Here is a 72,089-nt window from a genome sequence, read left to right as displayed (position 1 = left end):
TTTGGAACAAAATTTAGATCTAAAGGTTCAGCACAAGAATATTATGAATGAAAATTGATAGAACCTAAAATCAACACAAAAACAAGATTCAAGAGTAGATCTACAAAATTTGAACCATAGAAATGCAAGAACAAGTGTAGATCTAAGATTTAATCGGTTTATTTTTTTTTAATCTACTCTAAACAGCACCAAACCACAAGACAATGGAGGATATACATGGAGAATAAGATGAAGAACAATGAATAAAAGAGAATTCACCGAACAAAAAGATAGAGGAAGCAAAAGAACATCACCTAGATGAAGATGCTCTTGATACCACATGATGCAAGCTCCATTGGAGCTTGTAGGCCTAGGATCTTCTTCAAGATAATTGTGCTTTTCATTGCTTTAATTGTTGAATAATCCTTGAAAATTTGTCTTGTTAAAACTCTATTGGCTTAGCTTTCATTTCATTTTTTTTGGGTCTTTGGTTATTGCTTGTCTCTGTGTTTCCTTGTTTGTGAGTTGCCATATAGGGAATTGGAAAGGAGGATTGGTGCCATATCTTGAAGAATTTGAGTCAAGAAGCAAGGGGCCAACCACCTTAAGAGCTATTGGAATAAGAAGCACTCCAAATTGAGTGAAACACTAAAGAGAGAATAGCCACTACAATTGAGGACTTTTTTTTTTCTTTGTAATTTTGTAATTGGCAATTTGCTTTGCTTTCAAATTTTGTAACAAAAAGGCCTTTCATTGGAAGTAAGTTGGGAGCCTCCGCTAGGTCACCCTACTTCCATTTGCGTGTAATAATTTTAGGCAATTTTCCCTTAGGATAGTGAGTGCTTTGTTGGGAACCTTAAATGAGGTCATCCAAACACTCTTAGGATCCGCTTAGTTTGCTTTTCTTGCTTACTTTCATAGTTTATTTCTTTTACCCTCCATTGTCAAACCGCCTAGATAGCTTGCCTTTTACCAATTAGTTTTTACCTTATCTTTCACACCTCTTTTAGTGTTTATTTTGGCTAGTTTCAACCATAGTTTCTTTTACCTTTTGTTTTCAAACCCCCAACAAGAAAGAACCATAACTTAGGAACCAACATGAGTCTTCATTCTTCATCTAGTGTTAATGGTGAGGGTTCTACTCCTAAGGACCCCTTGTATAAGATATTAGATGAGTTGAGATCCCTTAAGTTGTGGAAAGAAAAACAAGAGAGAAAAGAAAAAGTTAAAAAAAGAGTGGAAGAAATAAGTCAAGATGAAAGAGAGAAAATAAGAGAGGAAGAAATAAGAAAAATAATGAAAGAAATGAAAAGAGAAAAACATGCCTCCTATAGTAGTCATAACTCTTGCAAGAGCCTAAGTGAAGAACTTTGTGACTATTATGAAGGAAGGCATAGGTCACATCTTAGACCTCACTCCCATAGGATAGAAAATGAAAGAAAGCCTCAAGAGGTTAACATTAAACTCCCATACTTCCATGAGAAGGACAATGAAGAGGCTTACTTAGATTGGGAAATAAGGGTAGAGCAAAAACTTAAAAGAAAGCCTACTTTAAAATCTTATGGCTATCATTCTTATCCAAAGAAAGACCAAGGTCTAGGCATCTTAGGGGCAATACCTTCTAAGCCCAATGATGATAAGGGGAAGACAATAGAAAAGCAACCCCCTAAGGCTAGTATGCAAGAAAAGACTAGCTCCATAAAGTGCTTTAAATGTCTTGGAAGAGGACACATTACTTCTCAATGCTCCACCAAGAAAACCATGATTATGAGGAGCCAAGACATTTATAGTAGCCAAGATGAGGCTACTACTTCACCTTCCTCTAGTGAAAGTGAAGAAGCAAAAGGGGAAGAATCTAGTGAAGAAATCTACCCCCAAGAAGAAGGAAAACCTTTAATGGTTAAGGAGGAGTGTAAGGAGGTAAGTGTCTCCTCCAAGAGGTTAGCTAAGAAGGAAAGACATTTTGAAATAAAGACAAATATTAAAGAAATTTCCCCTCTTAAACAACCTCCACATTTTCTCCTTTATAAAAAGACACTTGTTCGCATTGCCACACCTCTTAGGCTTGAGTTTATTCCTCAAGTAAAGGAGTTGTTGGATGAGGGTTTGGTTCGCAAGAGCTTAAATCCTTGTGCTTTGTTGGTGCCCAAAATAGGCATTATTAGGCACCAAATCCCTAAAATAGGTGGTATGATGAATGCTTTGGGTGGTGCAACACTCATTTGTAAAATCACTCGTGCACCCAACATCTTCATGATTTGTGTACATAGGGACTCATTAGGTAGGTTTGTTCTTATTTTTAGTTTCAATACAAACTTAGGTACTCATATGGGACACCTTAGGTTTGTCATACTTTTTGGTAGGAATAATCAACATGAAAATACAGAAAAAGGTATGTTCTATTGCTTTACTTTTCTTAATTTTTTAAATTGTGATCAAGGGGTTCCCATGAACCCTAAGAGAATAAAAGTCATTCCTGAGTGGCCTGCTCCACCAAGTGTAAGAAAAATTTGGGGCTTCCATGACTTAACAAACTTTTACACAAAGTTCCACTTCTCTCCCTCTTTTATTCCTTCAATTTCGTGCTCCCCCCTTCTCTCTTTCTTTTCCTCCATTGAAGCATCATCTCCAAGCTTCTTATCCAAGGCTCATCTTGGTGGTGAAGCTCCTTCTTCCATGGCTTATTCCTTAATGGATGGCACCTCCTCTCACCTCTTTTCCTTTGTCTTCCGCTGCATCTCCATGGTGGAAAATCACCATTAAAGGACCCCATTGAAGCTCAAAGATCCAGCCTCCATAGAAGCCCCACAAGCAAGCTTCCATCAAAGACCTATTCACTACCTCTGTTTGCCCACCAGTTTGTGGATGACAAGTGGTAGAGAAAAGAAGTTTAGTTCCTAGCTTAGCCCATAAGGTTTTCCAAAAGTGGCTAAGGAACTTAGGTATCTCTATCTGACACAATGGTCCTAGGCAAACCATGGACTCTCACAAGTTCCCTGAAAAAGAGTTTTGAGATGTGGGAAGCATCATCCACCTTGTGGCATGGTATAAAGTGTTCCATTTTGCTAAACCTATCCACCACCACAAAGATAGAGTCTACACCTCTTTGGGTTCTAGGAAGCCCAAGGACAAAGTCCATACTAATGTCTACCCAAGGTGCAGAGGGGATGGGTAAGGGTGTGTATAGCCCATGAGGCATCACCCTAGACTTGGCTTGTAAACAAGCCACACACCTAGTGCAATGCTTATGGACATCTTTCTTCATATGGGGCCAATAAAACTTTTCTTTGAGTAAGACAAGGGTCTTGTCTATCCCAAAGTGGCCCATGAGCCTACCCTCATGGCTCTCTTTCACAAGTAATTTCCTAATGGATCCTTGGGGTATGCAAAGCTTTTCCTCTTTGAACAAATACCCCTCAGCCAAATAGAATCCATTTTGGGCCTTTTACCAACAACTCCCGTAAATGGGAGAGAAATGTTCATCTAAAGCATACAAGTCCCTAATATTATAAATCCTTAAATTTGAGCTCCTAGGGAGCAAAACAATCTGAGTCTCCTAGAGAGGGCATCAACTACCACATTTGTTTTTCCCTTTTTGTATTTGATAACATATGGAAATTTCTCTAGGTACTCTACCCATTTTGCATGCCTCTTGTTTAACTTGCTTTGCCCTCTAATGTACATAAGTAATTGATGATCACTATGAATGACAAATTCCTTGGAAACAAGGTAATGTTCCCAAGTTTGGAGGGCTCTTATTAAGGCATAAAGCTCTTTATCATAGGTGGGGTAGTTAAGGGTGGCACTATGAAGTTTTTCACTAAAATAAGCAATAGGGTGCCCACCTTGTAATAATACAACTCCAACTCCCACTCCAGAGGCATCACATTCTAGCTCAAAAGTTTTAGAAAAGTCAGGAAGAGCTAGAACATGTGCCTTTGTAAGCTTTTCTTTGAGCAAAGCAAAGGCTTGCTCTTGTTTTTCACCCCAGGTAAATTCCACATTCTTCTTCACCAGAGCTCATTGAGAGGTGATGCAATTGTAGAGAAATTAAGAACGAACCTTCTATAGAAGCTTGCTAACCCATGGAAGGTCCTAATATCTCCCACACTTTTTGGGGTGGGCCATTCTTGGATGGCCTTGATTTTCTCAGGGTTCACTTGGACCCCATTTCTACCAACTACAAAACCAAAGAAAACTATATTATCTACACAAAAGGTACACTTCTCTATATTTTCATAGAGGGTGTTTTTCCTAAGGACTGAAAGAACTTTCATGAGATGTCCTAAGTGATTATCTAGGCTCCTACTGTACACTAAAATATCATCAAAATAAACAACTACAAATCTACCTATGAAATCCCTTAAGACATGATGCATAAGTCTCATAAAGGTGCTTGGTGCATTAGTGAGCCCAAAAGGCATCACTAACCATTCATACAAACCAAACTTGGTCTTGAAAGCGGTTTTCCACTCATCACCCTTTTTCATTCTGATTTGGTGATAACCACTTTTAAGATCAATTTTTGAAAAGATATTGGCACCATGCAACTCATCAAGCAAATCATCAAGTCTAGGAATGGGGTGCCTATACTTTGCAGTGATGTTGTTGATGGCCCTGCAATCTGTACACATTCTCCACATACCACCCTTTTTGGGCACCAACAACACCGGCACAGCACATGGGCTTAGGCTCTCTTGGACCCAGCCCTTCTCCAACAATTCTTTGACCTGAGACTCTATCTCCTTAATCTCCTGAGGGTTAGTCCTATAGGCTGGCCTATTAGGAAGGCTTGCTCCTGAGACTAAATCTATTTGGTGTTCTATTCCCCTTAAAGCAGGTAACCCAGGGAGTATCTCTTTGGGAAATATATCACCAAATTCATGTAAGAGTTCTTGGACCTTTGGGGGTAAGGTCTCAAATGTAGGAATTGTGGCAATGCTAAGGGATGTTTCCCTTGATAGGAGAAGGTAGAAAGATTGTTTAAGAAGGAGTGCTATTTTAATATCACCTTTTATTGCAAAATGATTTTCCTTCTTAACAATCTTTTTGGAGGAATCCTTTTCCTCTTTTTCCTTCCCCTTGGCCTTTGAAGACAAGGCCTTACTATCCTTCTTTTTCTTTTGTTTTTCTAGTTTTTCTTCCTCATCCCTCTTATCTTTCATAATTAGTTGATCTTTGGCCACCTGTGAAGGTGCTTCAGGATGCAACATAAATTTAGTGCCAAGATGGGTGAGGGTAATCTCATTAGTTAGGCCATTGTAAATGATCTTCCTATCAAATTGCCACGGTCTTCCTAAAAGAATATGTCCTTCCTCCATGGGAACTATATCACAATTAACTTCATCCTTATATGTCCCAATAGAGAAAGGTACCTTCACTTGTTGGTTAACTATCATTTCCCCTTGCTCACTGAGCCATTGAAGTTTATAAGGTTTTGGGTGGGGAATGATAGTGGGGTTCAACTTGGAAACTAATCTTGTGCTACAACAATTGCAGCAAGATCCACTATCCACAATGAGAGAACAAGTTTTATCTAAAATTTTGCATCTTGTATGAAAGATGTTCTCTATTTGGGATTGAGATAGATCACAAGATTGACCTCCAAGGAGCCTTCTAACCATTAAGAGGTCACCTTCTTCGTGGGGGTAGACTTTCTCACTAGACTCTTCACCCCTTACTTCATCTTCACTTCCACTAGAGGAAAGGCAAGAAGTAGTCTCCTCTTGACTACTATAAATGTCTTGACCACTTATGATCATGGTTTTCTTTGTGGGGCATTGAGAGGCAATGTGACCTCTCCCAAGACATTTGAAGCATTTAATATTGCTAGTCCTTTATTGGGAACTAGTCTTAGGGGTGTATTTCTCTACGGTCTTACCCTTATCTTCCTTGGGTTTTGAAGGTGCAGCCCCCAAAATTCCATGGGCTTGGTCCTTCCTTGGATAAGAGTGAGAGCCATAAGATTTTGAAGAAGGCTTTCTTTTAAGTTGTTGCTCCACTCTTATACAAAGTTAGACTAGCTCATCTAGGTCCCTATATGGAAGGAGTTCAACCTTGTCCCTCACTTCCATATTAAGTCCACTAAGGAACCTAGCTATGCTTGTTCTTTCCTCCTCCCTAAGTCCAGCTCTTAAAAAGAGTAGTTCCATTTGTTGTCTATATTCTTCAACACTCATACCCTCTTTTCTAAGCCTTTGGAGCTTGTCCATAAGCTCCATTTCATAGTAGGAGGGAATGTGCCTCTTCCTAAAGGCACTCTTAAGATCATTCCAATACTCTACTGGAGGATCCCCATGAATCCTTTGTTCCCTAACAAGGGAAGTCCACCAATAGAATGCATACCCTTGAAACATAGAGGAAGCAAAAGAACATTACCTAGATGAAGATGCTCTTGATACCACATGATGTAAGCTCCATTGGTGTAAGCTCCATTGGAGCTTGTAGGCCTAGGATCTTCTTCATCAATGGATTCCTTTGTTTCTTGGAAGATGAATGGCAGCGGAATGGAGAAGGAAGAGAGAGAGGAGAAGCCACTTCAAGGAGAAGATGAGTCTAGAAGAAGCTCACCACCATAAGAGGCCATGGATAAGAGCTTGGAGGAAGAAGGAGATGAATGAACGGAGGGGGAGAGAAGAGCACGAAATTTTGTGCTCTAAAAGAGCTCTGAAATTTGAAGATTAATATTCAAATGATCAAAGTTGAAAAAAATGCACACACGTGACCTCTATTTGTACCTTAAGTGTCACACAAAATTGGAGGGAAATTTGAATTTCAATTCAAATTTCACTTGAATTTGTGGAGCCAAACTTTGGAGCAAAAATTTCACTAATTATGATTAGTGAATTTTAGTTATGGTTCAGCCCACTAATCCAAGATCAATTCCAAGATTCTCCACTAAGTGTGCTTAGGTGTCATGAGGGATGTAAAGCATGAAGGACATGCACAAAGTATGACTATATGATGTGGCAATGGGGTGTAGTAAGCAAATGCTCACCTCCCCCTCTAAAATTTAATTGGATTGGGCTTTAACCAATTCAATTAAATTTATTTCCAACTATCATACCCTAATTTCGTTCGGGAACCATTGTTTGATAGCATGCAACCTTTGCTTGACTGCTTCGAGGTACTTGGTACCCATTGTTGCACAATACGTAAAGTTTCATAACGTGCCAGAAGTCAAAAGAAAACATTGTTGCACGATCCGTGAAGTCAAAAAAGGGATGATTACGTAATTCGTAAGGTTCCGTAACATTACGGAAGGAAAAAACAAGTATCGTTACGGAATTCGTGAAGTTCCGTAACGTTACAGAAAAAGAATCGACAAAAAAGGCAAGGGGGTGTATTTAGTAAACAAGGGGGTGCAAATAGCAATCAGGCCCACTTGGGCCTTCCAGGGAGGAAGCAACCTAGCTCGCCTGGGCGAGCTGGGTGGCAAGCTTCTCCCTCTTTTCCCTATAAATAGGGAGAGGAGGGAAGAACAAAAATGTTCAACTCTCCTGGTATCTAAGGATCACTTGAAATTAATGAAAAAAATCATTTCCGTGAAGAAAATCCACGCCGAGGCGCTTCCGTAATGCGTCCGAAATGTTTCCGTGGGTGATTCCGTGAAAATTTTCCGCCATCTTTCGTTTGTTCTTCGGTCTTCAACCGGTAAGTTCCCGAAATCGAACTTTTTAATTCATTCTATGTACCCTTGGTGGTCCCCACTTTTTCGTGTACTTTTATTTTCATTTCGTTTACTTTTCGTACCCCTTTTTGACGAGCTTTAGTCATTTATTTAAGTCATTTTCTCGCCTAATAAAAAAATAAAATAAATTTCCACCGATCATTTGAATTGTAACATCTGTTAATTTCTGTTAAAATGAAATCCGACCGTTCGGTCATGCCATAACCATGTCGGAAACCAAAAAAGAGGTAAAATAATAATAAAATAATAAAAAAAATATCTTTTAGTAAAATAAAACAAAAAAATCAATCGGACGTTTCTCTTTGGGATTTCTCTTTCTTAATTGAATTGACTAATAACTAAAGTGAAACTAAGGATAAAATCAACTCACAAAATCAAACTTTGTCCGCAAAAATCACTGGAAAAAACGTTTTAAGGTCCAACGCCTTAGCTTTCTCACCAAGTAAAATGGATCATTTTAAGGTCCAATGCCTTAAATGACCACCTTCCAAGTAAAAAGAATCACTTGATTCGCCCCTTTTGAAAGAACTACGTAGGTCTGATTTCCTCTTCGATGGAGGGTACGTAGAAGCAAGAGCCCCGCTTTTGTCGACCTCAAAAAAATAAAAAGAATTAAAAGTTTAGATACATAATTTCACACAATTCTAATCTAAGGCTGTTGTCCTTTGGGACAAACGTGAGAGGTGCTAATACCTTCCTCAAACGTAAAGATAACTCCCGAATCTGGAATATGCTTCATGATCGGTTTCCTTTGGTTTTTTTAACATTTTCCTTTCAATAAACGTTGGTGGCGACTCTGCGCATTTTCCTCCTATGGAAGGTGCACCCGTGAGCCTCGCCTCACTCGCCCGCAAAAGGGTAGGTTGCGACACCAACTACACACATCAAATATTCACTTAGTGCATGTGAAATTACAAAACTACCCCTAATACAAAAACTAGTCTAGGTGCCCTAAAATACAAGGGCTGAAAAATTCTATATTTCTAGGGTACCCTACCTACACTATGGAGCCCTAAATAGAAGGACCAAATATAATGACATCCTAGTCTAATATTTACAAAGATAATTGGACCCAACCTTGGCCCATGGGCTCAGAAATCTACCCTGAGGTTCATGAGAACCCTAGGGCCTTCTTCAGCAGCTCTAGCTCAATCCTCTTGGAGCCTCTTGCTCATGGCTCTAGTGACTGGTCCCTTCCTAGGGAGGATTGCATCACATCCTAGTCTAATATTTACAAGTCACAACCAATTACTGATTTCCTACGTCTCTATCATGAAATTTTTTATTTGAAGACTGAAATTAAACTATTGTAATTAAAATAAAATAAAGAAAAGAAATAAGACAACTATCCTAAAAAACATACAATGAAATTAACTGAAAGAGAGATAGAGTATGAAATCCTGGGTTGCCTCCTAGTAAGCGCTTCTTTAACATCATTAGCTTGATGGGTCAGATGCTTCAAGGTGGCATGAAGGTCACATTGAACACATCTTCCTTGCACTTTCGTCTCTTAGCTAGAGACTCTGTTAAACTCATGTATCCCAGAAATGTCTTCCATATCATTGCAAGAGAAGTGCTAGTGATCAAGGAGAGAATGACACTTAAAGATTTATCATGTTCTCCATGCCTTTCTTCCTTGCCAATCAGTTGATGAGGAGGGGTATTGGCTTGGGGAATACTTTCTTGTTGAATTTCTACTTGTGATCACTTCTCCCATTGTTGTTGTGTTCTCTCCTCACCTTTTTCTTATTTTTCTTTTCAATCATACTCTTCTACAAGACTTTCCTCATAAGTTTCAACCTCTACAAAAAAAATTTCCCTTGTGATCTTTTGCTAGCTTACCTACTTGTATCTCCAGATTTTGAATTACGTGTTGGTTGGCTTTGAAGTTAGCTTCAGATGTTTCCATGAATTGCATCAACACATTCTCAAGATTAGAAATTCTTTCTTCTTCATATTGATTCTAAGGTTGTAACTTTTACTGCCTCCAACAATTTTCCATGGTGTAACTCTTGCCAACCCGAATCTCCAAATTTTGAATTGAGTTTTGATTGGCTTTGAAGCTAGCTTGGGATGTTTCCATGAATTGCATCTATGCATTCTCAAGATTAGAAAATCTTTCTTCTTCATATTGATTGTAAGGGTGTAACTCTTGTTCCCACCAAGAATTTTCCATGGAGTAGACATGACAATTATCATTGAAATGTGTGACATCCTGGAATTTCTACTCGGAATTTTATAAGTATTACATTTAAATAATTATATAAATATATATTATTCGGTGTATATATATATATATATATATATATATATATATATATATATATATATATTCTTGGTAGAAGTATGTACATTGGGGGAGAAATACACGGGTTAGACTAATTAACGAAGAGTAACCCATAACCGGACAGTTATAGATTAATTCGCAATTAATTAGTCAAAAAATTATTGTTTTGCGTGCAACTTAAAATTTAACAAAACCAACCTCTAAACCACGCTCAGGGTTTCATTTTGAGCGTTTTGATATATATATTGCCTATCTTCGAAAATGGGCCCCGACGGGTGCAGAGAAACGCGAGGAACTGGAACCAGAGAGGCGGCACTCAGACCGAGGCAGGATTTCAGCATCCAAAAAGGTCCAGTTTTTTTTTTCTTCTTTTATGGCTGAGTATGTGGTCAAATCAAAGGAAAAGGTGGGCCCTTTTTGGCTCCAATTAAAATAGGACATGTGGCATTTGCTTTTTGAAAAGAAAATGAAAAAGAAAAGAAAACCTTTCTTTTATAAAAAAGCCAAATCCTCTCTCTTTTTTTCTCAGAAACTTCCAGCAGCCCCTCTTTCTCCCTCCATGTAGCTTTTTCTTCCTCTTCTTCTCCACCATTGTTGCCTCTCTTGAAGCTCCAAATCCCCCTTCATTTCCACCCCAAATTGCAAGGAAAAGCTATTTTCGGAGTCTATGAGCCTACCTCTACTTCTTGGGGCCTTAAATTTTAGGTAAGGGTGAACTTCTTCTCACTTGAAATCTGTGGGTGTTGGGTTTTTGGGAGCTATAATGGGTAGTTCTACTAGGTTATTGCTTTAGGGTAGTTGTTTGTGAAGGAAATTGTTGAAATTATGCTAAACTTGACATGTTTGATGTAAGCAAAACTACCCATGTTGATTTAGGGTTTAATAATGATACTTTGAGATATATGTATGCTTAAAATGTAGATAGAAAACTGGTAGAGAGGATGGGGAGAGTTAACTTAGAGTTAAATGTGAGAATGGTAGTGTTGTAGGTGGAAAAGTGTGAGATTTTGAGGGTTAGAAAGCCAAATTTGGGGTTAGTGGAAATTTGAGTCTAAAGTGAGTTGATTCTAGTTTAGAATGTTAATTAAACTTGTAGGAAAACTTGGTCAGAGCAAATGAGGAAAATGAGTGACAAATGTGAAAGAAAAGAGCCATTTATAGGGTAAATTGGGTGTGGAGAGGTCAAATTTTGAATAGGTGGAGATTTCACCTTAAAACCAGTTTGAGCAAGTCTAAATCAATGTTATAGACTTGATGAAGATGAGAGTTTACCCCAAAATTATCCAATTTTCATTTTCACCTTTCAAACCTTGAAAATTCACTAAATTGGTGGGTTTTGGATACCTATGTTTTGCTTTACCTTGGTTTGAAGTTCTTTTTTGGCTTGAACATGATTTATACATGATTTATGACTTGTAGGATCCAATTTGAGTGGAATTGGATGCATGTAAGCTTGATTTCGAAAATCTGCAAAATTATGCAGCAAAGCTGTCAAATTGTGCAGCAAATTCTGCCAATTATGCAGGAAAAAAATGGTTGAGTGCTAGTTTCTGCTGTCACGGGAAAGGTAGTATATCACGTGTTCTAGACATTTTTTACCAGATCCCGATGGTCAAAATTTAGATTTCTGTATTAGGAACCCCCAGGTAAATTTTCAAGGCGATCCAATGGTTAACGAATCGGAACAAAGAGGATTTTGCTGAGGTATGAGGGTAGGAAAAACTCTGTGGAATTTGAATGAATCTTGTGCAAAGATTTCTACCTCCACTTTGTTTTCCTTTGTTTAAGGTAGTTTCATGACAAATGGAATTGAATTGTTTGGATATTGTGAAAGCTTGGCGGGGTTGATGGGGACCCGGGCTGAGAGGAACGAGGAGAAGGCTACGTGCGTGCACGTGAGCTAAATTTAAAGGTGGGCAATTGGAGATGGTGTGCTTATGCCTGGCTTGTGCAAATGGGATAATTTATTTGTGTCATCGCCCGATCGCCACCTAGTACCACATATGACGGGTGCCCCATAATCCAATAAGCTTGGTGTGAGAAAGCATGGAAGAGTCAGTCTTCCTACTTTTATTTGTTGACCACAAAGTTGTACCTGGAGATATGTCACGGGGGTCAGGAGACCTTGGGGACGTCAGGTGGGATGCTATTGCCCAAAACCAAGCTTGGCCAATCCCGACCCAACCCGGGCATAGTCAGTCAGTGAGAACCTGTGGCATACCTAAGCAGGCGAGCTCCTGGCAGTCAACCAATAAAATAATAAAAGTCCACGAAGCAAGGAGGCTTGTGTGGCGGCTGGCCAGCTATCTCTATTTTGTGTTATATCTGAAAAATCCCGTCTGGTAATCGATTACCATTCGTGGGTAATCGATTACAGGGTCTAAAAATTGAAACAGGACGTTCAGTAGCCTCTGGTAATCGATTACCAATGGTGTGTAATCGATTACACAATGTTATATGCTACTGGCAATCGATTACCAATTGTGTGTAATCGATTACACAGTGTCATATGCTACTGGTAATCGATTACCATTTATGTGTAATCGATTACACAGTGTAACTTTTAGGTTCCAATGTGTAAAGGCTGTTGTAATTCATTTTTGGGCACTGGTAATCGATTACATACTGTGGTAATCGATTACCAGAGAGGAAATCCCTTGAAAAAGACATTTTGACTATGCGTAGCCGTTATGGGACGCATTGTATTGTTACCTGTGTAGTTAGATTTCTTGTGAAAGAGTCTACCCTCTTTTTTTTGTCTCCTGTAGATCGCGATGGCAGCACAGTTGATCCATGATCGCGTTGTGATGGAGTGCCTAGAGGGTGTTTGGGAGACCCTTGAAGGCAATGAGAGGTGCCGATTCCGTGGTACAATTCGACTCACTACTACTTTGCTAGTACATCCGGAGCAACCCACATGCACACTTCAACAGCCTGTGGAGTGGATACTACCTACACCTACTCCATATCGACTAGTTGAGCCGGTTCAAGTGATAGAGGTGTCATCCTCTGAAGAGGATCTTGAAGAGGACCCAGAGGAGTTACCTCCTAAACCTGCTGTGGATGCCCCTGACTTCCCAGAGGATGATGAGTATCCACTCCCTGATGTTGATTCTCCAGAGGATATTATGTCAGCATCTAAGGCAGACTCTACAGAGGAGAGTGGCCTTGGAGGGACAGTGAATAGTGATGACTCTTCATCATAGCAGACGGCTCCTTAGATTAGGCGTACATACTTTTTGTGGGTAGGTGTATCTAGTTCAGACTGCTAGGTTTACACTTTTGATTTTTGGGTGGGTAGACCTCTTGTATAGAAATTTTGATGATTGTATATATTATGGCTGAAGCCACCACAGTTGTTACCTTTGCTCTGGATGTCACTGTGCTATTTTGTAAACTCCCATATTTTAGATAGTTTTTTATGATGGAAACAATTATGTTTTATCTTGTTATTTGAAAAAAAAATGTTAACGAACTTTATTTGAAAAGAGTTTACCGACCGCACCTTATTATCTTTCACGTGACGACCTAAAATGATGGCAGGTATATTTTTGAAAGAGAAAAATAGTTTGGAGGTTATGAGTGATCAGAAAGAAATGAATCCGAATAGAGTTGTGAACTGGCCATTCAGGACTCTATAGTGATAATTTTCCTTCTGAATTTAATTACCGTGAAATGAATAACAGTGGGAAAAAAAAGAGAGAGAAAAGAAAAAAAAATTCCCATGGTTTTTGCGATTTGATTTATTACTATTAAAACAGTCATTATTTAGGGACGCCACAAAATGCTCTCCTCCACAAAAATCAAAATTTACCGATGATGGTGAATGACCCCCTAATTGCATGATTTCAACATGCTCAAACACCCTCTTTAATTAGTTACTAAGAAGCCTTTGATTCCTGAGCATACCACTCAAAATATCTTTCATGGATCAAGTTCTTATGAGGTTCCACCCTACAAGCATAGACTCACAAGAAAATGATACTTCTTTTTTTTGTTTTTTTAAATATAAGAGTGAGTAAAGAAAAATTGAAAAATAGTTTTTTTTTAAAAAATAAAAATAAAAAGTTAAAAGATAAAAAAAAATGATTGATTTAAAATTGGAATATGCAAACAACCAAGTACGAAGGCCAAAGTCCTCGGCAACGGTGCCAAAAACTTGTTAACTCATTCTCAAGTGTACCACTTTGTCACAAGTAGTAAAGTAAAATGGAAGTATGAGGGTCGAGTCCACAAAGACTTTCTTTGTACTTAGATTGGTGCAAACCCAATTTTCAAGAAATAAAAGAAATAGGGAATGAAGAATTGTAAAATTTAAAGAAAGTAAAAGATAAGAAGGATATGAAATTTAAAATAGAAGATTAGGAGATAGGAGATAAGATAAAAATTTAAAGAGGTAAGAGATTTAAAGATAAAAAATATACAATAAAATAGATAAGAGATTTTAATGTAAAAGATAAGAAAAGTAAAAGATAAAAATGATGATAATACGTTGAATGCTTAAAGATGAATTCAGAATGCAAATGTGTTGGGGCCTAACATGCCAAAACTACTTGTGATTGTGATGCAATGTTAATAAATTTTCTCTATCTAATATTATCCCAGTTTCCACCCACATCTACTATGATACTCTATCTTTGGTTTCCTACATGACGAGCCTAATTTATCTATTTTTCTCTCCCAAATTTCTTTGTAAAGATAAAAACAATAAATTGCATTAAGATTGAAGATGCATAAAATAGGCTAAACAAATTTCACTCTATTTCTAGCAATGATTTCATTTTGATGCCTTTTCCCAATTCTTAGAAAATAACCATTTTTTAATCCATTACCTTCTAAACAATACATGAGCATGGGAGATCATACCATAATCAATAAACAATAAAGCACAAAAAAGAGCAATAAAAACTGGATTACATTAAATAGATAATAGGAAAGAAATACATTAGATGAGTTGGTTTACCAGGCTCCCAACAATGGGGGTTTAGTTTCTCATTGCCATGAGAGGCTTTACACTTTAGGGGCTGATGTGGATAGAAGAAGGGAAGGGATGGATAAAGGAGGAGAAGGGGATAATGGACATAGAAGGATACTTTCCCCTATTTGAGATACTCAGGCTTAGGATTAGAGAGCTCTGAGTCTCAATGTATGTTTCTCCTTTGCTTCCTACTCCTTTTATAGGCCTAAGGTAGCTCAAAATTCACGCGACCTCGCGCTAAGCGGGCCTTCTAGGCTTAGCGAGTATGGCAATGATCATGCGCTAAGCACGGGATTCACGCTAAAGTGCATCTTTGGGCTTCTTCATGGGCTTTCTGCACGCTAAACCAGAGCTGGCCGGTGAGCAAGGAGATGTGTTGGGTCTGACTTGCACCCTAAGCGGGCTGTCCAAATATTCAACTTTTTATTCAAGGTTTTTTCTTCAAGTTTTTGCATCAATTTTTCTCCAAAGCACTTAATTTTCTTCTTTTGAATCCTGCTGGTAAAAAATTAACATGATATTAAATTCCTCAATATTTCATTAAAAACAATAGTAAAGTAAAGAAATTCTAATCATTCGTAGTCAAAATTGGCTATCAATTAAACCCAAATTTTGCAGTTCTCAGTATTGATATATTCTCTTCAAACAAAGTATAAACAAGAGTGAAATCTGAAAACAATGATGGAATGGAGCTAAGCTCCTTACAATGGTGAAAAAAATAAAAGAAGATAGAACCCCCCCAGCTTCCAATAACCTTGAGACTGGGATACCCCTCAGCTCACCCTTGCATCAACCACTCAAGTGAATTCTTGATAACCTTCTTTTGTTATTCCCTCCTAATATTCATTCCTATGCCTTTGGGGCCCATTTACCTCTAACTCTTTCCTTAGCATTCTCCTATATACTTGCAAAATGGGCCTAGCATATCATTATAGATATAAATAGATAACTAGATATATTCTGTTGTGGCAATTCCAATGTGCATACATGGCCATTTTCTTTAGTGAGATAGAATTGTATTTGAGTTGATAAATTGCCCAATACAATAAACATATTTTCTTTGTGACATTATGATAAGTTGATCTTGTGTATGGCATATCTATTGATAGCAAAAGCATAAGTACAAGATTGCACCAAGTTCAACAGTCTCTGAGAAAATAAGATGCTCTTCATTCGTACTTTTGGAAGACAGACCTAAAGATCCTTCAGAAGCACATTAGTTTGAAACACTTACGGTAAGATGTCTATGGAGCCTGGATATGTGGTACAGGACAACAAGAGAATTCATAGCTAGAGTATTTTTTTTCACACCCCTTTTTCACTAATTTTTGCAGCTTTTTCATGATATGTTCATGAAACTAATTCTTAAATGTCTCAAAATAATTTACACTAGGTACTTATTGTCACTTACACTATAGTATATAGTCCATCTACATATTGTCACTTTCTATTTTATTTTATTATATTTATTAGTTATTGTTGTTGTTGTTGTTGTTGTTATTAACTGCCTTTCTTTTTCTGGTTCATAGGGTTGGCCATGAACTACAATTGATTAGCAAGGGTATGAAGTTGATAGTTGCAAAAAGAATATTGCGAGCCTTTTCTCCTCAACTTAATTTGGCTGGTTACTAACAACCAATTTATTTGAGGTAGAGTATGGTAATTAATCAAATCAACTAGAAATGTATTAGGCATATTCATTACGATCAACCATCTAATTATTTAAGCTTTTTTCTTTCATAAAGAAAAATGAGGGAAAGAGTGATATATATTACAGTAACATCAACGACATAAATTGGCTCTGAGTTTTCTTAATTTTTTTTACTATTAATTAGCCTGTCTCATAATGATCAATTTTTCATACAAAATTATATGCATCTAATTAATATAGTATGACATATATAGTTAGACAAATAATTTTGTCCTTTAAATAAAAGATCAAAAATTTAATTCTCAGCTTCATGTACATGAATAAAACAAAAAATTAGTCTCCTTAAGGAATCTCAAGAGGCAGAGGCTGCAGAAGCTGAGGCTGATCGAGGCTGCTCAAGTGTTTGTAGAAGCAGCAATGAAGGCGCTAAAATGCAAAATGCTTTATATTTGGTAGTTTCCTCACCAAGAAATCTATTTTGATTCCTGTGAATGAAAATATGAGATGGTCATAACTTTATCAAAATTTTATTTTCCTATTTAGAATTCTTATCATATCATAATTATTCTGACAGCATGCTGGTTCTTTGCACTCTTCAGTAGTCACTCCTTTAGAATCTTACCATTCTTATTTATTTTACCTTTTGTTCATGGTTACTGGATTAGAGACTGATCTGTCTGTGGTTAGACTTTTCTTCAAGTGGATAATTTGCTTAGAACATCTTATAGCACAGTTTTTTACCAAACTGATCATGAATTTCTAACAATCTCTACTATGGAATTTCAATTTAATAAAATGAAATCTACTACTACAATAGTAGCAAACATTATAAAGAAAACTTGCATTTGACTTTTATTGGTATTTACTTGTTTGTTTTGTTTAAGACACATGCCTTTATATTGTTGATACAAAAATTTCGTTGTTAACATTTTCTATTATTTTGTTAGAATTTATTTTATTAGAATTTTTTTTAAAAGGACATTCTAAGACGATTCTTTGAAAAACCGTCTTAGAAAGAGTACAGTCTAAACCGATTATTTGAAAAACCATCTTAGAATCCTAAAAATTTTCTTTTTTTAAAAAATGAGACTATTTTTTAGAGAGCCATCTTAGAAAATAGACTTTTTAAGACGGTTCTCTAGAAAACTGTCTTAGAATTCTGGTTTTTATATATTTATTTATTTAAAAAAATTCATTCTGAGACGGTTTTCAACATAAAACTGTCTTAGAAGGGTACCCTTCTACGAAGGTTCTTAGATAATAATCATTTAAGAAGGACACATTTTTCTAAGACAATTTTTTATGAAATCGTCATCAAAAGTCTTAACTTTCAATGATGTTGATTTCAAAGATGATTTTGAACCATTTTTGTATGTCGTTTAAAACCATCTTTGTTGATCCTTTTTATAGTATGTTTCAACCAAATACCTGAAAAAATTTACAGTTTTATTTTAGGCTTAAATATGTTTTTGGTCCTTGATAAATACACATTTTTTTGCATTTGGTCCCTGATAAATTTTTCTTTTGGATTGGGTCCCTAATATTTCAATAATTTTCCCATAGTTCTCTGCCGTTAGTATGTAATCATTAACTGCTTGTGTGGTCGTTAATCGGCCATGCAAGCATGCCACGTGCGGTGCCACGTGTGATTTTTTTTAATAAAAAGTAAAAAAAATGTTGTTTTGCAGGTTAAAAAGTTTTCTTTTTTTCTTTCTTTTCCTAATCTGCTACCCCTTTCTCTGTTGAGCCTGTAACGACCCACCTCGTCGCTACGGTATCCACACTCTAATATTCGATAATTTCAATTTTTATAAAAAGAACTCCCATAATTTTTTTATTATGAAAATAGAAGTGATTTTGTCACAACATAAATTCATCCAACAACACGTCATTACTTAAGTGAATATGCATAATTACATAGAAACAATAATTCAGTACATGTCATACACATAACGAAAATTAAATATGTTCATATATATATAATTAAAATTCCAGTTTTACATCTTTAACTCAACAAAATAAAACTTAAAAGCCAACTACGGAGGAGTTGATTACAAAACACAACTCTCTCCCAAAATAACGCCAACGTCATCACGTCGGCTCGGCGGCTCCTCACCAGAATCTTACTCCCTACACCCTGCCACTGTCATTCTGCTCCCACGAACAAGGTTCGTGATCATCACAGGTATCAACCACACGATACAAAATTTCAAGGGTGAGTTTATTATAAAAGAACCAATATCAATTCCAAATAACCACAATTAGCAAGGAACATATGCAAACAAGATAAGCATACACAACAATCATTATTCAACACTCATATCCAACAAATATTCATCATTCACATCCAACAATTACTCATCATCCATCCATGGACCCAATCAAGACTGCACAAAATGATGCATGCACCTGACTCAACACTCAGATGCAATGTGGTACGTACCAACAACAACCAAATATCAGGAAATAGCCTAAGCGTGTCTACACGACACTCTCACTTAGGGAACTGTGTTGAGTTTGTCGAGACCACCCGGTTGTGCACGTAACAGCCCCCCTCCCATAGGTGATCAGCCTGGGAGCCCAAAGGTGTTCCCTACCAGGTGACAGCCCCCTAGTACAAAGTACACTTGGCCACAATTACTCTATTTCCTGTGTCGTATGAGTTATGATCACGGCCAAAAGTAAGTGCCAAAGACCATGGACCAATTAAAGCACCTAAGCATCCCCTCAGAAATGCTTATATTCTCTAACCACACTAGTTACCCACGTCTGGGCCATCCGACAAGGTCAGTGCACTCTACCCCCCATGACATACACTTCATACGACGTATGATCGTGGCCAAAAGCTAGTGCCAAAGACCCTGGAAGGTCAGTGCACAGTGCCCCCCACGATCATACACAACATCCAACGTATGAACGTGGCCAAAAGCTAGTGCCAAAGACCCTGAAAGGTCAGTGCACAGTGCCCCCCACGAACATACACAACATGCACATGCCAATGCATTTCCAACATCAATCAACAAATCGTATTTCCATGTCATTCACAACATAAATATCATCTCATCTCAATGACGTTATCAACAACAACAACAACCTCATTTCATATTCACATATTCATCAATAATAACAATTCATGTTGACATGGTCTTTATTAGCAATGTCATCTCAAATCAATATCATCATAATCATCATTATCATCACATATCAATTAAAATTCTCAATAGCAACATCAACAACAATTCAAACAAACACAACAATATCATTTCCACACGCACGGTCTTCAAACAACACATTTCAAACAACCAAAACAATATCATTCATCACAATACATATATATATCGCATCCCATTAGTTAAAACGTAATTTTCTTTGAAGAAAAATCAGCATGCAATAGGGACAGGCAGATATCCTCATAGCTAGGTTCCCTGACCCTAACTATGGTGTTAAAACGGTAAATTTTATAATAAACTCCCCTTACCTATCGTGAGCTACCCCGCGGATTCCTCATCGCGTCACTTGAAGATTCCTTTTCGTCCTTGCTCGTCGATTCCACGCAAGCCTCTACTATGCCAAAACGAAGGAGACTTAGTATGGATTTCAAAAAACAAAGCTAGTAACAGTGCTCTGGGTCAAACACCCACATCACTACATGAAAGAGCTGAGAGTATTTCGGGTTTTACAAAGGAACGTAATTTGGAAATTCCGACCATGCCAATGTGACCAGGGTTCAATGTAGGTTACGAAAATAACATGCATTTCATGAAAGGATAACGCTTACAAAGTCTCTTTCTCTAAGGTTTTTCAAAGGAAGCATAAGACATGCAATGGCGGTTGCAAAGTTAGAAAAGATGCAAAGACAAGATGGAACTAACAAGAAACAAGCATAGAACCATGGTTACCTCGAAAGAAAACGAAAGATCAGATTAGGGTTTTTGTTCTCTACCGAAACCACAAGCCAAGTTGGAAATTCTGCTTCGGTTGAAGGGTTCCTCTCGGTGTGGGTTTTCAATGGAGAACAATGATGGTTTGTGGTGGCTAATGGTGGATGTGGGTGATGGAGAAATTACTTGGAACTTTATAAATGAATTTGGAAGAAAGAAAGAAGAAGAAATGGCATTTTTCCTAAGCTACAAGAAAGCAAAGGCTGAAATGCTTAAATAAGAGATGCTCTCGGTAACGGAAGCTTCTAGCACACTCCAGATATTTTCTCAAAGATCCCAACGGTTAAATCATGGTAAATTGTCTTGTGAAGTTTCAAACCAAATTTCGAGAAGATCCAACGGTTAACGAAGGCTGGGCAGCGTTTCTACCGAGGCAGCTACATGTAGTTTTCTCTAGAAGCTTCATTAAGAGGCTTCCTCCAGAAGCTTCATTAAGAGGCTTCTAGCACACTCCAGACATCTTCTCAAAGATCCCAACGGTCAGATAATGGAAAATTGTCTTGTGGAGTTGCAGACCGAATTTTGAGAAGATCCAACGGTTAAAAAACGCTGGGCATCGTTTTTACCGAGGCAGCTCCATGTAGCTTTCTCTAAAAGCTTCATTAAGAGGCTTCCTCCAGAAGCTTCCTCGTGGCTTCTTTGAGAAGCTTTCTCAACAAGCTTCTTTGAGAAGCTAGATCCTTATCTATCCACACCCCTCTATTAACTAAATTAACTTCCTTAAAAATAATTACGGATGAAAATAACGCAACAAATAATCAAACATCAAACATAATTACTAATAATATATAGATATATATATCAGGGTGTTACAGAGCCTAAACCCTAATCTACTTCTACTCATCGCCACCCTTTCGGTCCTCTTCACCTTCGCAACCACTTCTGCCATCACAATCGTTGCGGGCCACAAAAACTTTCACTATGACACAACCAACACCGTAATAATATGCAAATGCCCCAAACCCCAACAACTTCCAATATCAACCACAGCGACAATCTATAAATATTTTGTTCAAAATGTTTGCTTCTAATTCATAACTTTCATTTGCATAAATGTCAACCATCCATCAACAATCTTCAAAATCAATAAATCCCATATGTCTCAAATGGATGTTCAATTCCAATGAACATTCACTAATTTGCAACAAGCATTGAAAAATTGGGTAAATAATCTGTTAATGGGAATAAAATTTAGAAACTATCAGGAAAACCATTTGTTGGTGCCCTCCATAACTTCCTGAAACCCAACCCAACAACAACAGGGTGGAGGGTGGAGGCAGCACAATAGTTCACAGATCTGGTCTATCATGGTTGCACACATTCCTTGAGGTTGCATGCATATTCAGGTGAAGGATAGAGAGCGACGCGGGGTGTTGGGAGCAGAGGTTGTGCACGACACAGAGGTATTGGTGGGATTGTGCGGGTCTAGAAAGAGAGAACATCACACGTATTTGGTCTCAGATCCTAATTCAATTTCGGATTTGGAGGAAGAGTGTTGGGGCTGAAGGTTTGTAGGAAGGGGAGAAAGATTTTTTGAAATTGGTGGTGGTGGGAGATCTTCCTGGGAATCGAACAAGGAAGTGGTGGGTGGCTCGTTGAGAGGAGAAGGACATAGTTCAACCTCTCCAGCTCTGAGAATGAGATCACCTGTTGTGCCGTCGTTGCATCATCTATTGATGGAGGCAGAGGAAGCGACATAACAAAGTTGGTGAGTGGGAGAGATGAAGACAAACATTTTTTATATTACTTTTTAAAAATAAAAAAAATTGTCCTATGTGGCATGACACATCACACTCCTACATGTTCAGTTAACGACCACGTAGGCAAAATTTTTAAAATATTAAGGACCCAATCCGAAAGAAAAATTTATCAGGGATCAAACGCAAAAAATGTGTATTTATTAGGGACCAAAAACATATTTAAGCATTTATTTTACTATCTCCCGTTAGTCATCTTCCATTAAGTGATGATGTGACAATTAGAGTGCCACATCATCATGCCTTGTCATAGACACCTCATTGTCATGCCATCACCTTCAATGACATGTCAGTGATTAGACATGATGATGTGGCACTTCGTCTATCACGTCATCACTTAAGAGAAGGGAATTAATGACAGGTAGTAAAATGAAACTAGAAAATTTTTCAGGTAGGTATTTCACAAAAAATGAATTTTTAGGTAGTATCCTAAAAATAACCTATTTTTTCAGGTACGAAAAACTTATTTAAGCCAATCTGAAAAATATTTTTTTAGTTATCAAAATAAATAATTTAATTTCAGATAGAAATGATAATCGTAAATTTAAGTTATGTTTAAAAGCAAATCTTACAAGTCAATAAGAAAAAATCTTTTCTCTAACACTTTTATTTGATCAAATATTTGTAAACTTTTCAGAAAAACTAAAAATTAATTAAAATAACTTGATTAACATATATGTAATTTACTTTTATATAAACTTAAGAAAAATTATCCTATTTATTTTCTTAAGATTATTCCTCATTCAAAATAGAAATACACTAAATTAATAAGATATTTTTTATTGGTAGGAAAAAAATACTATTTAAAATTTATAATAACTCACCTATCAATTTATCATGTTTAATCAATTGAACTAGATTAATAAGATAATATTAAAGGTGAAATTAAATAGTTAAGGTGCGTACATTTAATATCTAGATAAAGCTAAAAGAGAACCAACATGATCAAACGATGATATATATATTTTGGGTCCAAAGAATAGTGAAGGAAGAGTGATGGAAGGTATAACATGTTACATGTGTACATTAATCATAGACTGCAAAACACCAATTATATATGGTTTAAATAAATTTTTCATGTCATATATTAAATAAGCTTTTGATACCTAAAAAATAGGTCATTTTTAGATTACTACCTAAAAATTCAATTTTTGTCAAATACCTAGTTGAAAAAAAATTAGTTTTATTTTACTACCTGCCGTTAGTCGCCTTCTGTCAAGTAATGACATGGTAGACGGAGTGCCTCGTCATCACGCCTAATCACTAACACGTCAGTGCCACATCATTGAAGGCGATGACATGACAATGAGTTGTTTGTGATAAGGCGTGATGACATGGCACTCCATCTGTCACATCATCACATAACGGAAGACAACTAAGGGCAAGTAGTAAAATGAAACTAATTTTTTTTTTCAGGTACTTGGTTGAAAAAAATGAATGTTACATAATAATCTAAAAACAAACTATATTACAAGTATGAAAAACTTAATTAAGCCAATTATTAAATATCAAAATTGTTTATAAAATTTTAAATCTCAATCAAATTAGCCCTTTCATTAACACGATTTATTAATAGCTTCAAAGTTGCAATGCATGTTAGGTGTCATGATGACTTCCATGTAGAAAGGGCTAAAAGGACAGTTTAAATTCATGGTTCTCGCATCAATAGAGAATATAAAATAAGAGTGCAAATTAAATTATTTGTGTGTCCATTTAGTTCTTCTAAGATTTTACTCCCTTGGATTTCAAATATATATAAAAAATAAAATTGATTCATGTTAATTAGGAAAATAGTTTAACTACATTTTTTCCTAACTCACCCTTCACTAGAATTTGATATCAAGAATAAAAATAAGTCAGTAGAACTAAAAGTTCAATTAAATGAAGGGTATTTTAGAAATATATTACATTAAGTGAAGTAAATCTAATTAAAATTTTCTTATAGTTAAGACTAGTTTTTTTTTCTTATATTTGAAACCGGAAGGTATATTCATTTTCTTCCTTCTCCCCGCGGTCTTCCTTCTCAATCACTCAACAACCCAACAACTCAACCGGAAGGAATATTTATTTTGCAACATTAGATGATTATATTTAATTTTTCATTTTTTGCAATTAAAGCATAAGGAACTTTTTACAAATTTGATATTTTTATTTTTATTTTTAATTTAATGTATTTTTAAAAGGCACTTTAATCTCTAATTAATTCCTAATCTTCCTAATTCTAAATCTAACCTTCCCTACATTCTATCAATATTTCCCATCGTTGGCACGAGTAGTTGTTATTCCTGTAAAGGCAAATATCACAAGAAGGGGGGTTGAATTGAAATTTTTAAAAATCTTATTTTATTTTTTCTAAAAAAAGGTTATAGTTTGAAGATGAGTATGTAAGAAAAAAAATATCAAATTTTTGCAAAACAATTCAGATGATAGTTTCAAGACTTGTAAGACAAACAAAGATTTTCAAAGACAAATTAAATTTGAACCCTAAGTCAATTTAAAACACAAACAAGAAACTAAACAAGATAAAACATGGGAAATTATACTAGTTCACCTCAACTACCTAGACTACATCCAGTTGTTGGCAAACTATCAAGTTCCACTAACTTCAACAAGTTACAAGTATTTATTATTGCCATTTCTGCCTCCTTAACTCAAGCTCTACACCAAGTTGTTACAACCAGTATTTTTGCACAATGACTAACACTCAATTGTCTTAAAAACAAATAGACAATTTTAGCACGTAGTCTTTTCTCTCATATAATCAAAGTGTTTTAGACCAATTCTAAACTTTACAAGAATTTACACAGAGAGCTTTTTACAAAAAGAATTTGAATATGACCATTTAAGTTCATACTTAATGTCTTCAAAGCTTCTTTTATTTATAGGCCATCTTTAGCAAGTGATTGTTGTCTCTAAAGGGATAAATTTCTTCTCTTAAGCTTGTGTTTGAAGAATGTGGCCGTCGGAGCATTTAATGTAACCATTAAGTCATACCCTAATTTCGTCTGGGGACTACCATTCACTGATTCTTGCTAGCTTGCATTGTTCAACACCAGTTACCGCACAAGACGAAAGATCATTCAATGTTTTGATCAAGAATGCAAAGGATATCACAAAGGAGGGGCAAAAGGGTCTTTTTATTGAGTTTCCTTGACCCTAGCTCGCCCAGGCTAGCCTCTAGCTTGCTTGGGCCATCAAAAGACTTCAATGTTAAGAAACCAGCTCGCCTGGGCGAGCCAGTTACTTCATGACTAAGGCATGAGCTCGCCTAGGCGAGTTGCCATGGTCCCAAATGCCTTTTTTTGCTATAAATAGGCACAAAGGGGAGCTGAGGAAAGGGTTCCAAGGTTCTAAAGGTGAGGGAATTGAGAGAAGAAAGAAAAGAAAACAAAGCTGAGGCACTACCGAATCGCGACTGTGATCAATCTCTACATCGTTCCTTGTTTGGTGTTCTTCGTGCGACCATCGGTTAGTTTTGTTTTTTTTAAGATTGAATGTGATTTATGTACCCTTAGGGGTCCCTCCTTGTTATTATGTGCACATCCATCTTCTCCATCTATCATCGACGATCTCGTTTTCCTTTGTAAAGTTCAATCTTAACCGATCACTAGTGTTGTAAAGTTGTCTTTGAAGAGATTGAAAGTTAATAAACAAAACCAAGATAAAACCAACTAATAACTACTTTTTATCAAATATCACTTGAGATTGTCTCAAGGTCCAACACCTTAACGATTCTCTTCGCTTTCCAAATTTAAAAGATCGTTTCAAAGTCCAACGCCTTAACGATTCTCTTCACTTTTCAAAATTTAAAACTTCGTTTTAAGGTCCAACACCTTAAATGAATTTTGGTTCACAATTAAAATGAATATTTGAAATACATAAAAAGTCAATTTAACACACAAAGTTCCAGACTAAAGAACTACGTAGGTCTGAATTCCTCATTGCACCTCAGGATTCGTAGGAGTAAGGGCAACACCCTAGTCGACCCAAAAAAAATAAAAAATATAAAAAGGGAAAAGTAAATAATTTTGAAGTCACACTACGCACACTCGATTAAAGGTTGTTGTCCCTAGTGATGGACGCGTGGGGTGCTAATACCTTCCTCATGCGTAAGCAACTCCCGAACCCTTATTTTCAAAATTCGCAGACATCTTTTTGGTTTTCCTAACGTTTTCCTCTAATAAACATTGGTGGCGACTCCGCTTGTTTTCTCCTTTGGAGACGAACGTGCTTTGGATTATTTATTTTTCCTTCGTCGTCCCGTCATAGGGTAGGTTGCAACAGATGGCGACTCCACTGGGGACTCTTAGAGAGTTAAGTCATTCGATCAGTGTGCAATGTTTTATTGTGACTTCTTTATTTTCAAATTTTCTCTTTTATCTTTTGTTTTGTCCATATTGGTGTATAAACTTTGCTATGTTATTGTGTTTGGTGTGTGTCTGTCTATCTATTACATTCATAGTTAGAAATATTTTTGTTCTATGCACACATGGCACCTAAACCTTTGCACATACATTGAGATATTAGGCCCTATACTTGGGTTTATGTGAGCCATAAAGAGTGGAGATCAATCTGTGATCATGCTGGGTCTCCGACTCGCTTGATAACAGTGAAGCCTCATTTCCTCTTTTCGTGATGCATTGTCACTAATAGTCCCTATCGCCACAATGTATTACCTAAGAGGATGATATCTCTAGAAGCCAGTAAAGTTACATGAAACCACCCTTGGGAGTTGTCACTAGAAGGGGACATTTGGATCCTTTCCATTAGGTTCCTAAATTAGGGGGGCACATAGCAAACTCACTTTGGCTTGTTCCTTGATCGCATCATGCATCTCTTCATGGCATCGTAATGGACATATCACTCCTGCATTTATCATTTATCATATTCATGCATTGCATTTGCATGAGTCATTGCATTATCATACATCTTTATTTAACATGCTTTTGTTCTGCCAACTGCATACATTCTATTTTTATCGTTCGCATGTTATGTTCACTCATACATAATCCTTGCATTTTTCTCTGCAAAAAAACAATAAACAAAAACAAAAGAAAGAACAAAAAGAAAGTCACAATGAAGAATGAAGTTTACACCACATTCTTAGTTACATGTGTTGGGTACCATGATGATAGCTATAAACAAACCATGTTGGGATTATATACTCATTTCTCTTAAAAAACGATTGAAAATCATGTGAACATGGTACTTAATGCACTATTAACTAGAAAATGATGGTTCTTCAGGTGTCTCATGTCAATCTCATAATTACATTTGTCATGCATAGCATGAGTATTCCCTAGTCATTCATCTCAATGATATGTTGTCGAAGTATTGACAATCAAAATTTGTATTCCTTGGATTATGGGATCGAACCAAGCACATGCTTTTAAGAAAAGGGTTTCATCAAGTCAAGGTCAAGTATGGAAGTAACCAGCTTGCAAAAGTTGGGGCAGAAGATGGATCGAGTTTACATAGCTTCTTTGTCTACTACCAACACATGATTGAGCTAAATAATTTAAAAAATTAGGGACTGTTGATGTCCATGTGTTATTTCCAGTTGCACTGACAAGATGTAATGAATAATGTTGTTTTAATGCAAATATGGATTAATTCAACCTTATGTTCTACTGAATGTCCTGTGTAAAACTTGCAATACTTCAACAAAATATCATCCACATACATCCATGCTTATTTTTCTTTTCACATTTGGATGCATTTCTCATTGCATTCTTTCCTTGAAATCAGAACTATACTCATTGTAATCATAAGGAAAGAATGCACTTTATGATGCCCTTATGTACAAAGATAAGCGGGTTCATACTTAGCCCATGGGCCCGAAATCTACCCTAAGGCTCATGAGAATCCTAGGGCCATCTCTTGCATCTCTGGCCCAATCTTCTTGGAGTCTTCTATCCAATGCCCCTCCTGGGTAGGATTGCATCATTCCCTCCCCCTTGAAAAGGATTTGACCTCAAATCCCGAGGTTCTTGAAAATCTGGGCTTTTTTTCTCAACACCTGTAAAAAGAACAAAAACATATGTATTAGTGGTGTTTGGTATGTTGAAGAAAGGTAAGGTCTAAAAACCCATTTCCTGGGCATCTTCCCATGAAGGAACATGGTTCCTCACCAACTCAATGAGTGGTGCTACAAGTATAGAAAAATATGGGGCAAACCTTTTTGTAAAAGTTTGTTAAGTCATGGAATCCCCAAATTTTTCTTACACTTGGTGGAGTGGGCCACTCAGGAATGACCTTTATTCTCTTAGGGTTCATGGGAACCCCTTGATCACTATTTAAAAAATTAAGAAAAGTAATGCAATAAAACATATCTTTTTTCTGTATTTTCATGTTGACTATTCCTACCAAAAAGTATCACAAATCTAAGGTGTCCCATATGAGTACCTAAGTTTGTATTGAAACTAAAAATAAGAACAAACCTACCTAATGAGTCCCTATGTACACAAATCATGAAGATGTTGGGTGTACGAGTGATTTTACAAAAGAGTGTTGCACCACTCAAAGCATTCATCATACCACCTATTTAAGGGATTTGGTGCCTAATAATACCTATTTTGGGCACCTACAAAGCACAAGGATTTAAGCTCTTGCGAACCAAACCCTCATCCAACAACTCCTTTACTTGATGAATAAACTCAAGCCTAAGAGGTGTGGCAATGCTAACAAGTGTCTTTTTACAAAGGAGAAAATGTGGAGGTTGTCTAAGAGGGGAAATTTCTTTAATATTTGTCTTTATTTCAAAATGTCTTTCCTTCTTAGCTAACCTCTTGGAGGAGACACTTACCTCCTTACACTCCTCCTTAACCATTAAAGGTTGTCCTTCTTCTTGGGGGTAGATCTCTTTACTAGATTCTTCCCCTTTTGCTTCTTCACTTTCACTAGAAGAAGGTGAAGTAGCAACCTCATCTTGGCTACTATAAATGTCTTGGCTCCTCATAATCATGGTTTTCTTGGTGGGGCATTGAGAAGTAATGTACCCTCTTCCAAGACATTTAAAGCACTTTGTGGAGCTAGTCTTCTCTTGGATACTAGCCTTAAGGGGTTACTTTTCTATTGTCTTCCTCTCTTTTTTTTCCTTTTTCTTTTCTCTCTTGTTTTTCTTTCCACAACTTAAGGGATCTCAACTCATCTAATATCTTATACAAGTGGTCCTTAGGAGTAGAACCCTCACCATTAACACTAGATGAAGAATGAAGACTCATGTTGGTTTCTAAGTTATGGTTCTTTCTTGTTGGGGGTTTGAAAACAAAAGGTAAAAGAAACTATGGTTGAAACTAGCCAAAATAAACACTAAAAGAGGAGTGAAAGATAAGGTAAAAACTAATTGGTAAAAGGCAAGCTATCTAGGCGGTTTGACAATTGAAGGTAAAGGAAATAAGCTGTGAAAGTAAGCAAGAAATGTAAATTAGGTGAATCCTAAGAGTGTTTGGATGACCACATTTAAGGTTTCCAACAAAACACTCACAATCCTAAGGAAAAATTGCCAAAAATTATTACACACAAATAAAAGTAGGGTGACCTATTGGAGGCTCCCAACTTACTTCCAATGAAAGGCCTTTTTGTTACAAAATTTGAAAGCAATGAAGGTAAGTAAATTCTAATTTTAAAAAAATTACAAAAAGGTCCAATAGCTCTTAAGGTGGTTGGCCCCTTGCTTCTTGACTCAAATTCTTCAAGGGATGGCACCAATCCTCCTTTCCAATTCCCCATATGGCAACTCACAAATAAGGAAACAAAGAGACAAGCAATAACCAAAGATAAAAAAAATTAAATGAAAGCTAAACCAATAGATTTTTAACATGACAAATTTTCAAGGATTATTCAACAATTAAAGTAATGAAAAACACACAAGAGCAAGCTAGGACTCAAAGAGAAACCTAGAATGGCTCTAGAGTAGAGTAGAAAAACTAAAAAAACAAGACTCAAGAAACCTATAGTTTTGGCACTTGTTTTCACAATAATTTTCAATTGAAATTTCAGAACTAAGATTGGTATAGAATAGGCACCGATTATAGAACAAATTTTGAGCCAAAACAACAACCACACTTCCCTTTCACTTTTTTTTTCTTGGACATTGATTTTTCTTCCAACTTGTGTGATTTTTATTATTTTTTAATTTTACCCAAATCACTTGGTTATTTTTCAAAATTTTGGTCTAGATGTCTAGAAAATTCAGTAAAAATTTCAGCTTAAAACACGTAGTGACCAATTCCCAGTAATTTATACAAGTTCGTATGTTCAAGCTGCCAGCACCAGCAATTTCAACCTAGAAATCAAGAGTAGTATTTATGTTGCTTAAGGCTTGGATAGTTACAATTTGTGTTTGCTTATGATCAATTATCTTGAATAACACAATTCAAGAGAGCTTAAGACTTATTTTGATTCACAAATCCAGCCACAACTCAGCATCACAACTCAACTTCATCATAGGCATCATGTAGGAAACATAGAAAACCAAAAAAAAAAAAAAAAGAGTTCAACAACAAGACTACTTCTAGGAATTGATTTAGAACATGTTATGAACTAAATAACATGCATGAATTAGACTCAAAATTCAAAACATAGGCTAAGAATGACAAGAATACATGAAAAAATGTATCTAGAATTCAATCAACAAAATAAAAATTCAACACAAACTTAGAACATAATGTGACAATTACTATGACTAAACATGACTCTAAGACAACATGGATTAAGTGATTTACACTTAGATTTTTGTATTTTTTTTCTAATCAATATTTTGGAAGAAAATTTAGATCTAAGGTTCAGGACAAGAATATTATGAATGAAAAATGATAGAACCTAAAATCAACACAAAAACATGATTCAATAGTAGATCTACAAAATTTGAACCATAGAAATGCAAGAACAAGTGTAGATCTAAGATTTAATTGATTTATTTTTTTGAATCTACTCTAAACAGCACCAAACCACAAGAAAATGGAGGATAAACATGGATAATAAGATGAAGAACAAGGAATTAAAGAGAATTCATCGAACAAAAAGATAGAGGAAGCAAAAGAACATCACCTAGATGAAGATGCTCTTCATACCACATGGTGTAAGCTCCATTAGAGCTTGTAGGCCTAGGATCTTCTTCATCAATGGATTCCTTTGCTTCTTGCAAGATGAATGGCAGCGAAATGGAGAAGGAAGAGAGAGAGGAGACACCACTTCAAGGAGAAGATGAGTCTAGAAGAAGCTCACCACCATAGGAGGCCATGGATAAGAGCTTGGAGGAAGAAGGAGATGAATGAAGGGAGAGGAAGAGAAGAACACGAAATTTTGTGCTCTAAAAAAGCTCTGAAATATGAAGTTTAATTTTTAAATGATCAAAGTTGAAAAACTGCACACACATGGCCTATATTTATAGCCTAAGTGTCACACAAAATTGGAAGGAAATTTGAATTTCTATTCAAATTTCACTTGAATTTGAAATTGAATTTGTGGAGCCAAAATTTCACTAATTATGATTAGTGAATTTTAGCTATGGTTCAGCCCACTAATCCAAGATCAAGTCCAAGATTCTCAACTAAGTGTGCTTAGGTGTCATGAGGCATGTAAAGCATGAAGGACATGCACAAAGTGTGACTATATGATGTGGCAATGTGGTGTAGCAAGCAAATGCTCACCTCCCCCTCTAAAATTTAATTGGATTAGGCTTCTCCCAATTCAATTAAATTTATTTCCAACCACACACATTAAATATTCACTTAATTCATGTGAAATTACAAGACTACCCCTAATACAAAAAACTAGTCTAGGTGCCCTAAAATACAAGGGCTAAAAAATCCTACATTTCTAGGGTACCTTACCTATATTATGGAGCCCTAAATACAAGGCCCAAAAATAAGGAAACCTTAATCTAATATGTACAAAGATAAGCGGGCTCATACTTAGCCCATGGGCCCGAAATCTACCCTAAGGCTCATGAGAACCCTAGGGCCTTCTCTTGCATCTCTGGCCCAATCTTCTTGGAGTCTTCTATCCAATGCCCTTGCGGGGTAGGATTGCATCACATGAAATAGAAAATGACCATAATGATGGAAGCCGTGATGAGTATGAGAAAAATGATGGAGGTCAACATGGCTACAGTCATTGCCGCAAGTACCGCCACTGAGGTGGACCCGACTCACCCATCTGGCCTCAACCAAGTAAATCGCCCAACCTCAGATACGGTAGGTCAGGGAGGTGAAGCATTGGGAAGTGCGGGTGGTCCCCATTCTGTGTAGGTCTAGAGCAAGCATTCCTTCCCCCCATATGGCTTGCCTCCCAACTATACACCACCAAATGTTGCACACGCTCCCGATGAGAATGTCGACAACTCTACTCTCATACCCATTGAGAGCCAACATCCCTAATCTGGTCATGCACAGGTCTCTCAACCCATGGGGGAGACACCTGAAGCACCCCGAGACCATAATCTAGTCGACTTCGAGTCTCACATTGGATATGCTACTGAGGGGCAAACGTTTTGTGGCGTACCCCTGCCAAACACTTTGGGGGGCCCTCAGTATCTCTCACAACCACAACCCATGCATTTTGCGGTGGGAAGAGTCCCTCCTGCTATGTTGGAAAGGGAGAGATTTGATCATATGGAGGAGAGGCTGAGGGCTATTGAAGGAGGTGGAGATTATGCCTTTGCTGACATGGCAGAACTGTGCCTAGTGCCCAACGTCGTTATCCCTCCAAAATTCAAGGTGTCGGATATTGATAAATACAAGGGGACTACTTGCCCCAAGAATCACCTGAAGATGTACATCAGAAAAATGGGGGCATACTTAAAAAATGAAAAATTGATGATGCATTTTTTCCAGGAAAGTCTTACTGGAGATGATAACAATGATATAGACATGTTATCGGTGTTCTACTATGAGAAGATGGTGGGTTACATGCCTTCAAGCTTTGCCGATTTAGTTTTCACTGGCGAAATGATCAAAGTGGGTCTTAGAAGAAGCAAATTTGATTATCCTGCTTTGATGAACTGGAAGCTTGGGGCAAATGGAGAGAATGAGAAGGAGGGAGAAACCCATGCTGTGGCTGCCGTTCCTACATGGAAAAATTTCCCATTAGCCCAACAATATCAATACTCGGCCAATATCAGTCCTTCTCATTACCCACCACCCTATCAACCAAGAATGCCCCAATCATCCACAAAGACCACCCCTAAATCTGCCACAAAATCCACCCGATGCATATCTAAGACCAAACACCACCTCTAACGACAATCAAAACACCAACCAGGGAAGGAATTTTCCAGAAAAGAAGCCTATAGAATTCACCCCAATTCCAATGCCATATGCTGACTTACTGCCTTATCTACTCGATAATGCTATGGCAGTCATAAGCCCAACAAAGATTTCTCAATCTCCATTTCCTAGAGGATACAACCCCAACATGGCATTATCATGGGGGAGTTTCGGGGCATTCCATTGAGCATTGTATGACCCTGAAACATAAGGAGAATCACTCGTGAGCTCTGATGTCATCAAGCAATACTATGTATGATGCTTGGGGCAATTTGAAGGTTGTTGTTAGATGTCTGCAATGACTCATTAGGATTTTCAGGTTTATGACATTACTATAAACAACAGTCACAATGCTAAGAATATGGATAAATTTGATGTCCTTGTCTCTCATTCTCTCATAATTACATCTTTGCTTATTTAACTTTCACTGGAATGTGAATGTAAGTTGTTGGTTTGTTTGCTCAAGTGACCTGCGCTCCTTAGTTGATCTCCAAGTCTGTTCAATCAGAAATTGCTCGTCCTACACGTTTGGTGGGGTTGCCGTAAACGACGAGTAAAGTAAAAAGTTAAAAAAAATGTTTGATTGACTGTGTTCCAAATCAAAAATAAGAAATACAGACCGTTATGTGACCTCATTTTATCATTCTTAAAAGTTTTCTTCTAGAGAGAAAAGTGAGTTATCAAGAACAGGAGTCATTTGACTTTATCTTTCAATTTAAAATCTTTTAAATATTTCTCGTCCTTGAAAATTCATTTTCGAGAACCTGCACAGTTTCTTTTATTACCACAAGGTCATGACAAAAGACAACAATAGATACCTCAGAGCCCTACACTAGGGCAATGAGAGGCACCATGCATGAGCCTCGAAGCGAACCTAGGGGCAGATCAAAAGTTCTCACCTGGTAGGTCGAAAACCCGAAAGGGTGGCCTAGGCAAAAATCATTGTTAATAAAGAAGGAAAAAACAATCAGGAGCATGTTTATCAAGGGATTGGTCCCGAAATCCAAATTGCAAAAGGATCTAAGTCAAGATTTGAAATGACACGTGGCCGTATTTCAACATCCCAAACACTAATTTATCCCTTGCTACCCCCTCTGAGCCAAAGCATATTTTTTTTTCTTAAAACAACACAAAAAAAAAACAAAAACAAAATAGGAACCCAGAGTAGGAACCACTGCTAAACCGGCGGGAGGAGCAATGCAAACAACACATGCATGAAGTTGGGCAACAATGAAAGAAAAAAGAAAATAAAATCCGCCAAAGCCGAGTGAAGGAAAAAAAAGAGAGAGACAAAAGATCTCTAGATTTTACATGAAAGGCACAAAAGGGCAATAAGGATTAATGTATAAGGCAAAAGGAATAGAGCCCTACCCAAGAGTTGAAATGAATAAAGTACAAGCAAGACTCTCAAGGTTCTTACTCAATGTAACCCTTAAACACTCTTTGAGCCTTTCTGATCTTTTTTCATAGCCCTTTTACCCCTAACCACGTTACAAGCAAGACTCTCAAGGAATGACTAATTTTGCTTTTAGGTTTGGATTCTGGAATGGAACCCGCACACGCTTGTGATTGTTGAAAAAACATATATAAAAAACCTTGAGGTTCGCACTTGCACATTTGAGAGGAAAACTCATTTGACCAGGAGCTCGTGGAGGATGCCCAAAGACAATTGTGATAGTAGGGTACATTTGATGTTAGTCACTCATGCAGACTCCTTAGGATTCCTTTTAAATCCAAGGCTAGCCTTTGTTGTATAAATTCTTTCGGGATTAGCCCATGTCATAAAGTTTCAGCGTGATCGACAGACCATTGGCATCACTCTACGATCTTAAATCGAGAAAGTTTCACTTGGTCACATACCAAAGTGTGACAATCCATTGCCATCCTTCAATGGGGCACATGATCGATCCCAAAGCCTTATGTTTTCTTGCTGTGCAGAATAATCAAAGTTTTTAAAAAGAAAGGGGAAAACCATAGGATCAATATTTCGGTTGATTGATTAAATGTCAAATGAATCCATTGCCATCTCTCCAAAATTGTCAAGTAATTATGAGAGAGTCCCCGAAGAGATTTGCAAAAAGATAGAATGAGCTCTCATGAGTTATCACGTCTTTCAAAAAGAGACAGCCAATCTGTGTTTTCCACAAAAAAGGAAAAGAACCAAAAATCAATCAAATCAAAATCAAAATCACAAAAATAAGAAAGAATGTCATGAGCATTACTTAATTTTCATGATTCAAAACCTTTTACATTTTACTGCATTTCAAGATAAAGGTTGCATGCATCTGCATCCCAAAAATCATGTTAGGTTATAAGTACATAGATTTCTCTTTATATACCCAATTCCCAAATCTAATGTCCTATCTTTTGAGTTTAGGATGATAGGCCCTCTCAAAGATTCAACCTCTTGCTTTCTCATATGGGTAAGCCATTTGGTACTAGTACCTATTGGCCTGTTTCACAGGACTCAAAGTCCTCACTTTATCGTTCACAGGGCTCAAAGTCCTTGCTTTTATTATTCACAAGACTCAAAGTCCTCACTTTTATCATTCATAGGACTCAAGTCCTCGCCGTTTATCTTTCACAGGTCACAAAGTCCTTGCCTTTATCATTCACAGGACTCAAAGTCCTCACTTTATCTTTCAGAGGACTCAAAGTCCTCACTATCTTTCACAAGACTCAAAGTCCTCACCTTTAGGAATCAAAGTCCTCTGTCTTTATGCTTTCATAGGACTCAAAGTCCTCTGTCATTTACATTTCAAAGACTTCAATGTCTTCTATCTTTTCCATTTTTACAAGACTTCAATGTCTTCTGTCTTTTACACTTTATAAGACTTCAATGTCTTCTGTATTTTATAGGACTCAATGTCCTTATCTTTGTGCTTCTTAGGACTCGACGTCCTTTATTTCTATGCTTTGAAAAAAAAAACTTCAAATTTCTTTTGCTCTATAGGACTTCAATGTCCTCCATTTTACATTCTATAAGACTTCAATGTCCTCTTGTTTTTTTGGTTTCACTTCCTTAGTTTTCGCCAGTTGCCTGGTCGAATAGCGAGGTCGCTCGAACAAAATTAGTATCCTTATCTTTACTTCCCTTTTATTTACAATAAAAGATAAGTAAAGAGGGGCAACTGTTATGCCATTATGCCATAATTTCGTCTGGGGACTATCATTCACTGATTCTCGCTACCCGAACTGCGTTGTTCAACACCAGTTACTGCACAAGATGAAAGATCATTCAATGTTTTGATCAAGAATGCAAAGGATACCAAAAAGGATGGGCAAAAAGGTCTTTTTATTGAGTTTCCTGGACCTTAGCTCGCCCAGGCTAGCCTCTAGCTCACCTGGGCCATCAAAAGACTTCAATGTTAAGAAACCAGCTCGCTTCGGTGAGCCAGTTACTTCATGACTAAGGCATGAGCTCGCCTGGGCGAGTTGTCATGGTCCCAAATGCCTTTTTTGGCTATAAATAGGCGTGAAGGGGAGTTGAGGAAGGGGTTCCAAGGTTCTGAAGGTGAGGGAATTGAGAGAAGAAAGAAAGAAGAAGAAAGAAGAGAAAACGAAGTTGAGGCGCTACCAAATCGGGACTATGATCAATCTCTACATCGTTCCTTGTTCGGTGTTCTTCGGGCGACCATCGATTAGTTTTTTTTTTTTAAGATTGAATGTGATCTATGTACCCTTTGGGGTCCCCCCTTGTTATTATGTGCACATCCATCTTCTCCATCTATCATCGGCGATCTCGTTTTCCTTTGTAAAGTTCAATCTTAACCGATCACTAGTGTTGTAAAGTTGTCTTTAAAGAGATTGAAAGTTAATAAACAAAACCAAGATAAAACCAACTCATAACTAACTTCTTTTTATCAAATATCACTTGAGATCGTCTCAAGGTCGAACTCCTTAACGATTCTCTCCGCTTTTCAAATTTAAAAGATCGTTTCAAGCTCCAACGCCTTAGCAATTCTCTTCATTTATTCTTCATAGAATTTGATAGATCCTAGGATAACTCTTAACATTTGTATCTGTTTACATCTACTCAAAATGATCAAGGGTCTTTATTTTTCTTAAAACACATATGTATTTTGACTTAACAATCTCCCCTTTTTTGATGATATCAAACAAACACATATTTAAAAGATAAAGGCAAACTTATAAGATAATACATTAAATCGTTAGTTAGTCTTATCAGATGCAGAGAACACATGATAATTATTTGATCATAATGCATCATTAGAATTTGAGATAAAGTCTGAATAGATAACATAAACCATCTTATTTTATTCATATAAGGGCTTTCACATCAAGAAGATGTGTTTTCAGTACATAATGAAATGTTTCATGGTAGAATTTTAAAATTTGAAACATAAAAGCTCCCCCTAATTTATGTTTTCTTCAAACTTTAGGCTCCCCTTTAGATGATGCAATTAGCTTCATCTTTTACAACTTCTTCATCAAGCTTCCATAGAAACTCATCACCAAAGTCATCAGAATCGGATGAGAGATTAATAGGATTGCTTGGAAGGGTAGGAGGACGAGGAGGTTTCCATCCATTGATCTTATAAAAATAATCCTCAGTCATAAACCACTTGGGAGCCTTTTTTTCAACATGAGCACAATCTGTTAATGCTTGAGCAACTGCTTCCCTTGTTCTATCAAGTTCAACCTTGAAAATACACATAAATTCGCATGAGGGTGGTGGATCATATACTTGAAACAACCATGGAAGCAGATTCAACTTCAACATCAGACTCTACTTCTTCGATAATAGGATCCACGTGATGAGTGATGTAGAATTTAGGAGTAGGGCAGAAACACCACAAATGAAAAAATGCGATTAGACAACATAGAAGAAGGTGGGATTCAAGGTCTGATAGTTGCACCCAATTTCATGATGAACTGCATCTCCAGGTGATTCTCATCAAAGGATTAAGAATAGTGACAAGGGTGATTAATCAGTTTCTTAATCAACCTATCAGAGATTACCCAACCAATTTAACCATGCAGTTTAGTATAAAAAAACTCACTTCCTAGATCTACCAATTACATGCAGATGATCACTAATCGTGATCTTTGCACTTCGTTGGGGCTAAGGACTCTAACATAGTTCTCTTGCTCTCTTAGAACTAAAAAATTGTAAAAGAATAAAAGACTCCCTCCTAAGGTCTAGAAACAAACTATTTGTAGCCTTAGGTTATGTTATTGCTAGTGCACGCTAATCATGATCGTGAACAACCCATCACGGTTGTGATGAATTTTCATACTCAGTTCCACACTTGGTCGTGATCAAAGGGTCACAACTTGGATGATCTTTACTATTTCTAACGCTGGGTTATGATCAAACCATCATGGTCGTGATGAAAAGACAAATTCTTCACTTTGTCATTTAGGCTTGTTTTTAGCTCTTTATCTCTCCAAATTTCCCTGTGATCACCTGTTTAACAAATCCAACCAAAAACCTTAAGTTCTGCCAACACATTGTATCATAATTGCACACAATAGGCCTAGAACTACACATAAAAAGGTGATCAGAATCAAGTTTATCAACCTCTCCACACTTGAACTTTGCTTGCCCTCAAGCAATTTTTATGATTATTATCTCAAAATAAACAAATTTTCTCAAGTCAAATTTTCTCATACAACCATACATCAAGTCATACAAAATAATTCAAGGAATCCATTAGGCTTAATTGTTCTTGCAAAATAATCTCAATGAGCAAACATGTTCACTCTTCTTACCATCTCTCAAGGGTAAAGTTGTATATCAAGAAACACTTAAATCACAATTCAGCAGACATCTTCACAATTTTGTTAATCAATAAACTCAACTCTAATAGACCCTAAAATTTTTTCAAACAAGTGATCAGTTCAGGTTGTAATGGGGCCAAACTTGTAATGTAAAGTGGACGCTGAAAGGAATAGGCAACAAAAGGGGCTCCAATAAAGATAGACAACAATTACTCAAGTTCAGGGGAACTTCTACCTTTTCGCTTCCAATAATCTTATTCACTTTGCATTTCATTCATTTTCCTCTTTCTCTCTGTCTTTTTTTTCTTTGTAGGAATTCTCCTTGATTTTCATTCACCTTCTGCAGACATATTGCACTTGGGCCAATTTTCCTTTTTATTATTTGACTTTTGATGCCTTTTATTTTATTCATGAGAGAAGGAGTTTGGAATTCACTTCACCTTTTAATTGGCATAACCTGCATTATCAGTATCAATTCCCACATCCATTTTCACTGTGTTATAGATCAATTTAATACGACACAAATTAGGTATCAAAGAAAATATTCAATCTAGCTCAACTTATGCAACTAAAAGGGAATTTTCTTAAAAATGCCAATGTGTGCCTCATCTTTTCAGAAAAGTTCAAGAACCACTTAAGGATGTGCATGTCAAAATAGGATATAGAAGGGATGTTACTGAAAGGACCAACCATACACACCAAGAGAATTACAGCTCAAAACTCATATAAATGAGGGTAGCTCAAAGAGAAAGCCTACAAACTTTTCTGCTAATATTCCTCCACTTGAGAATATTCATGTTACCTCGATACAACTCAATTAGGGAATCTTTGAAAACACAATAACTCAACAACAACAAAATTTCAAAAATCACACCTCTGGAGAATCAAAACAAATGCCAAGAGTCATATCATATCTCAATTTGGGGAAGCAATAGTGGTACACAATCAAATCAGAAAAAATAGACATCATGCATCTTTGAAAAGTACTAGGTGCATTACAAAGCCCAAATGGCATTCGCCTATATGCAAAACTTCCATATGGACATGTAAAAGTGGTTTTCTCTTGGTTCATTTCAACAACTGGAATTTGCAAATAGCTCAAATAACCATCTAGATAACAATAAAAAGCCTTTCCTGCTAGCTTTTCAAACATTTAATCAATAAAAGGAAGTGAAAAATGGTCTTTCTGGGTGGCCTCATTAAGTTTCCTATAATCAATATACATACGCCACCTAGTGGTTTTCCTTATGGCAATCAGTTCATGGTTCTCATTCTCCAAATAGTAGAGCCCCCCCAGTTCATGGTTCTCAGAAATGGGTTAGATAATACCTGCATCCAACAACTTAATTACATTTCCCTTCACTACCTCCATCATGCTGGGATCGAGCCTCCTTCGAGGTAGTCTCCTGGGTGTAAATTCCTCTTCAGTGTTTATCTTGTGGTGCATATGGTAGAGTCAAGACCCTTTATGTCATGAATTGTCCACCCAAAGGCCTCCCTGATATCTCTAAGAACTCTCAGTAGTTTTCCCTTTTCACTTTCATGCAAACTTGTAGAAATCACAACTGGAAGAGAAGAAGTTATGTTAAGGAAAACATATTTGAGGTTGGACAGGAGGGGCTTCAATTCAAAGTTAGGAGGATCCTCAATGGAAGGTTTTTCCTTTGGACCATTTCCCTACTCCAACCTCTAAAACCTAGGTGGATTAGACACCAACTAAGCTTGAAGAAGTATTAGTACTTCCTTTTCACCAAGGCCCATTTCCTTTTCAAAGTTCTCATTGGTAAGAACTCTCTCAAGAGGATCAATCATCCAAACACTTGGGAGTCTTTCCTCTACCAAATCATCAAGAATGTCCCTAGACTGAACAAAATTGATAGTAGAAAAAGAAATAAGTTTTTTTCACAGAATCAAACAAATTAAACACTACTTTTTCATCACTTAAACAAAGGGTGAGTCTACCAGGCCTAACTTCAACCACTAGAACACAAGTATTCAGAAAAGGGCATCCTAATATGATAGGGACTTTTTCATCTTCCTTCATGTCTAAAATAACAAATTTTGCAGGGAAGATGAATTTATGTATGTTAACCAAAACATCCTTTATCACGCCTCCAGGATAAACCACTAAGTGATCCACAAGGTGAACAGTGATATTAGTGGGCTTAGGTTCCCTCAGCCTATTTTCTAAAAAATGAAATAAGGCATCAAATTTACGCTAGCCCCTGAATCACACAAGCATTTTCAAAATAAGATTCTCCTATCATGCATGAAATTGTGAAACTCCCAAGGTCTTTCAGCTTCAGATGAAGCTTCCTTAAGGAAACAACAAAACATTCTTCATTAAGGCCCACAAATGCAAAATTTGCTAACTTTGTTTTATTAGAAAGTATTTCTTCTAAATATTTGACATATTTTGGGATCTATGAGATAACCTCAACAAAAAGAATGTTGATGTCCAATCTCTTCATTATTTCAAGGAAGTTTTTGAAGTACTCATCTTGTTTCAAATTTTTTACCCTTTGGGGGAAAGGAATATTTACCTAAGGAGGCCCCAGTACCTTCTTTTCCTCTACTCCTTTGTCTGGCACCAGGCTCTCTTCAGTGAGAACCTCTTCTGTGGTATTTGAAGTAGACTCCTCTTTTTGCTTGAAGTCCTCTTTAACCTTTTTGCTTCTTATCTTGATAGCTTTAGCATCTTCCTTTTTTGGATTAGTTTCAATTTAAGAAGGAAGTGTCTTAAAAGCCCTTTGTGACAAGAGAGAGTGTATGGAAGAAAGTTGGGTCTCCACAAGCTTCATGCGCTGATCATTTTGGGAGATGTATTGAATCAACGCTTCTTGCGCTGATCATTAAAGTCTCAATTTGAATTTGTTGTCCAAATCTAGAAGTAGTTGTTTCATCCTCCACTTGGTTAACTGTTATCTTCATGATTCTCTTATCCTTGGAGTTGTTGTAGGGATTGGAGCGCATGTCCTCTATGATCTTGATGGCATCAATTGGTGGCTTCATCATCATATTGCCTTGACATGTAGCATCAAGGCTTGTCCTATTGTGGGAGGGCACTCCACCATAAAATATGTGCATTATCCTCTGCTGGTTGAACCCATGGTGTGGACAACTTTTGAGCAACTCCTGGAATCTTTCCCATGCTTCAGACAAATTCCCTTGAAGCTTATCGATATTTATCACAAAGAAGCATCTTTAAAGGAAATCACTAACATTAGGTCTAGTTGGTGATATTATTCTCTAGAAGTTCACTAAGCTAATCCCACGCTTTCCCATTTAGAGAGAAGGGAAAAATAGCTATCCTTATGTACTCCTTGTTGATGTTGGGTTGTTTGATTGTGTCACACAACCTCAAGTGCACCATGGGGTCCTTACAAGTAACTCAGTTGATATCAAAACCAAAGGACTAATCAAGTTCCCAAAATAATTTATATTGTAACAAAGCAATTGAAGGAAGAATTTGAAATAAGATGTGATTGTTGAGTAATTATCTAATGCATAAATTGAATCTAAACAGGCAAGATAATGTGAAAGATAAGATAAGATGAATATTTAAGGATTATGATTTCACACTAACCAATTCCCCTAATTCTAATGCTAACAAGATTTTTACAATTGTTAATTGTCGATTTCCCAATGTCAATAAGCCAATACAATGGCCTAATAATGCTCTTTGCTTTAAACAATACTCAATTGATAGTTGATATATTAATTTAAACCAAAGGATTAAGTACATTGATGAGGGTGATTAATCAATTTCCTAATCAACCTACCAGAGATTACCCAATCAGTTTGGCCATATAGTTTAGTATAAAACACTCATTTCCTAGAGCTACCAATTACATGCAAAGAATCACTACTATGCAATTGATTATGTATTAGAATATATGTTTCCAAATAGAAATTGAAAGCAAGGAAGAGAATAAATTGATTGAATAACATCGAGAATCTCATTAAATCAAGAAAAGGGTTCAAGGTAGGTTATATCATAATCCTCGAACTTGGGAGACTAGCCACTCATAGCCATTAATAAACTAGAAATCCTAAAAAGAAGTAGACATGCCAAGAGGATGAAAATTCGGATGAGGAACCTTCCAAATTGTGATCTCCATGCTTTATTGGGGCTAAGGATTCTAACACAATGCTCTCGCTCTCTCAAAACTCAAAAATTGTAAACAAATAAAAGACTCCCTCCTAAGGTCTACAAAGAAACTATTTATAGCCCCAGGTTAAGTTATTGCCAATGCACTCTGATCACTACTGTGATCAACCCATCATGGTTGTGATGACTTTTCGTACTCAGTTCCACGCTTGGTCGTGATCAAAGGATCACGGCTTGGATGATCTTCACTATTTCCGACTTTGGGCTGTGATCAAACCATCACGACCTTGGTGACTTCCTGGCTGATAATGACCGTGATGAACAGATAGATTCTTCACTTTGTCATTTTGGCCTGTTTTGAGCTCTTTTTCTCACCAAATGCCACATGATCACCTATTTTAGAAATCTAACAAAAAGCCATGAGTTCTACCAACAAATTGTATCTTAATTGCATGCAGTAGGCCTAGAACTACAAATAAAAAGGTGATCAAAATTCAGTTTATCACTTTTCCAGCTCCACTTTCTTCATCTCTGGATGAAGAATATGACTCCTAATATTACCTTTCTCCTTCCAGACTCGATTGCAAGTCTGCCATTTCCAGAACATTGTATCCTCTAAATCCATGATACAGTCTGGTGTGAAGATTGTGATGCACATGGGTGTATGGTTGCTTATGAACAAATGGTCTTGAAGGTAAGATTCATGTTGTTACTTGTTGTTCAATTGGCTTCATCAATCTTTTCTCAAGCATGTGAAAGAGTTCTGAGACCCTAATAGGATTTTAACTTGTCACCATTATCTTCCTTACATCTAGATGTTCCATCATGACTTCGATGGAGACAAATTTTAGTGCTCCATATATCTCTTCTAAACGTTTGAGTATGTCTTCATCTACTATATCAAATTGAACAACAATGAACTATTCATTAGCACCAAACACTGGCCTTGGACGAATAGAAGTACTTCTAAGGTTTGTCTCAATAACATCATCCTCGGCTTCTACAAGAACTTCTTCAATAGCTGGCTGAAGCATGGCCACTTTAAGAGCTTCCTTTTTTATAGGACCCATGTCTGCAAGAGTAGTGGTAGCTTCTAGCTCTACTTGTCGATGAGTAGCATCCAAAAACAAAATATGAGTTGCATGTTCTACTGCAGATTGAACTTTCTCCATAAACTTTCTCAAATCCTCCATCTGAGCTTTCTTCCTCTCTTGTTCAGATTGTGCATGTATAGATTGAACAATAGAACCTTTGGGCAATGGCTCACCATCTATCTCCATCATGGTAGCCTTCTCGACACTCTTCCTTTGCTCTTCCTCAATAGACAGAGTCTTCAGAGATTCCAAAATAACATCATCTTGAATTTCTCTAGATACCTTGCCTACCAAGGCAGCAAGCTTGGCATCTTCAACTAATTTCTTTTTGTTCTCCTCCTCAGATAGTTCATTCATATACGTGAGCACTCCTTCTTCTAACTCAAAGGCCTCCTTCTTTTCAAGTATCTCATCCAACTTGGCCTTTTTACGTGCTTCATTCAAAGACTACTTCTTGGACTTAGCAAATGCAACTTCTGTTATCCTCAAGGGAGATGAAGCTAGTTTGGGTGAGACTTCAAAGGTCTAAGGTGGAAGGTCTAGGGAGGGTAAGGGTTGAGGTGTAGGGCTTTTAAGAATCACATCATTAGATTCTTGGTTCTTTGGAGGTGAGGATGATTGAGTTTTAGATGGTGAGGGAGGTGTAGGCTGAGGTTAAGGGTGTTTGATTTTTACGATTGGTCATTTAGTTGATGGTCTAGATTTAGATTCAAACTTAGAGTTTGGAGCCTTCCTCTTTTGGGTGGTTCTAAGGTCTAAGGGTGGTTGTTTCTTTAGCTTTTTGGGTGGGTCTAAAGGGTTAGGTTCAAATGAAGGTGGGAGTTTTTTTTTTTCTTTTTGTGAGTAGTTTGGGCTTGCTCCCATTGTATCTGTTGAGGCGCAACTTCAAACTCAACATCAACAAGTTAATCCCAAGTTCCCATTGTCTGACCTACCATAGACAGTGGTTCTTTCTTAGGTTCCTTTGTTCGAACTCTAGGATAGTCCCAAACTTTATCGGAAAGTTTACCGAGTCGTTTAAGTAATAATAAAATGGTAAGAAATCGAGTATCGAACTCAGGGAACTTGTTTCATTTGGTGAAGTTTCATTCAACAAGCAGGCATTGTTATAAAGCCATGTAGATAGAATTAAATCAAAGATGTATGTGCTGTAAATCTAAAAGGACTACAAATACGCTTATCAAAATGGGAGAGAAAACAAATGATTAAAATGTTGGGTTCTTCTACTAAACGCTTGATGTAATTAAAATATTTTTCTCTATTTAACATTATTTCTACATTCTATGCTGAGGACTAAAATACCAAACACCGATTCCTCGCGTGAATGGACTAATTCTAATTAAACCTCGTTCTCAGATATCTCGTCGAACTTAGCCTAATCGAACAACATTACAATCATAGCATATCAAAAACTAAAACCCAGCACTCTATGTCTAGCAATGCAGTTATCTAGCCCTGCTCTATCCAATTCTAAGGATTAATACATTTTCCAATACTAAAAATCCTAACTTTACACACCAATGGGTGATCAGACCAAAAGCATGCAATAATTAAGTGCAGATAGAAGCAATGAACACATAAAACAACTTTAAATAGATAGTTAAGACTTTACATCAAGTTCCAGCAGATTTCCCCAACAGAGATACTTAGCTTTCCATCACAAGGCAAAACCTTTCAGCTACAAGATGAGGGTTTAAGAAGAAAATAACAAATTACACAATGGTGGGGATGTCTCCTCCACTTGTAGGAACCTAGAAATTACTCCTAAACCTAAGATCCTCTTGAAAGCTAAGGTTTTTTAGCTTCCTTGCTCTGTTTTTTCCCTCTATTATGCTTTCTCCGTTGTAATCCACACTCTCTATGATTTTTCCAACTTCAGCCTTAAAAAGGGCTTTCTGTCCTTGAAGGCTCGCTTAGCACCATTTTCGCGCTTAGCGTGAGTTAGTGAATATCTGCTGACCGAGCTGGGCGCGCTTAGCGCAGGAAGAGACAAGCGTCTCACTGAGTGAGATGATGACGCGCTGAGCGTGCAGATGCTTCTCAGATTCTCCTCTAGATTCTCCCAACTCGCTAAGCGCACAAGCCTTACTTAGTGAGACCCCAGCTGCTAGCCTTCACAAATTTCATCCTTTTTACCTGAAATTGAAGTTGAAACACATTAAATTCACAATGTTGGGCATTTCTACTGAACAAAATTAAGCTAAACCTAAAAATATGTACAAACCTACAAAAAGAACCATAAATTGGGGAAAAGACAAACATTTTATAACACTTTTCTATACAAAAGTTAGTCGTAAATGACGACTAACAAACTCCCCCAAATTTACAATTTTGCTTGTCCTCAAGTGACAAATCACAACGGTTATTCTAAATTGTGTTTGTTTCCAAGCATTCAATAACATGACACAAGTGGCATACAATACTTCAATCAACAACTTTTCACAAAATATGCAACTTTTCAAAGATATCAGCATGATAATTAAGCACACAAGTGAAATAAGCTAGCAGGCAAGACAGATATCAAGGAAGATTCAACAAGCCAATGCCTCACGGTCACTGTTTCTCTCAAGCACAAGTGTTTAAGGCTATTTCTCAATCAACAACCAACACAAGTCTCAATCTTTGCAATTCATCTCATGCCATATAGTTACAAACACACAAATTGAATCCGAAGGGCTTTTCTTGGCTTGTAATGAGGCTGGGCTGCAAACAAAATGTGGTTTTTCTAGGATGCAAAAGTCTTAAGTTTTAGGAGAGCATTCATCCTTAGATCAACCCTTTTTCTGTTTTATTCCAGCTTCAATTACATGCCTTTTTCATTTAAGGCACTTAGCTTTGACAACAGCACACACTTAGCTTTTATTTTTTGGATTTATTTCTTCTTATTCATTTTTTTATTTTAATTTTAGTAGCTTTTACTTGCTGCTTATTGATTTTGTTGTGTGTGTTGTCATCTTCTTACCACAATTGTTGTCACCCAATAAACTCCCCCAAATTTGGGACAAATTTGCCTTGAACTATGATGCTCTCCTACAACCTAAGACAAGGTAGATGGAGATTACAATTTATAGGCTCAGGGTTCTAGTTAATCAATCAAACTTTCAGCTCAACATGGGTGCAAAGTATAATTCATTCAGGCACAAGGTAAGCTTTTTGGCTAGGTAGTTGTTTCAGTCAATCATGACCTTCATCATCTTCAAACTCATGCATTCATTTAGTAATTAGAGATTCATGCAAAAATCAGTACCCAATGTTAGTCGTTCTCTCACATTTAAAGATCACACATTCACCGGGTTGTGGCTAGTGATTACCTTCGTAATCAATCTGTCAAACCAACTAACATTTTCAACCATGTATCTAATCCATGTTCTTTCTCTTCTAATTACTGAATACTTATTCAAAGCATATGATCTACGCAGTACAATTCACTCAATTCATGCCATTGATCAATCCAATTCATTCAACAAACACAAGATTTTTAAATCAAATCAAACCACTGCAATAATAATAAAAATGCAAACTGTTCAACGAGCTTTCAAAATTTTCTAACTAAATAACTAAACATAAAAACTGTACTAAAAACATAAACTGAAAATAAAATGTATCTAAAGCAGAAAAATAAATGAAAATCCTATCAACAATCATCCGGAGCAGCAGTAGGCTCGTCCTGAGCTGGTGCAGGCTCGCCATAAGGTAAAGAAGGAGTATCCTGGGCTGGTTGTGGTGTCTCATGTGCTGCTGTAGGCCAAGGATCCCAGGTACTCTATGCCGCCTGAAGATCTGCTGCATAATCAGTGTCCTCGGCACCTTCTTCACCCTCAGAGACCTCTACGATAGGTGAAGTAGCATGTAGAGTGGCCTCATGAGCAACCTCTGGCTCTGGCTGAGGCTCCTGGGTTGTGGAAGCCTCACCTCCCCCCAAAGGAGAAGGCTGGACTCTTGGCCAAGCCACCTGTGCCATGAACTCATCCATGCTGATAAAAGGCCAATGTTGAGTCGAGTCATGCATACTCTGCATCACCAGGCATAAGCCACGGTGGATGCTTTGCAACATAGGAATGGTGACCTTGGAGCATTGGCACTGGCATGATGATGATGGAGCAAACGAAGCTGGTGAATGAGAATAAGTAGGAGGAAGTGGTGGTGCTGAAGTAGAAGGGGCTAAAGCCGGAGAAGGAGCAGGTGCAGAGGAAGCAGAAGCAGGAGGAGCAGCTGAAGATGGAACCTCAGATCCTCGAGCCTGTGCCTTGCGAGTCCCTGGAAATTTGATCATGAGATCGTCCAGGTTCTAGCAGTTCTTCTTAATGTATGCCAAATTAATGGCAAGGCTGAGGAACTCGAAAGTCAGAGAATCTGAGATGACTCCTCTGGCTATGCACAATGCTGAAATCAATGCAGGAAAACCAAGCCTGCAGGAGTTGAACTTGGCCATCTGTGACATCTGGTGTGAAATGAGGAAGCCCACGTCCATGTCCATCTTCATAACCGGCCCATAGACTAACCTCGCCCTGTCCATATTAAAATCAGACGTGTGAGAGGTGGGGGCGAGGTTGGAGTATGAGAGCACACTCCATGTCTTGGCCAAGGTAGTCAAGTCCTTCCTCAGGAGCCTCCAGGGCGCTCCTTCAACATTAAGAACAAATCCATGTCCTAGAATACAAAGCTTGGAGGCAAGCTCCTGAGGGTGTGTCCACGCCCTACAGAAAATAGAATATGAGGGGTACTGCTCCCCTGGCAGAATGACTGGTGGTGTTTCCCAGAAAGCATTCAACAACGCAGCTTCAAAATTTATTAGCTTCCCTCTGACTCGAATCTGTTTTGGTGATTTATCTTCTGGATCATACAGGTTCAAGTAAAATTCTTTAACTAGGGCCACATCGATGTGCCCATCCATATGCTGTGTCAGCGCCTTATGCCAGTTCCGCCGGATGAGCTCTCGCCTGAACTCATCGTACTCAGTCACGAAGAGGTTAATGTTCCTCTCTGGAAGGATGTTCCAGGAGTGAATGTTCTGAGAATAACACTCCCAAGCAACCTCGAAAACAAACCGGGTGGTATCATAGAGTTCCCGAGGTTGGGAGGCTGTGGATTTCCTCTTCCTGGAAGCCATCTGCATCAAAAAAGGAGCACAAGAATCAAGTTAGAAAGGTTTTTATTTCAACTGAAAACAAAAAAATAAAACTGAAAAGTACACTAGGTGCTTAGCGAGACTGACTCGCTTAGCGCACAAGGCGCGCTTAGCACGACAACACAAAAACAAAGACTCTAGCTAAGTGAGACACACTCGCTTAGTTGAAACAACACAGTGGTTAAGCGAACATGGCTTGCTAAGCCTTATTCTCTAACAGAGAGCTAATTGCGCTTAGTGAGACAAGCTCGCTTAGCGCGACCCACTAAACAGGCTTAGTGCCAGTAGGCGCTTAGCCCACACAGACCTCTGGAACATAATTGGCTTAGTGAGCAGGCTTGCTAAGCCCAATTCCAAAAATAAATAAAACAGAGAAGAAATTGCGCTTAGCGAGCAGGGCTCGCTTAGCGCATGCACAAAATCACAGAAAAACAAAAATGCCTTGGGCTTAGCGAGATTGACTCGCTTAGCCCAGGCTTATTCAGCCAACAGGGCTGAGTGGCTTAGCGAAAGGACTCACTTAGCCACCAACAGAAGACAAAAAGACTCTAAGAGTTTGTCCTAACAAACTAACTCGCTAAGCGCAGCATGCTAGCTAAGCGAGTTCATACCAACTGAAAATAAAAATAAAAACTGGAAATTTAAATACTCACTAAGCCCAAGTGCAGTGGCTTAGCGAGTTCATACGAACTTTCAACATATGCACAAAAATGATGAACACGCTTAGCGGGACAGGGCCGGCTAAGCGAGTTCATCCAAAAACCCAAAAAATCAATAGAAATTGATGAACTCGCTTAACGAGCAGGCTCGCTTAGCAAGATCATTGAAAATTCCAGAAAAATTGGGGCTTCTCAGCCTCTCAACACAGGCCCCTATTAGGCCTCAAAACCTAATCAAAACACAGTAAAATTATGTACATTGTGCATGAAATAAAACCCCTAACAGCATGCTTACTAACAACTAACCTAACAGCAATAACATCCAACACAAAATCAAAACTTTAAATAGCTATAGTAGTCTTCTATCCTAAGGTTCAGAACAAAAATTTAAAAGTAGAAAAATGAGGAATACTTACTTGGATATGGAGAAGATTAATGCACAGGAAGCAACAAAAGCAGAGGAGGATGAATGCACAATGCAGAGAGTGCAAGGTACAAATGCTAAGGTAAAATGAGAAGTGAATGCATAAAGGAAACTGCCTAAGGGAGTTAAGCCTTATTGTTGGCAGTTTCGGCTGCCTCGCTTAGCGCAGGTCACTCGCTAAGCGAGCACTCAATGACTTTTGAGTTTTCAGAATTCAAGCTCACGCGCTTAGCAGGTAGACTCGCTTCGCCCAATTCGAAAATATGGCATTCCAGAGAAAAAGTTAGGCTTAGCGCGAAGGGTCGCGCTTAGCGAGTTCTGCAGCTCTGATTGGTTTGCAACTCTCGCTTAGCGGGCCATGGCCCGGCTTAGCGAATAAAATGATTCCTGATGCAGTAGTGGGGCTGGCTTAGTGAGTGGCTCTTGCTTAGCGCAATTCCAAACCCGAGAGGGATTTGGGCTTAGTGGCTGACCCGCTAGGCGCAATTCAAAATAAGGTCCAACAGAGAAGGAATTGCGCTTAGCGCACCGTGGGCACTTAGCGAGATGTAGTTGTGCGCTTAGCGAGATGACTTGCTTAGCCAAATTTTAAAAGATGAAATTCCAGATAAGTTTTTGGCCTTAGCGCACAGGGCTCGCTCAGTGAGACCTCTTCAGCCAATGAACAAGGGTTAATGCGCTTAGCGCGAGAAGTGACTCGCTCAACACGTGAAGGATCATTCGCTTAGCGCACGTGGCGCGCTGAGCGAGTGGATGACGGAATTTTTTTTTTCTAAGTGTTTTCATCCACAACTTCTAGAGAAGCTTGATCAACCCCATTTTCAATGTAAAATATGCTGATTAATCATTCAAACAATCACAACAAGTATTCCCAAACTAAATGCAGTAAACATAGAATTAAAAAGGACTGGGTTACCTCCTAGCAAGCGCTTGTTTAGTGTCATTAGCTTGACGCATCTTACTTTATGGATCAGGGTTAAACTTGGTTCCAACCTTCAAATCCTGCTCCTCCTCAACTTCATCCATCACATAACAGACATTTTGGTCCAACAACAGCTTTTCTTCCTCAAATAAGTCGAAGCTGATCTTCTGATTATCAATACCCATCTCCAGCTTCTTCTTTCCCATATCTACCACACAGCTGGCAGTTAACATGAAAGGACGTCCCAAGATCAAATGGATTTTAGAGCCCTCTTCGATGTCCATTACAATGAAATCAACTGGGAAAGTGAAATGCTTTACTCGAACCAAAACATCCTCAATAACTCCATAGGATCTGGTAGCAAAACGATCTGCTAATTGAAGTGTCATCATGGTTGGCATAATTTCCAACTCTCCTAACCTCCTGCACATAGAGAGTGACATTAAATTTATACTAGCTCCCAAGTCAATGAGAGTTTTGCCAACAGACACATCACCAATAGAGCATGGTATAGTGAGACTTCCAGCATCTTTGTGCTTTGGTGGAAGGATCCGTTGAATTACTACACTACAATTCCCCTCCATAACAATGGTTTCACTATGTATGTACTTGCTCTTTTTGGTTAGCAAATCTTTCAGGAACTTTGAGTAGAGTGGCATCTGTTGTAAGGCCTCTCCAAAGGACATAGTAATCTCCAATTTCTTGAAGATATCAAGGAACTGAGCTAGGTGTTGCTCCTTGTCTTTCTTTAAGGGTACCAAGGGATATGGCACCTCTCTCCCTTTAGCTGGACTAGCCTTTCTTTTCTTTTCACAAGCCAGCTCACTCTTAGTTCTTCATGCAGGCTTTCATATAAAGCCATGTAAATAGAAGATGACTCTGATGAACAAGGCTCCTCTAGAATTGGTACTTCCCTTTCTTGCAAGATTTTTCTCCGTCGTTCTGCGTTGTTTCTTCTGCAAGTAGCTTCAATCTCCAAGTCCAAATCAACTAAATCACCTGCAGAAGATCTACGGTGCATACAAAACACTAGCAAGAATAGTGGTTAACCAATTCAAGAGAAAAACAAATTCTACACTAACTATATATTCACAAAAACAAATAATTGAAGAATAAAGAATTAATGCCTACCAACTGAACTAGACTTCCCAAATGGAAAGAAGTTCCTCGGCAACGGAGCCAAAAACTTTGTTCAAACTCTAGGACAGTTCCAAACTTTATCGGAAAGTGTATCGAGTCGTTAAAGTAATAGTAAAACGGTAAGAAACCGAGTATCGAACTCAAGGAACTTGTTTCATTTGGTGAAGTTTCATTCAACAAGCAGGCTTTGATATAAACCCATGTAAATAGAATTAAAACAAAAATGTATGTGTTGTAAATCTAAAAGAACTACAAATACGCTTATCAAAATGGGAGAGAAAATAGATGATTAAAATGTTGGGTCCTTCTACTAAATGCTTGATGTAATTAAAATATTTTTCTCTATTTAACATTATTTCTACGTTCTATGCTGAGGACTAAAATACCAAACACCGATTCCTCGCATGAATGGACTAATTCTAATTAAACCTCGTTCTCGGATGTCTCGTCGAACTTAGCCTAATCGAACAACATTACAATCACAGCATATCAAAAACTAAAACCCTACACTCTATGTATAGCAATGCAGTTATCTAGCCCTACTCTATACAGTTCTAAGGATTAATACATTTTCCAATGCTAAAAATCCTAACTTTACACACCAGTGGGTGATCAAACCAAAAGCATGCAATAATTAAGTGTAGATAAAAGCAATGAACACATAAAACAACTTTAAATAGATAGTTAAGACTTTACATCAAGTTCCAGTAGAATTCTCCAGCAGAGATACTTAGCTTTCCATCACAAGGCAGCAACTTTCAGCTACAAGATGAGGGTTTAAGAAGAAAATAATAGATTACACAATGGTGGGGATGTCTCCTCCACCTGTAGGAACCTAGATATTACTCTTAAACCTAAGATCTTCTTGAAAGCTGAGGTTTTTTAGCTTCCTTGCTCTGTTTTTTGCCTCTGTTATGCTCTCTCCGTTCTAATCCACAGTCTATGATTTTTCCAACTTCAGCCTTAACAAGTACATCCATAGTGACAACATCATTGTGGACGGAAACTGTAGTGCCGTAATTCAACACATCCTACTCAACAAACTGATCTAGACCCCTTAATAGTTAGTAAGCAAGCATGGTAACATTCTCAAAAAATAGTACTATATGGGAGTTTCTTAAAAAAATTTCAACCATGCTCTACCAAAATAGAAAAGAAAAAAAAACCTCATAATCATTGACTTAAAAGAAGCAAGAAAAGGAATCCCCCAAGTAACATGGTGCAGAAGAAGATAGTAGTAATTTATAAAAACAGGATAATGGTTAACGCATTGGCTACCATTGTTTTAAGAGTTATACGCCATGTATTATTTATACTAGGCTTAAATATCATTCTAGTTCCTGTAAATATGAAAGAAAAAAAAAATATTTTAGTCATTGCAAAAAAAAAATTGTAGGTTTTAGTCATGGGTTGGTGTACGGGTCAATTTGATCCTTTTTGCTCTGTATTTAAATAGATCAAACCAAGCTAGCTTCTTATTAAATGGACCACATTTGGCAATTGCTTCCAGAAACTCCTTAATTGCTTCTTGCACCTTTTTAACCTTCTGGAAAGCCTAATCTGTTTAAATTCAGGATTAGCCTTTCCAAAATGTAGCAAATGCTTACATTCGGGAGTGGCTAATCCAGAATGTACTTATGTAAATTGCATTCTGAAATGGGGTGTAGGAAGCAAATCCGGAGGTACAGAAAGCAATTGCCACCACATTTTTGCCTTGTTTGTAAAATTGGACAGGCTAATGCTAATGAACTAGCCTGTGGACCCAATAATAAAAAATTGGAAAATAGAAAGAAAAAATTGTAAACTGAAAAATTAAAATGATAAAAACTGTAAAATATCTAACATAAGATTAATGAAAAATATAAGAAAATATACATTTATACTAAGTCTTATAAATGAGATGTATATGGAAAAGGCTATTGTGCCCATGCTCCAGTTGTTGACATGTGCCCAATTTCTTGGCTTTTTGCACATTTTATACCCCTCCAACTTTGCTTGATTTTGTGCCACCTCGCTGCCATGTGTCTTGCTTTGAACTTTTTTTCTGCTGCCAACTCCACGTATCATTCTCAAACTGGTGGATTTCAACTTCTGTTTAATTTTGCTTGATAATCTGTCTCAAATCCTAAATCTTTCTCTTTCCTCTGTTTATCTCTTTCTCTTTCTTTTTTTCGAAAATTGAAATTTCCCCGGAATGCTGAAGCCACCCGGTTTTCGCAATGCATTCTCTCTTCTTCTTCATCATTTGCTGCTCGCTTTGGTCTCTGCACGAGGATCTCACAAAACCACTTGGAACACTCTCACCAGTTGGTGTTGTTTTCGGGCATTTCCGCTTCAGGCTTTGGTTGCTCCACGTCATTTTGGCCTTGCTTCGTTGGTTGACAGGTGCATTTTGTGCTTGCTTCATTTGTTGACACATGCCACAAAGAGATGAGATTTTTCCTCTGCCTTCATCTCAGACGTGTGCCATAGAGAGATGAGATTTTTCCTCTGCCTTCATCTCACCACTCTCCAATCTTCCATTCTCCCATCTTTTCTCCAATTGCGCCGCGCCGAATTTCTCGACCTTCACTTCGGTAATTTCCATCTTTTTTTTCGTTTTTTTTCCTCCCTTAATTTCATGCCTGTGTTGTTTTGCTTTTTAACGCTACTACGTTTCACTGATTTGATTGCCGCTTTCTTCGTGTATTCTTGGGTGTGGTAAAACGAAGTTTCTTTCTCGCGTTGAACCCTAATGTTTGCTAATTCGTGTTATTGTTGCTGCTGCACAGAGGCTTGTTTTGTGAGCACCAAATACGAATATGGATCACCACGAGGATGAAAGTAACAGCAAACAAGTTGATGAGGTTGCAACCATTCATCTTTTATTTGCTACTTTGTTTGAAATATGTTATATATATATATATATATATATATATATATATATATATATATATATATATATATATTCTCTTTCCTTGCTGAACACAAGCTTGGTTTTAAGGTTTTATGTGGGGCTGGGGTTGCTGATTAGTCTTTTTAAATTTTTGGGAATTTGTTTTAATGTAAAGGAATTGCATATTTTTCTTGGTATTTTTCTTTGGGTCGCAATAGCATTGAATGGTATGCTCATGTGTTGTATTATGCCAGGACATTGGCCCAGTAGTCTCCCAGCCTCATTCAACTTATGTACCCAACATCTATATTTTCTAATGAAATCTAATCTATCATGCAGGTTTTTGTCATTGAGAATATTCGTTGCAATGAACTTGAACTTCTTTTCGCTGTTTGGATCATGATGCTTGCATTAGAGATTGGAAATATTGGTATCCTATGAGTTGTTTTGGTCACAACTTGAGTTTTTAATTTCTTGCATTTGTGGTCATTGGTCAACATAATATCATAATGATATATGCCTCTATTTTGGAACAACATTACACAACAACTTGCTCTGGAGTATATTGGGTCATTTTATTTTATTTTTGTTTCATTAGAGAATCATTAGTCAGTCATCATATATTGTAATTAACAAGGCCTAAGTTAAGGTTCAGAGTGATATGGTTGTTGTTTCTCTCCCATCTTATCTTAAAGTTCAATTTCATTATTTAATCTCTTATTCTCTTTCAGGTATTATACTATACAATAGTGTTTTTTTTAAATAGGTTTTCTTTTGCATTATTCGGCTCATTATTTGTAATAACCATGATCAATAATCAACAAGGAGATTCACCAGCATAGATGCAGATTTAAATGTCCTGAAGAAGAGGATAGAGACGGTGCATTTGTAATAACCTTGAGTTCTTTTGATAAAATTGATGTTCAAAAACCTTGGACGGGTTGTTGGTGTTCTTTTTCCTGTTACTTTATTCTTTGAAATTAATGTTACTATTATTCAATACTTGATGCTTGCCCTTATATTGCAAAATTTGTGTGTAACTGCAACACATCGGCCTATTATAGAGATATTAGAAAAGGAAAAAAAGGTGTCTCTTTTTTATGTTAGTGTTATGCTTGGTATCTATGGGTTTGTCATTGCTTTTGATGGTAACTTATAGTTGGGTTGCGTGCATAAATCTTTCCATAAAGTCTACATGCTATTTGCATGTGTTGAAAATTACGCTCTAAACTTATGACCTTGGTTGAGACAAAGCAACAATAGACTTGGAGAGTTCTTTATTTCTCGATGATCTTGGATTTTGAACTCATTTTTTATTAAGTTGTTAGCCAGTAATTTTAATGAAGGGGAATTATTGTATCCTTTACAAAATAGGTGGGTTTATGATTGAAAGGAGCTAATGTATGCTTAATGTGTTTGATGCATGATAGGAACGTGCTGCTGCTCTAGCAGAAGGGCTACCAGCTCCAACATTATGCAGCAGTGGGGACGTTAGAGATTTAAACATAGAATACTTTAAATATGCTCATCAGCATGTATGAAATGAAATTTCATTTAAGCAAAGTCCTCTCCAATCCTTTGAGCTCTTTCGCTTTTCGTTTTTAGTAATATGTTACTTCCTACATTATATTGAATCAAGTATGTGCAAGTGTTTCTTCTGAATCAGTAAATAAGACTGAGCTTTTACAATGGAATGAATTATATGGAGAAGGGGGTTCACGAGTAAAGAAAGCACTCAGCTATTTCATGTGAGTTTTTCTATTGCTGACATGTCCCCCCCTCCCCTGTAGCCTCCATCTCCTGAAGCCTGCACATTTGTAGTTTTGCTAATGTTTATCACTTCCAAGGGTTTTCTGTTCAGCCATTTCATTTAGGTTTTTATTTATAAAGTTACTTTTATTACATTTGGGATGATGGGTTTTGAAAGGAGTTAAGGAGTAGAGCCTTCCAAAATTTTGGTATGTTCTGCTGCTTTTGTTTTGTTCCTCATCCCAAAAGGATGTCCTTTTATTTTTGTGCAAATTAAATAAGAGGGAGAGAGGGAAATAAAAAAAAGTGAAAAAAAGTGATAAATGTAATAAACAATGCGATACAAAGTAAAGAGAGAATGACATTGAAAAAACAAAATCAAAGTATAAATAAAATGAAAGAAAAAGTACGTGCATATATATTTATAATAATTTTTGAGCTTGGAACCAACCAAATTGTTGTTAAAGAGTGAAAGCAGCAGGCTCAAATGCTCTTTCATAACTAAAACTAACAAACATATTTACTTAATTATAAGAGAAAAAATAGTTGTGGTTGACCCTTCAGAACTTCCAAAGCAAACTTATCAAGGTTTAGCAATTCTTATCTACCAAAGGAATTAGCAGTTGTTTATATGTTTTGGCTATTCCTTTTATTAGGTATGCAATAGAGCATAGATGTGGAGTATTCAAGTTTATGATTGGGTGAATGAAGTTGTAATTTTGAGTAGGAAACTATATAATTTAGAAGCATTATGTTGGTTGCTTTGTTATGCAGAGAATCACTGAGGGACAGAACAAAGTGGTAATTACTTATAGAATGTGGGCTAGGCTCATGTCTTCAACAAATCAGCCTAGCTTTACGATTGCTAAAACTATCTCTGAAGAAAAAAGGGAAGAAGAAGCAAACGGCCATGTCCCTAAGTAAGGGCATTGTTCAAATAACCATTTGGCTTAGAAAGAAGTCGACAACATTTTTCACCCTGCTATATATGTATATGTTTATTGTATTCATTTTATCTTATATCAATTAGAAGCTTTGTTTGTCCTAGCAACCTGGCTTTGACCTTTGTCACAATTTACCTATATGACAAAGTTTTTGTGTAGCAGTTTAGGTTGAGTGACTCCATTATCAATAATCTAATTGATTGAATACATGTTTTTAGCTCATTAAACTGCTTGATTATCTTGAGTTATTGAGTGTAGGTTCTTTATAAATTCACTGCCAGTGACTACCTGCCTGGCATGTTCTGGCAAGGTACATGGCCATGGCGCTAGCTTCTAATTGATGATGAGTATAATAGTCTAATTCATTTGTGGTCTTCAAACATGACCTAACATAGGAACTTCTTATTGTAACGTTACTCCTCCTTTCATTCCAAAATCAATGATGTTTAATATTCTTTTAGACAGACTGAGAACATAAATATTCCAATAGAATTACTATTTACTAGGGAATAATTTTACCAAAATATCTTTATTTTTTTTCTTAACTTCAATAAATATATTATTAAGTCTTCTAAGAAAACATTATTTATCATATGATAAAATTAGAATAAATGTTTTAATATTTTATTGAAAAGTGATAACATCAAAGAGGTAATCTGGGATGAGATAATTTTTAATCAAGCTAACTGTGATTCAGAGCCAATCTGGGATTTATGATGTTACAGGGCGTGGAGCTGGAGTAAAGCTTTCATCAAAGAGTTTGATCCATCGTTATATGTATGGTGTATAGATACCCTCAATTGTTTACTCCATCTAAGGTAGATGCCAATGGAAAAACTGCAATTATGTAGCAGTAGTTAATCGGGAATATAGATTACAGAGGGTGAGTCTTTGTTTTGTATCCTGCAAGGGCAGCATGGCTACATCGAGACCTTTTATGAGTTTGGTTGTTTCATCACCAAACTTGTGCTTTTATTGTGTAATTTTGTGAAGGGTTTTGACACTTCTTGTGGCAGAACCTTTTCACTTGCTAATATATCTCTTTCATTTGCTGTGCAAAAAAATAAAATGAAAAGAGGCTGGAGGAGTTAAAAATGTAACAATACTTTCAACATCGATCTCTGCCTCCAAAATGTAAATATCTAGCAATGTTCACCATATGCAATTTTGAGTCTAATAATGCCATGCATGATCAATCTTGGAGTTTCTGTAAATGTTACATATGCATATGTCTATTTTCTATTCTCTAAACCTTGGGCCGCTACAAGCAACAAGAGTGACCATTCAACTAGCCAACACTGAAGCACTGCAATCCGAGTAGGAATTGTAGAAGACATTATGCTAAGTGAATGACTTAGTCTTTCCTGTAGAATATTTCTACATATTAGAAATGCAAGGAGACAATACCACAAGAATATATTAGCACCCCTTAGGAAACTGATTCTCATGACAACTAAAACAAAGATTGGCGTACAACATGAAAAGCTGTCAATGGAGATTGGCAAGGATATGAAGACCTTTAATATTTTACAAGCAATGATCCACTAGGAAAAAAAAAACATTATGTTTTTTCACATTTACACAGCTTATAAGTTTGCTTATAAGTTTACACTGCTTATAAGTTTGCTTTAATCAACATTCTACACATGAAATTTTAGTTATGTGCCAACCTTTTTTGTTTTGTTATTAGACGTTGAACAAATTTTCATGTATAGCATTGGCTGGGGTGTCCACTGAGTATCTTATATATGGATTTTCTGAAGGAGGTCTAGATGACATAAGAAAGGTTTATGCAACTTTTTACTTACTTACTTAGTGAAAACATTTGGAAAGCTCACATGGCATTGCCATTACTAATTGTGATTTTCTTAATTGTAGACAGTTGGATTTATTGCTCAAGGGCCTAGGCTTCACACAGAAGAAGGCAGATTCTCATGTTAGATGGCCTTTGCTAAACACGGTCTTGGTCTTGTGGAGGCATGAAGCAGCTCGAGGGAAGGTTGCTGAGGCCTTATCAATGGGAAAATCTATAGGATCCTGCATTGACATTATAGAGAATTCTATCAATGTTTCAGATCTCTTACTGAAGCTTTGACCCCCTTGATTATTCCCTTCTTTTACTCTAAACTCTGCTCACAGATATGTTGATTAATATTTCCATAAATTTTCATATGGTATCATTACCTTGCTCAAATTCGTATGAGTATTGACAAAATGAGGGTTTGCAAAAAAAAAAAAACTAATGCTTGCTAAATAAATAACCAGAGTTGTTATGAGACTTTTTCTTTTGTCACTTTGAAATCAAAGTGATTTCAATTTCAAGGTAAAAAAAAACAAATTTTGAAATTTTGTACTAAGTGTAGAATAAGAAGCTTTGTTCTCAAAATAACAATGTACAGTCAACTTAAATAAATTTCTCTGATGTTTTTGCACTCGTGGGAGAGTCCTAAAGCTTGATATGAATTCAAGAAATTCTGATGAGCTTCTATTGTGTGACTTGACATGAATGTGTTCTCTAGAAATCATTATATCATCTCATAAAGAAAAGAAATCTTCATATTAGCTGCAACAATCCATTTATGGAAATGAAAAAAAAAACAATAAATGTAAATGAAGATGAGAGAAGTTTATAATATAAAATAAAATATTAGTGGTACAAGGAGTTACTTTGATTGTGTAAGAAAAAAAAACAAAAAAATAGTTTTTGTGAAATTAAACGTATTAGTTTTTGGTTATTAAATCTTCTTTATTAATATTATGTCAAAAGCTTTTGTTTTCCCTCTAAGCCTGTAAATTTTTTTTGCTGGAACTCTAAGCCTATAAATAAGTACATTTATTCTGGAGATTTCCCTTTCTTTCCATTTCAAATCTTCTATCATCATTCCGAGATAAAAAAAATCCATAATAAAAATTGTGACATCATTCAAATTGACCTTAATAAATGTAAATGCACTCCAAAGGCATCATCGTACATGATGATGATGTTGAATTTGTTTAATCTCATCAAAATGTTAAAAGTGACGAACGAAGTCTATTCTTTTTTTATGCTTGATCGCGTTTATTTTTTTAAATAATTCTACCCAAACCATTTTTTATATATTACAAGCCCAAACAAATTTAATACACATTATTAACTTGAATATCACATGCCAAACATGCATTGGTGTTTTTTCGCATATGTTTTTAGTATTGTTCTTTAATTCATGCTCGGCAATTGCTTTTAGTATCATTATTTACTCGCATTTTAATTGTACAGTTGCAATCTCTTAAAATAGTTTCTTAAATTAATTTTAGAACGTATCTTTGAAAATGATTTCATACAGGTGGGATAAAAAAATAGAAAATGAACAATTTAGTTTTTTCTTAAATTTAGTGTTATTTTTTCCTTTTTCTTTCATTGGTTTTGCTTTGGAATTTTTTTGAAGAAATAAGGCTTTTATTTATATTTTTAACATACTTATCGATTAATTTTAGGAAGAACCTATAATTGTATAATTCTTAAATTATTTTTGTTAAGGGGAAATGTTTTTGTTTTCATGAGGAAAATGTTTTTAACACAATATAGAATGATGCATTGAGATGATTAGAAAGGAGCTATATTGGGATGATTAAAAGACCCAAATGATGCTAAGTATTTTTTGTTCCTCTAAATAGAAATTTTTAATTTCATCTTTTTTGGAATGTGACTTTTGTAAATAACATCCAAGTTTATGAGTTTAAATTGTTTTTGTTCTGTTATAACTTTAAACACTATAGCTAAAGTGAGGTATACTTCTTCAATTTTAAAGGATTTAATTATTTAGAGAAGATACATAAATATTCAATGTCATAAACATTCCAATAAATATTACATTTTAATTTATATTTTTCATAACTTTCTCTCTCGTATTCATTTCCTTTTCTATTATTTTCTAATTTTATACATTTATTCATTCTACCTTTCACAATTAACTAATTATACTTTCTTATTCAAATTCTTATTTAAATGTTTATCTAATTTACATTTTATCTATAGAAACTTCCAGCTTCTTGCCGCATCTTGATGTCTGCGGCCGGCATATGACAATTCAAAGAAGATTTGACCCTCATCTGCAATGGAACGTCGTTGTCATGTAGATGAAGTTACATTTTACTACAAGAGTTACGATAAAATTTAGATATTGGCTTAGTGATACCAAGTAAATTTTATTTGTATTTTCTTAATTTTACAAACAATGTTTTGTAGTTTGAACATCAACTTTATTATAAGTATTAAGCCTTTTTTGCTTCAAGAGTGTGTTTCCTTTTATATCTGTCTTGCAACAAAAAATCACACTTGCTAACTGACTAAGGAAACGACCCTGTGTATGCACGTAGAAGATTTGGACTTCCATTGCAGTGGAATGTTGTGGTCCTTCACATTGGAATTGGGCACAGATATGTTGTACAACCATGGTATCAATTCTTTGCGGAGAGTGATTTCTACCACGGCGATAAGGTCTCCTTCTATTACAGACGTAGGAATAAAATATGGAAAATTATCATCCACTGCAAAAAAAAAAACTGGGATGACAGTGACATTGATTAAAGTCAGAGAAGATAATATTGTCTATCTTTCTTGCTTTCATAAACAATTTTTCAACTATGTAAATATATTACCAATGTTTAATCAATTTTTATTTGCATATTAACTTTCATTTTATTTCTGCTTTGCAAAACAAATAAAAATACATGCGAAAAAATTTACAAACGACTCGTGTGTATGCTTATGTTATTATTATTATTATTGTTATTATTATTGTTATTGTTATTATTATTGTTATTATGTAGGCTCTGTTCTTCTATAGTTTCTTAATTTATTTCCTAATCAGAGAATAAATAAAAAGGATTAAGAAAGAAAATAAATTGGCAATTAGAAGACAAAAGGACTGGGATGATAGTACCACTGATTAAACTACCTTTTGTAGTTTACAATTTTTTAGAAATGTTTTTCAATGATGTACTTTGAACAATTAATTAATTATAAATATTAACTTTCTTTATAATTCACTTATGAATTTAATTTTAAGCCTATATTGCAATTAAAAAAAGCTCGCAAAGTAACTTAACAAATAAACCTAAAATCAAGTAAGGAGTATTTGTGAAAAAAATTACCCAAAATAGTCACTTTCAAAACATACACTTACCTTCATGAGGCCATTGAACTGATTAGAGACAATAGCCTTCAGATGCTATCAAACTCTTGCTTAGAAGGAGAGCTTACAAATGATGATGGGACTAAATGTGTCTACCCTCAGGATGTTTGCACTCTGAACCACGAGTGTCCTAATCCAAAGTCATTGCTCTAATACCTCACCAGAAGAATTCTAAGGTTAGACGGACTTAATATTTTTAACTGAAAATAACCTATAGTCTAATGCTTGAAGAGCTGTACATAATTAATTGAGCTTTTACTGATTTTTCTTACTTTCTTTGTTTAATGTCATTATGAGGATAACATATGAAGGAATGATTTATTGTAAGCAGGTCATACATTTTGGTGACAAGTTCATCCTTGAAGGACCAATTGAAAGGTATAGTTAATTGATATCAACATTTGTTTATAGTTCTTTTCATTGACCAATGAATCCAAATTATGTACTGTTAACAATGCTTCTTCTTACAGACAAAAATTGGCTATTGTTATGTTTCAATACATTTTGCATGATCCCAAGCATGATGTCTTCGTTGCTTTAAGTAAAAAAATCATTTAAATGTCATGTGAGCAGAAGTTCAAATTTCAAATTGAAGGATTTTTCCCTGGATTTTTTATTTGACACTGGTAGTAGCCATTTTTTGCTGATCCGAAGAGTCTTCAAAAGTTTGTTCGGATTAATGATGTTAAGAATCATTCCTTTGTTTTGCATGTTTACTTTATGGAAGTAGCTAGGTTGACATATGTATATTTGACAGTAAAGTGGAAGGGAAAGAAAATGATATGCAAATGGATTATAGAAATTAGCATTTACCGTCAATATTTTGTAGTTTCAAGCGCAATATTATTATAAATAGTAAGTTTCTTTGTTGTTCCACACTATATTTCATTTTATTCCTATTATGTAATAAAAAAAATAAAAAATCAACTGGCCCGTGCGTACGCATGAGTCACCAGATTCTCTGAAGTGCAACGGAAGTGGAACTTCCAAACTTAAAGTTTACCTAGAAATGTAGGTCACTCTGCTTTGCCCAATTTTATGCACAATATCTAGTGTGACATTGTCTAATGCCTGGCATCACAAAAATTACACAAGAAATTAGTATCTAAAGTCATCCTCATCCAAATTAATGATATCCACATCATGGATTTTGAAATTATTAAGTGGCCCAAGTTACTAAGCATCACAATAATGCAAGAAAAAAAACCTAGTCCAAAGGAAAAGGGAATATGACATAGCAAGCTGATAACAACCAAAACAATATCTTTCACTGCACGAGCCAAAGGAAAAGGGAATATGACATAGCAAGCTGATGACAACTAAAACAATATATTTCACTGCACGAGCCATGAACCCATAATAATGACCTCAAGGCAGAAGGACCAAGACCAACATTAAAGAGTAAACCAATTGTAAGAATTATTTACTTTTGTGTATTGTTAGCAAAATACACTAATTTATAATGAAAGAGGTTTACAAAATAAGGAAACTAAATAATGAGTAATAAGGGAAATAATCCCATACTAAACTGCTATAATTAAAACATATCAAATCATATATTGCATTCCTCCTCAAGCTGGAGCATATATGTCATATGAAGTAAGCTTGTTACAAATATTGTAAACCCCACATAAACAAAAATAAAGATGGTTCCACTCGTGTGGTTGTGCCGAAAAACCTCGGCTGCAGCCAACGAAGGCTCGTAGTGGTGACAGGTATTGTTCACCCATGAATAAAGCACGCCCTGAGGCAAAAGGATGTGGTTCCAATGTAACGCTCGCTAGAGATGCATCACGTATCATGTGCGTGAACTTCTCTCGCCAGAAAAGGGACCTATGTGGGGTTGCTACGACAGTGTGTTAGTTGGCTATACACGTGGACGACGGGACATTCTTAAAAGGTCACTGATGCAAACCGACAAGAGGGTGGTGCACTAGTTGCCAAATAGGCCCAACAGTGACCACACACAAAAATGTGTTTGTGCGAGGGACATTGGTGGACATCATTGCGGAAGCGGGTTCTGAAGAAGGGTCGGTAGAGGCCATGAAACATATCGAAACAAGGCCAAACAGAACCTAAACAAGGCCAAACAAAGCAAAATAGGGTAGATAGAGGAAGAGGAGGATGACGGCATGGTCGCCGAATGTCTGGTGAGTTTGTTTGCAGTATCGTTAGCTAAAAAAGGGCATGATGCACATACACCGGAGAGTGGTGGCGCATGTGTACTGTTTGGCGCATAGAAGAAAGGAGAAAGCAAAAGAAGGGCACAAAGCATAAAGGTCCACTAGGGAATAGGTCCTCTGTCGAGAATAATTTGATTCTGAGACATTGTAAGAATTATTTACTATTGTGTGTTGTTATCATCAAACCACATGAAATACTCTTATTTATAATGAAGGAGGTTTACAAAATTAGGAAACTAAATAATGAATAATAAGGGAAATAATCTCATACTAAACCATTGTGATTAAAACATATCAAACCATATATTTCACACCCATAATTTTGGACTTCACATAACGCTGAGCAAATTGCCATCTACCTCTTGAGATGATGAGACAACTGAGTAGACGTGTTAGTTTCTCAACAAAATAATAATAGAAATAAAAAATATAAAACCAGTACCAAAATATTCTGCACCATTTAGTCTAACAAATAATCCAAAATATATTGTAAAGATTAAACTGAGCAAATTTAGTGGTGAATACCTCGGTCTCATATCTCCCATTGATCAACTGCACAACTTCTTTTAGCATAGATATGTCCAAATCCCCATTTGGTAGAGGCACAACCATATTGTCCAACATTATTCGAGTCAAAGAAGTCTTCGTTTGAGATGAATAATGTAACACTTCTTCCACTTCCTCAAGAGTCCTGGTCTCAACCCGGAAAAAAAAAACAAAAACCTTGAAACACAAATGAGACCCCATAGAAGTTGTGAGCAGTTGCAAGGCATTTACCCAAACCTTCACATTGAAGAAATGGAGATTTTTCAGAAGAGAGTATCATTACAGTTACTAGGGCAGTAGGGACAAGAATTTCAGTTGTAACAACTGCACGTGTGGCAGGTAGGAAAGGAAGGAGCCAATAGAAGTGAATGTAGTAAAGGAAATGATGAAAAGGGCTGCAAAGGGGAGAAGGGTAACCAGTCAATCATTCAATAAGGAATTAGGGCCCTAGGGCAGGAAGGAAGCAGACCCTCAACAATCCACGGGTGTTTCTTCTATGTTTTCTGTTTTTCAGTGTAATGTGCAGGGATTTTCTTTATTGTAATTTGTAAGGAATTATACTCCATTATAACTTATCAGTAAAATCTGTTGCTATCATCTTGTTGCTGAATCAACAAATCATTTGTTACACGATTAGTTATTAATTTATTATGTAGCAAATAAGCAAAGTTGGCAAGGAATCATTTAAAATTTTAAGACTCCAAGCAACAAGATGTAACACATTATCATGTCTCCAACATATATGCAGGGTATGCTGCATTTGCCATTGCTTGTGGAATAACACTAAATCTACAACGCAGTCAAGAATTATAAGATAATAAAGGTTTCACTAATTACAGGGTCAAGTAAGATGTAACACATTATCATCTTTTACATTCAATCTGACTTCATAAGTCAACTTATTTGCAGATTTGTGACAATAATATGTTCATTACGTTTACGAACATCATTGTAAGAAGCATTTTGTGCCTTTGAAGGAGCTGAGCTTTGGGCAGTAGGAATTGAGATTTCTCTATATTTCCTTTTATGCATTCATAATATATCATATTCCATCGGTAGTGATTGTTTGACACGACTGTTTTCTCTCATTTGTGTTTGTGGTTTCTAACAGGCTGCAAATTGCAAAGTTTTACCAAAACATTGGGTTAAGATATATGAGAAGCCTACACAGTATCCTAGACCATAGTTTTCTCAAATAGAGCACTTGCCATTGCCACAATAGGTAGTTCATAACACTAACCATAATGCATATAATTTAAAATAACATCTTACTTAAAAAACTGATATTTGTAATACCATTCAAACCTAAAACTATGCACACCTAAAACAACTAATGGAATTTTTAGTAATTATTCTTCTGTGTTTATTCTCCTAAACTAGAAAGAACTCATCTCCAACAAGTGAAAACCTTGTTTCGTCCTAGATAGTTCTGGAGTATAATGTTTAAAGTAAATTGTTATTCATGTAGCATGGTGCCATGCTATACATTTAGCATAGTGCAAGAACCTATGATAAGCCATTGAACACAATAGCAGTAGCTATGGCGTGATATTAACAACGATGCTCTAGACAAAATATGTTAGGATATAAGGAGAAGGAAGAGTTAGTTAATATAGTTAAACTACTAATGAGTTAGTTGGTTAGTTAGAGGGGTTTATTAAATATAAATAGAGGAAGAAGGATAGGAGAGAAGGGAATCTTATCATTTGTAGATTGAGCATTAGCTCTTTGTGAAAGGAGAAATCCTTTGTGAAGGGAAAACCCTTGGAGGAGAGTTTTCTCTCCTATTTCCTATTCTTTTCTTACTAGTCAATAAAATCTTTTATTTTCTTTCTCATTTCAATTCTTGGTTCCTAACAAATTGGTCCGGCCTGTCGGATCTTCGAGGGGAAGTCAGTGTTAGAGATGGAGGAAGCGCAAATTTGGGATAAGAAGGTGGAGCTGCCAGCATTCATGGGGACAGACCCAATTGGTTGGATTGCTGGGGCTGAAAAATTATTTGAGGTAAAAGAAATTAATTCCTTCATTCCATAAGCTGCAATATGCATTCATGAGCATGAAGGGTGTTGCGACACATTGGTTCTACATTTGGAGCCAAAACAATCCAGATTCACATTGGGAGTCATTTTCCACAGCTTTGATAAAAAGATTCGAAGATCACCATGGTAACCACATCTTTGAAAGATTGAGTATCTTGAAGCAAGAAAATTCAACTAAGACAAAAACCCACATCAAAAAATGGGAGACTTCCACAAAGTTCTTGAAAGGGAGGACCGACATTTCAGAGTGGAAACACATGTTGTGCAAGATATTGAATGAAGAAGTTGATTCCCATGCCTCTCAACAAGACAAAAATAGCATGGAGGGAAATGGGACAAAATTCAGTGAAGCAAAGGCTAGTTCTTGGGCAAGAAAGGTGGAACTACCCAACTTTGATAGAAGCATATAAGGGGGAACTGATTTGAAGGATAGCAGTTTTGAGTGTGACAATGACCCATTGCAATTCTTGAAATCAGAAAACAAAAATAAAGAAGGTTCAGTAATCAAGAACCACATCCTTTGTGGTGGAGAAGAAACCAAAAATGATGAAGCAAAGTTAGCAAGATAAAAAAGAAGATTGAAAAGGTTATGGAGGAAGAAGTTGATCCACCGATAAAAAGGGAGAAGCACAAGGAAAACAAAGTGACGAATGTGGATTGCGAAGATGATTTTCTTGATAACCCAATTACAAATTTAATCAAGAAGGAACTCGAAGCTGGTGATTCAACCAAGCCACATTGTTTTCAACATTCAGATTTCCATACAAAGATTGTTATGGTGAAACAAAAATCATTCATGAAGGTGGTTGGAACAACAATGGTGTTGAAACCTTGGAGTGTCAACTTGTTGGGTGAGCCTTTAGCATTAAATTTTGTTGCATCTATGGTTGAAAGCTTAGCCATGGAACTAAGGCAGAAGGAATGTACCGAGCCAGTCAAGCTGATTAAAGTTATATGGAGTCCACCCTTGTCCCTCCCACCATCGAAGCCATCGGACCTCAATTTGCATGCATCGGACCTCAGTTGAGTTTTAAGAGGAGTGTATTGTTAGGATATAAGGAGAAGAAGAGTTAGTTAATATAGTTAAACTACTAATGAGTTAGTTAGTTAGAGAGATTTATTAGATATAAATAGAGGAAGAAGGATAGGAGAGAAGGGGATCTTATCATTTGTAGATTGAGCATTAGCTCTTTGTGAAAGGAGAAATCCTTTGTGAAAGGGAAACCCTTGGAGGAGAGTTTTCTCTCCTATTTTCTGTTCTTTTCTTACTAGTCAATAAAATCTTTTATTTTCTTTCTCATTTCAATTCTTGGTTCTTAACAAAATTAATAGCTAAAAACCCAAGTAAAGCATCTTAAATCTTACCAATTCTGCCATTTTTCAATTGTGATACAATACTCCCAACATTGTCAATAATTGACACAATATTTTCAATAGCCTTATAGAGATCTTTAAAACAACATATAATGTTAGATAACTAAGTTCAACATGATTTTCATCACAAATTGTTAGGTAGTTGTTAGCATAAGCATATTACAGAAATTCAACAAAAAGAAAAGATTTAAGTAAACAACAAATTACCTTAGTTAAAGTTGCAATCCCACTCATCCTCTGCATAAGTTTAGCACTACTCTTTCAGCTACAACAATCTTATGTGCCCGTCCTGCATGATCAATAGAAGCAATTCACGAAATTAATTACAAATGAAGCTACTAGCGTTTGTAATTATATTTTCCTAATAATGACCTTATCGTGAACTCTTCCAAATTGTAGCCCTTAATGGACAAAATCTCCATCATTTTTACTCCACTCCACCTGATAGTTGAAAGTAATCCTACAATGATTCAGCCAAGCACCAACCACAAATATAATGATAGACCATCTGCATATTGCCTTCATACCTTTAAAGAAGGACAAACTCATGAAATATCATCTCTGCAAGTGCTATTCCAACAATGATGCCATCCTCCTTTGCCAAAAAATAAGCATCCACTTCCATGTCAAATGGAATGGTGGCCAAGCATGTTACATCACCTACAATAAAAAAAACATCAAATCCCAATGTCATGAATACATTATAACTACCAAATAACAGAGTATGTATTAGTTATTTGCACAAGCCCAAAGGCAGAGAAGAATTTACGCTTGCTTATAATAAACAGTGAAGATAACAATAATTACAAATTTAAAACTCAAGAAGAAACATGGCAGCTAGTGCAAAAAACTTAGGAAAATGTTTAGGAATAAACATTGATCCCCAGCATCTTCTTCAAGCGCTAGCTTGATAATGCCCTTCAAATCATAAGTTGGTGTTAAAATATCAAGAGACCAGAAAACATTTTACAGCATGATAAGAGCTTTTGTTTTTGGAAAAACATATTTTCCTTCTATGGCCTATCCTTCTTAAATAGACAGCAAAATATATGCTTTTCAAGGAGATGAGAGATTATAGGAGTTATACAAGAAAGGGAGGGATTATAGGAGAATTCCTATTATCGGAGATATACAGGGAAGGGAGAGATTATCGGAGATTTCCTAACAGCTATAAACCTATTAAAACAGGTAATAAATTACATTAATATACATTAACATCCCCCCTCAAATTGATGTTGGTAAGTCAACTAGCAACAATTTGTCAACAAGAAACTTTGTGGATCTATGGAGATGTAAGAAAGTGAGATAACTTTACTGGTCAAGGCTTCCCTGATATAATGACAATCAATCTCAATATGCTTGGTTCGTTCGTGAAACACGGGATTTGCAGCAATTTGAATAGCACTTGTATTATTAGCATGAAGAGGGATACAATTAGGCTGTGAAAATCCAAGCTCCTCCAAAAGACTGTGTAACCACACAATTTCAAAACAAGTAGAAGACATTGAATGATATTCAACCTCAGTAGAAGATTTAGAAACACAATCTTGCTTCTTAGATTTCCAAGAAATGAGGGCACCACCAAGAAACATACACCAACCTATAGTAGACCGACGGGTATCCGGACACCCTACCCAATCAGCATCACTATATGCCATAAGTTATAAAGGAGAGTCTCAAGGAAAGAATAACCCACGTATAGGGGACCCTATAAGATAGCGGATAATGCGACAAGCAACATCAAATTGAAGATGTCTAGGAGAAGACATAAATTGGCTGACTTGGTGAACAACATACGATATGTCAGGTCAAGTTGTCGTTAGGTAGAAAAGACTTCCTACGAAACGTCGATAGAGAGTTGGATCAGTCAAAAAATCCCATTCATCTTTCTTGTATTTGACGTTTACTTCCATAGGAGTATCAACTGAAGTCTGCATAACTATCAAAGAACATATTGTGCAGCCTGTCATTACCTAGTCAGATACTGAGAACCCTTCCAAATCCGTACCCAATTTTGAAGTTTATAATCCCTTCAAACAAATCCTTACCATGCTTTCCTATAGCTAAGTGTATGGTGAAATTACGGGTGAAATCATAGTTAAATATTTTTTAATTTTGTATTTTATTTTTAATTTTTAATTAAAATATATTTGAGTTGATAAAAAAAACATTATAACAATCAAGTTAACTTTTAACGGTCAGCTCACTAATGAGAATGAAGGGATCAAAATAGTTGATTTTGTAAAATGTGAAGATTAAATTACTCAATTTTAAAACAAAGGTCAATATGATTAACAAAATTAGGTGGACAAAAATTATATTTTAGTCTTTTATTTAATATATTTTGATTGAATTTCTGATTTCTAAACTTCTAAAATTATTATATAACACAAATCCAACATATAATTTTTAAATATTTAGATAAAAAA

General features: G+C 36.5%; 2 protein-coding genes and 2 pseudogenes across 2 annotated transcripts; 2 read left to right on the top strand and 2 right to left on the bottom strand.

Moving 5' to 3' along the window:
• Positions 1 to 42,401: 42,401 nt before the first annotated feature.
• On the top strand, positions 42,402 to 42,474 carry LOC113002262 (uncharacterized; annotated as a pseudogene).
• A 9,203-nt stretch (positions 42,475 to 51,677) lies between these two features.
• Positions 51,678 to 52,322, bottom strand: LOC102668796 (uncharacterized). Its single transcript, XM_006584266.1, has one exon. It carries the CDS (start codon positions 52,320 to 52,322, stop codon positions 51,678 to 51,680), a length of 645 nt encoding a protein of 214 aa, XP_006584329.1.
• A 3,255-nt stretch (positions 52,323 to 55,577) lies between these two features.
• LOC106799279 (uncharacterized) lies at positions 55,578 to 60,439 on the top strand. The gene is made up of 6 exons (XM_014777473.1): positions 55,578 to 55,622; positions 55,991 to 56,041; positions 57,082 to 57,186; positions 58,603 to 58,654; positions 60,060 to 60,130; positions 60,227 to 60,439. Exons 1-6 carry the CDS (start codon positions 55,578 to 55,580, stop codon positions 60,437 to 60,439), a joined length of 537 nt encoding a protein of 178 aa, XP_014632959.1.
• A 6,533-nt stretch (positions 60,440 to 66,972) lies between these two features.
• Positions 66,973 to 71,318, bottom strand: LOC100805282 (nicotinate-nucleotide pyrophosphorylase [carboxylating], chloroplastic-like; annotated as a pseudogene).
• Positions 71,319 to 72,089: the final 771 nt, after the last annotated feature.

Source organism: Glycine max, chromosome 7, assembly GCF_000004515.6.
Source record: "Glycine max cultivar Williams 82 chromosome 7, Glycine_max_v4.0, whole genome shotgun sequence".
Lineage (NCBI taxonomy): Eukaryota > Viridiplantae > Streptophyta > Magnoliopsida > Fabales > Fabaceae > Glycine > Glycine max.
Note: the sequence above shows the minus strand (reverse complement) of the source record. Positions and strands in the feature narration are given on the sequence as shown.

Excerpts from the sequence above, each read along its gene's own strand:
- LOC106799279 (XM_014777473.1), top strand. The coding sequence starts at position 55,578 with ATGGATCACCACGAGGATGAAAGTAACAGCAAACAAGTTGATGAG. Across the intron at positions 56,042-57,081 it reads AACTTGAACTTCTTTTCGCT|GAACGTGCTGCTGCTCTAGC; the intron begins GTTTGGATCATG and ends GATGCATGATAG. Across the intron at positions 58,655-60,059 it reads GCCTGGCATGTTCTGGCAAG|CATTGGCTGGGGTGTCCACT; the intron begins GTACATGGCCAT and ends TTTCATGTATAG.
- LOC102668796 (XM_006584266.1), bottom strand. The coding sequence starts at position 52,322 with ATGTCCTTTGGAGAGGCCTTACAACAGATGCCACTCTACTCAAAGTTC.